The sequence below is a fragment of the Oryza brachyantha genome, chromosome 1 (genome assembly GCF_000231095.2).
Source record: "Oryza brachyantha chromosome 1, ObraRS2, whole genome shotgun sequence".
In the NCBI taxonomy this organism is placed as follows: domain Eukaryota; kingdom Viridiplantae; phylum Streptophyta; class Magnoliopsida; order Poales; family Poaceae; genus Oryza; species Oryza brachyantha.
In genome coordinates this window covers 6,379,084-6,432,731 of record NC_023163.2, presented here as the reverse complement: position 1 = coordinate 6,432,731, position 53,648 = coordinate 6,379,084, and the positions used below count along the sequence as shown (strand labels likewise).

The 53,648-nt window shown below is 40.2% G+C and overlaps 10 protein-coding genes and 1 long non-coding RNA gene across 13 annotated transcripts; 2 read left to right on the top strand and 9 right to left on the bottom strand.

The window, feature by feature from the left end:
- The first annotated feature begins 855 nt into the window (after positions 1-855).
- On the top strand, positions 856-1,703 carry LOC102713035 (MFS18 protein-like). Its single transcript, XM_015839188.2, has one exon. The coding sequence runs from the start codon at positions 1,008-1,010 to the stop codon at positions 1,365-1,367; it is 360 nt and encodes a 119-aa protein (XP_015694674.2). The 5' UTR covers positions 856-1,007; the 3' UTR covers positions 1,368-1,703.
- Positions 1,704-4,960: 3,257 nt separating this feature from the next.
- On the bottom strand, positions 4,961-10,131 carry LOC102712768 (E3 ubiquitin-protein ligase ZNF598). Its single transcript, XM_040524168.1, has 6 exons — positions 9,695-10,131; positions 9,238-9,552; positions 7,289-7,497; positions 7,157-7,205; positions 6,786-6,875; positions 4,961-6,678 (listed from the first exon to the last, which is right to left on the bottom strand). The coding sequence occupies exons 1-6, from the start codon at positions 9,860-9,862 to the stop codon at positions 5,482-5,484; spliced, it is 2,028 nt and encodes a 675-aa protein (XP_040380102.1). The 5' UTR covers positions 9,863-10,131; the 3' UTR covers positions 4,961-5,481.
- A 3,963-nt stretch (positions 10,132-14,094) lies between these two features.
- Positions 14,095-19,089, bottom strand: LOC102712489 (50S ribosomal protein L3-2, mitochondrial). The gene is made up of 5 exons (XM_015843860.2): positions 18,697-19,089; positions 17,501-17,710; positions 16,456-16,560; positions 14,635-14,748; positions 14,095-14,555 (listed from the first exon to the last, which is right to left on the bottom strand). Exons 1-5 carry the CDS (start codon positions 19,045-19,047, stop codon positions 14,391-14,393), a joined length of 945 nt encoding a protein of 314 aa, XP_015699346.2. The 5' UTR covers positions 19,048-19,089; the 3' UTR covers positions 14,095-14,390.
- A 610-nt stretch (positions 19,090-19,699) lies between these two features.
- Positions 19,700-24,462, bottom strand: LOC102712216 (protein TRIGALACTOSYLDIACYLGLYCEROL 4, chloroplastic). The gene is made up of 5 exons (XM_006645649.3): positions 24,117-24,462; positions 23,150-23,381; positions 22,544-22,901; positions 21,832-22,169; positions 19,700-20,348 (listed from the first exon to the last, which is right to left on the bottom strand). The coding sequence occupies exons 1-5, from the start codon at positions 24,380-24,382 to the stop codon at positions 20,151-20,153; spliced, it is 1,392 nt and encodes a 463-aa protein (XP_006645712.2). The 5' UTR covers positions 24,383-24,462; the 3' UTR covers positions 19,700-20,150.
- A 648-nt stretch (positions 24,463-25,110) lies between these two features.
- On the bottom strand, positions 25,111-34,279 carry LOC102716908 (5'-nucleotidase domain-containing protein 4). 2 transcript variants are annotated; one of them, XM_006643933.3, is made up of 17 exons: positions 33,879-34,268; positions 33,179-33,276; positions 32,218-32,337; positions 31,610-31,699; positions 31,413-31,528; positions 31,232-31,331; positions 30,558-30,629; positions 30,437-30,484; positions 30,268-30,345; positions 30,043-30,162; positions 29,833-29,938; positions 28,666-28,829; positions 27,740-27,874; positions 27,159-27,289; positions 26,445-26,507; positions 26,276-26,354; positions 25,111-25,585 (listed from the first exon to the last, which is right to left on the bottom strand). In XM_006643933.3, the coding sequence occupies exons 1-17, from the start codon at positions 34,240-34,242 to the stop codon at positions 25,538-25,540; spliced, it is 1,932 nt and encodes a 643-aa protein (XP_006643996.3). In that variant the 5' UTR covers positions 34,243-34,268; the 3' UTR covers positions 25,111-25,537. The 2 variants fall into 2 exon arrangements, with proteins under 2 accessions (XP_006643996.3, XP_040383204.1); XM_040527270.1 differs by lacking the exons at positions 25,111-25,585; positions 26,276-26,354; positions 26,445-26,507; positions 27,159-27,289 and adding an exon at positions 27,399-27,576 and having other exon boundaries at positions 33,879-34,279.
- A 3,406-nt stretch (positions 34,280-37,685) lies between these two features.
- Positions 37,686-38,186, bottom strand: LOC121053537. The gene has a single exon (XM_040520783.1). The coding sequence runs from the start codon at positions 38,141-38,143 to the stop codon at positions 37,718-37,720; it is 426 nt and encodes a 141-aa protein (XP_040376717.1). The 5' UTR covers positions 38,144-38,186; the 3' UTR covers positions 37,686-37,717.
- A 1,287-nt stretch (positions 38,187-39,473) lies between these two features.
- Positions 39,474-39,926, bottom strand: LOC121054966. Its single transcript, XM_040526228.1, has 2 exons — positions 39,734-39,926; positions 39,474-39,631 (listed from the first exon to the last, which is right to left on the bottom strand). Exons 1-2 carry the CDS (start codon positions 39,879-39,881, stop codon positions 39,477-39,479), a joined length of 303 nt encoding a protein of 100 aa, XP_040382162.1. The 5' UTR covers positions 39,882-39,926; the 3' UTR covers positions 39,474-39,476.
- Positions 39,927-39,936: 10 nt separating this feature from the next.
- On the bottom strand, positions 39,937-40,972 carry LOC121054968. Its single transcript, XR_005812240.1, has 3 exons — positions 40,877-40,972; positions 40,712-40,798; positions 39,937-39,948 (listed from the first exon to the last, which is right to left on the bottom strand). It is a non-coding gene; the product is annotated as an uncharacterized LOC121054968 (long non-coding RNA).
- Positions 40,973-41,303: 331 nt separating this feature from the next.
- Positions 41,304-43,486, top strand: LOC102711934 (probable transcription factor At3g04930). Of its 2 annotated transcripts, XM_040520052.1 has the most exons (2): positions 41,304-42,562; positions 43,082-43,486. In XM_040520052.1, the coding sequence occupies exons 1-2, from the start codon at positions 41,353-41,355 to the stop codon at positions 43,111-43,113; spliced, it is 1,242 nt and encodes a 413-aa protein (XP_040375986.1). In that variant the 5' UTR covers positions 41,304-41,352; the 3' UTR covers positions 43,114-43,486. The 2 variants fall into 2 exon arrangements, with proteins under 2 accessions (XP_040375986.1, XP_040375987.1); XM_040520053.1 differs by lacking the exon at positions 43,082-43,486 and having other exon boundaries at positions 41,304-42,876.
- LOC107304146 (late cornified envelope-like proline-rich protein 1) lies at positions 43,486-44,641 on the bottom strand. The gene is made up of 3 exons (XM_015836861.2): positions 44,566-44,641; positions 44,324-44,399; positions 43,486-44,075 (listed from the first exon to the last, which is right to left on the bottom strand). The coding sequence occupies exons 1-3, from the start codon at positions 44,572-44,574 to the stop codon at positions 43,663-43,665; spliced, it is 498 nt and encodes a 165-aa protein (XP_015692347.1). The 5' UTR covers positions 44,575-44,641; the 3' UTR covers positions 43,486-43,662.
- Positions 44,642-48,244: 3,603 nt separating this feature from the next.
- LOC102711661 (heavy metal-associated isoprenylated plant protein 43-like) lies at positions 48,245-49,120 on the bottom strand. Its single transcript, XM_006645647.2, has 3 exons — positions 49,100-49,120; positions 48,881-48,956; positions 48,245-48,747 (listed from the first exon to the last, which is right to left on the bottom strand). The coding sequence occupies exons 1-3, from the start codon at positions 49,118-49,120 to the stop codon at positions 48,410-48,412; spliced, it is 435 nt and encodes a 144-aa protein (XP_006645710.2). The 3' UTR covers positions 48,245-48,409.
- Positions 49,121-53,648: the final 4,528 nt, after the last annotated feature.

The following is a 53,648-nucleotide window of genomic DNA, read 5'->3' as shown; positions in this document are numbered from 1 at the left end:
CTGTGCATTCAACCAATCATTCTAAAACATGTTTTCTTTCTTTATGCCCATCTAAAAGGAGGAACAATATTAATTCTCGCTCTTGTCTTTTTGCTTGTTGGCTTATCAACTACATCTAAAATGATTTTAAAGAATAAGTTTAGAGTTAAGTCTATGGTTTTTTTATCCCGGTCTATTTGTCAGCCTTGGGTTTTAAAACCACGAATAATCCATGTATGAAAATTTTACCAATGAAAATTATTTTTATTACTCTGTTTATTTTTATATAAATAATGTATCAATAGTAGCCTAAACAGCCACAGCCAATTCTGTTGTTTTACATTGCCTCTCCATACGACCATCACATGTTCACAAAACCAATCCATCCCCATTCAATATACATCATATATATTGCAAGCTGTCTAAAGTTTCAGAAAACATTTGAAAGCATGCAAGCTGTCCAAAAAAGCTTCACAACATTTTGAAAGAGAGCATCCAGCCAGCCAGCTGCTAGCTCCCAACCACAAACCAGATCTAGGGTTCATCTCTCCTTTCCGTTGTGCCATTCAGCAGCTATACACATTGTTGCACTTGCACAAACATATATATACATTTATATTGATGATCTGTAAGAGCAAAAGTATTAATGGGGATCACAGGATGGCAGTAAACAGCAGCAGGTACCCGCTCCTTTAACAGCCGCAGTAACGCCGCCCACCTACCGGCGCTGCCGTGCCCCGCTGCCGATCCGCCATTGATGACCTGAGCCTGAGGCTGAGCTGCTCCTCTCTTCAATGTCTCTCGTGCTGCCCTAGCTAGCTAGCTTCCCTTCCCCTGCACTGCTTGCCTCTCCACCCTCCGAGTCCGCGCGCTATAAAACCTCTGCCCTCCTCTCTCCCTCCTCCTCCCACCCCACAGCAGCAGCAACAGCTAGCAGTTGCACAATCGCAGCTTAGCTTGGTTAGTGTCGCCGGGGAGTAGAGGAGAGGAGAGGAGAGGAGCAGTGAGACGGTGAGGTAGGGGAGGTCATGGAGAAGTCGAGCAAGATGATGGCGGTGGCGGCGGTGCTGGTCCTCGCGGTGGCGGCCGGCGCGGCGGAGGCGAGGAACATCAAGACCGCGGAGGAGAGCAAGGACACGGTGGTGCAGCCGACGACGTTCCCGCCCTTCGACCGCTTCGGCAGCGCCGTGCCGGCGTTCGGCGGCATGCCCGGCGGCAGCAGCATCCCCGGGTTCAGCCTCCCCGGATCCACCCCCGGCTTCGGCGGCATCGGCAGCATGCCCATCTTCGGCGGCCTCGGCGGCTCCCCTGGCCTCGGCGGCGGCATGCCGGGATCCCCCGCCGCCGCCTCCACCGCCTCCGTCGACAAGCAGGCCAAGAAGCCGTGAGCGCGCGCCGCCGCTCGCCGCCGCTGGTGCATGGCTCGGCCACGTCGTGCTCTATGTAGCGCGCGCGTTACATCTGCAGTTAGCTTGCACCGTCTACTATAGCTAGTGTCTATCTCTTTCTTTCTTTTCAGTATTTTTTTTCACCTGCACTGGAGGATTCTATGATCTGTTTGTTGGTTGGCTGTGTTCGTTTTGTAATCTGTTCTAATTAGGTCCATCTCTGCTATTGTGTTTAAGTTCATGATGATCATGTAGTAGTACCACCACTGTTCTCGAGGCATGAATAATGCTAAAATGTGATGATATTGTGTTGTTGTATGGGTCATGGCTTGATTATATTAGTTCTTGGAATTAATTAAGCTTGTTTTGAGTGTTTTCGCTTTGGTGGTCCATGTTGGGCAGTTGGGCTCACACACTCTCTTGGAGAAGCGACATACTTGCAAGACATTCTTTTGAAAATGCCCCTTATGTATGACAAAGGGAGATATATACTTGACTATATTAATTGGAGCTAGAAGCAAAATTAATCAAGCCATGCAAATCAACACTACAAACTAACACTACTACACTGAAAATTGAACTGAAGGAGAGCTCATAATGAGGAGACAGAACATGAATATAACAATATTAACAAGGAAAGAGAAAATGAGTACCAGTAAAACCCTAGCAGTAATGTCTATGGCAGATGCAAGACTTTAATTTACCACATGCTATTGCACAGACCAATTTACTACTGCGTCAGAAGGGAGTAAATTCACTGTTCTATGTGGTACAGTTAATATCGTTAATTGTCGCATTTATGAACGCCTTTCTTGTGGTACTGTATCCTACATCTACAGTCACTATACACAGTCTACAGAGAGGAAAAAAAGTTGACCTAGATAAGATGTAAAGGATGTGTACTCCTCGAACAATACAGCTAGGCAGACCAGAGAGGGGGGAAAAACACTCCATACTGTATGAGTATATGTCAGTACATGAGGGTTTAAAAAAAAGCTAAAGAGGATATATAATACGTATTAATTTTCACATCTATATACCCTCTCGTTACATCAATAGCTAATGGGTTTCTAAGCCAACATATATTTAAATTCTCACTTTAAATTTTAAGTTGATTTAGTGATTTATTTTTCAGCTTGTGCTTTCAGATCACTAAGAACATATATATAAAATTTTATTTAAAAATAATTTTTTATTTACAAATATATCATTTCGCTAATAATAATCGTGTGATATAAGTTTCTCTGTACATGCATGCAAGCAAGCTTGCAATTAGTAGTAAGATAATTTTTCGCCAATAAAAGGTTTACCACAACGTGACACATCAATGGTGGTTCGATTTTTTTTTTTTTTTGGAAAACTATGGGTTGAATAATTGTTTGACGGAATATCGCTCCGGATCTTGGAGCGGTTTGGTTGGCTATCACAATTACCTTTCGGTAACAGAATAAATCTGGTGAGATTCAAACAAAATTTACCAAAATTTTAAGGTTCTTTGTTCTTTTAAATTTGAAAGATTTACCAAATAGTTTTTATATGAACCAGAATGATCGAACTGTAATAGGGCGAGCGGTTAGAGTTTTTTTTTTTTAAAGAAACTTATGCATTTTATTTAACTACGAGAAATGGTGACATGCGTATGATCGGTGCAGAACAAATTGTTAACTAGGCAAAGCCAGTTTCACAGAGAAAGTCCCCTAGTAGGACTAGATTAATTACCGATAAATTAACTTCAAATTTTGATTTGCTTCTGGTGTTGATAGTGGAGGATGCAGCTTGGGGCTAGATCGATCTAGCTAGTGATGTTCCAGAATACATATACAACTCATCGTTAAGCCAAGAAGGTCCAGGAACTGAGCCATGGTTGAGGCTTCAGCCATGGTTAGGGCCTTCATGTTGTGGAGGTTGAAGCTTCATTGCCGTAGCATTTCCCTCTTATACATTTCTTCCATTCCTCTGTCAAGATTTATCTATATATTAATATATATATTTTTACAAGAGCAAGTTCAATAGTATAGCTCCTATGGAATATGAGTAGGACATTCAAAAAAGCTCAAGCCCTAATTCGAGCTCAGCTCAAGCTTCATACCACCGAGTTCGAGCCCAGGCCAAAGCTCATGAGTTCATGAGCTGTATCAAGTCTAACGAGACTCTTCTGGCTTTTATTGTTTATTTACCTTACTGATTGATAAATTAATAGATAAATAAAATTTAATATCTATCTACACAATAAATTAATTTGTGTTAGCGACATATATTTGTCATGATTCTTTATCTAGTATTTTATTAATACGATTAACTATAAGTAATTATATTTATCAAGTGAATACTATTGAAACATATGTTATATTAGTTAAGCTTGATCAAGCTAGAACCAAGATTTCTTAGAAGCTCGAATGTGAAGTAAGCTTGGTTTGAGCTCAGCTCAAAATTGTATTGAGCTCAAGCATAGATAAATGAGCTTACTCAAACTCAGCTCGTTGACATCCCTATCTATCATATTACCTTGTTTTGACATTTGAGCCTATCGACATAGCCTTACATTGTTCCTGATGTACTACTACATGAGTAGTGTATAGGGTATACACCTTTATCAATGAACTTTGAACAATTTTTTTCCAAAATTAAATTGTAATATGTATTTTTAATGCAGCGCAATTGTTATAATGTTACCACATGTTATTGTAAGTCGCGATAGCCAACCTTAATTATAAGTATCGGCTAAAATTTAAATTTCAAAACTTAATTTTGTAGCTCATTGTAAGACTTTTCATTAGTTTATTTTACACCGATCGAGTTATAAAAATCGTTAAGAGCACTTGCATAGAAGTTTCCCGTAGCTTTGGTCGCTAGCGAGCGTTACCGCTGATAGCCGGCATAATTGTGAGCTCTACCCAGGCCACAATAGCCCAAGCCCTAACGGTAGAAACCATCACGTTTCCGTATAACCACCTCGTGGAACACGGCAACGAGGCACACCTGCTGCCGGCGCTGAAGGCGACGGAAACGAACTGCCTCCGCCGCAGCGATCATGTCATGGAGGGGAAGTTAAGCTCCGGATTGGGTTCAGCAGTAATACACAAACGTTAATACAACAATTTTGTTACAGTGGCTAATTGGGAAGCTATACATTAGGTGCATATGGCCATAATTGACAACACACTGGGCAAACCAAGGTGGAAATTCTGGAGAGGTTATATTAGCATCGACAAGGGCCTCTTTAGAACACAGGACTTACACGACTTACAAAATACAGTAATAGGAAAAAATGTGTATGATTTTGATAGGAATATAAAACAGACGATTGAGAAACACATGGAAAATATAGAGACGATTATTTGATTAGACAAAAAAAAAGATTAGAGTTGAGATATGGACCTAAAGGGAAGTTTCGATGAGGCTATATCTCATGCTAACTTTTCTCCAAAACTTGCCATGGGATGAGGCACTTGATAGAAAATTCATAGGATTCAATATGATTCAATCCTTGGTTTCAAAAGACCATATAGAACAAAAATAAATCATATTTAAGTCCTACAAAATCATGTTTCCCTTCAAACCGAAGGGTACGAGTAGTATTAGCACTTGCCCGCTGAAAATTTTCTTTTAAAAAAATGAGTTTGGCATTCATCACAATCAAGATACGATTTTGACACAAACTTTTCAATAAGGAGTTTACAATATTTACTCGTTCCATCCTAACATATAAACATTTCTAGTTATAAATCCAGACAAATACTTATAAGTTCATAGCTACAAGTTTATATTTTAAAAGGTAGTAATAAGTTTATGACTCATTTTTAAGTTATCATGAGGCTGACCGCAACAGAACCTTCTGTAGTCGAAAAGCACTCATGTAATCATGTAAAGGTGAAAAGCTCGACTATGCAGTATAATGTGGACTGTCTAGTGTCATGTTCCATGATTGCAAAACTCGGTTAGTGCAGTAGTTGTAAACGCGCACGCCACACACTTAAAATAGACAAAAGGACAAGACGCAAACGCATCTGCTGCACTGATGTCCTTAATTAATACGACACCAGATTAGACACAAACCTTGACATTTCGTAGCAGCTCGGATGGCAGGTCGAGCTGAACCTGCGAAACCAAAGCGTTACTTTGCATTGCTCAAGAAGAGTCTCTGACCCCCATGGCTTTGCCAAGCACTCTTCAGTGGCATCCTCTGTTGCAGTCCCTGAGACGATCCACCAACTGTTTTGTATCCTTCTTTTCGCAGCACAACACAACACCCTTCCTTGGTCATGTAATTTGACTGGAGCTTGGTGGCAGTATTCAGCAACTTGTCTTTCAGTGGATCTGTTGCATCATTACTGGTTCCTATGGCGTCAGGAACCTCCCCCTTAGCCTTCTTCTGGTTGCTTTGTTCCGAGTTATCAGTTCCACCCCCACCATTTTCTTGGAGGCTTGTAAGGCGCAAATTGATATAGTAGGCATCTGCAAGCTCCTTCTGCTTTTGAGCATCAGGTAACAACCTAGCCATTTCAGGAACAAGGTGCAAGAGACCAAACTGCTTCACATAAGAGAGGTACTCTGCAGAATTGATAACACCCTGCCGGTATTCCCCAGCTATCTCTTTAAATGCAGTGTACATATCCTGATCCATTCCTAATGCATCCCGCATTTTCTCAACCAAGGCTTTATTTGCTGCACGAATGTCTTCCACACTGGAGAACACCTGGCTGTTCCCAAACGGCCCTTGCCTTTCATTTCCAGCAGAACTGGGGACATGCACAGGGCGACTTGTTGAGCCAGAAGGGATCAGAGCAGTATTTTTAAGGTGCTGAGGCTGAACAGTGTGGTGTATGTTCTCAATTCCCTTGCTGTATTGTCCAAGTCCAGATGCACAAGTGTTTTCTGGTGATGTTCTTGCACCCTGCTGTGCTAAAGCAACATTCCTGTTCCTAGTAACTGATAAGGGACGGAATTGCTCATCCGCTATCCTTGCTGCAGGCCTTGAGCTCTGAATAAGTGTTGGTGCTTTTCTTGATTGCACTGGTACGGAAGGGAATGAAGCTTCTTGAAGAACAGAACCTATCCTAGCATCACAGACCCCCTGGCAGGTAAGAGGGGGAAGACATGCTTGTCGAAGTACCTGATTTCTTGCAAAGCCTTGCCCTGTTTCTGATGATCGCCCAGAACTAGAAGAAATGCTTAATGATCGGAATGGAGCTACAGAAGAATCAATTTGGCCTCCCAACCCATGACTTGCAGCTGCAACGCCATTTTGCACACATGACAAGCTATTGTCAGCACCAGGGATGTGCTTCCCATGTTCCACAGCATTATGCCTCTGGATGGAATAGAAAGAATATAATCAAATCAACTAAGCAAACACAAGTCAGAAACTAAAATGGTGACATTTCCAGGAAATGATGCGCATGAATGTGTTTCACTTGCCTTGAGCTCTCCTTCACTTTCAAAGACAACAAACTTCTTCTCCAAACACCCTCTATTCTCACAGAGAAAGTGGTCTTTCTGAAAATGTATCTGCAGACAAGCACAATGCTAAGTTGTAACCATTAAACTTAGTACCATAAGATGGTCATAATTAAATATTTAGATGGAACACATGAACGTTGTTCAAGTATTGACTTATTTATATATGGTTATGGATTGCTCACTACTCATGCAATATTTCATCTGGTCATTTGTTTTCCTAATGTAAAGTTGATGCTGGAATTGAAATTTACTGGGTTTGTGTCCATGTACAAACTGAATCCAAGACAGTATTTGATTTCAGACAAGCATGCCAGCTTGATATACCATACCTCTAAGTCATCATAATTCCTAAAATAATCATATTGTCCAGAATGTTGCCTGTCAACAATCACAAAGTCAGCATTATGCTGAATTGCTGATGCCTCAGCAAATAAGATAACAGGCCTAGTCTTACAGAGTACCTTTGGCATATATGGCAGGAAAAATGTTCCCTTGTCATATGGGTGTATAATTCATTATCACCATAAAATGGACTTTTGCAAAACTCACACATTGGATGCCCTTCAAAGCCACGGCGCTCAACCTCCGAACCATCCACCTCTGAATCACCAGATTTTATGTGTTGGTTTAATTGAGATGTTGTATAAAGTTTCTGCTCACAAATAAATATCTGCCAGAGACAACACAAAGCAGGAACCACAGTTATAAATTACGTTCAACTGTATAAAGCATGTTTCCTTTCTGCATTCAGACAGTTGGACCAATGATCCAGGGAAACGGACTAAACCACCCTGAATTAATTCCTTAAATAACATTCCTTAACGGAGAATACTGCTTACTACATGCACATTAAATGCTACTCCCTCCGTTTCATGTCATAAGATATTTTGGTTTTCCCTAGATTCATCTATGAACCAATATATATATATATATATATATATATATATATATATATATATGTCTAGTATCCATATGAATCTAGGGAAAGCTAAAACGTCTTATAACCTGAAACAGAGGTAATATAATGCAAGGAGTAAGTTAGCAGGGGCAAATGAGGTAAAAATTACTTTGGAAACTGTGGGCTCATATAGTTGAACATGCATGAAGTAAAGCACAGCCTATATAGTTGAACAGAGGGAGTACAAACATGGCCTGTAGCATAATGCCGTAGTTAATAATAGTCATGGAGGAGACTATAAACATGTTAGGCATTCTAAAACACAGTGATTGGTATTAAGAGCATTATGGAAGTTGAAAATAATGCCACCCTTCGAAAAAATGCTTCAGAATGATGCAAATGCTCGAATGCACCAGATAGAACCATAGTAAAAATAGCCGGGCAATTCACCAAACCGCTTGATCTCCTGGTTCATCGCCTCAGTGGTCCAACTGCCGGTTTGGCTGGTCCAACTGTTGAACCAGAACCATTATTTAGTATATATATTTATTCTAATACAAGGTGAGTGAGCTGGCCAGATGGTGGAGGCCCTCAATTACCAACCCAATAACCTGGGTTCAATCCCCCCTTATGACCCTTTTTTTCTTGGCGAATTGAAAATAACCATTCTTGTGCCTGAGCAAGTAGAGTGGGCCGTTAAGGCTGGCCCAAATTTCAGCTTGAATAGTAAAAAATACACTGGTTCACAGCAACCAAGCTCGCTGGTTTTAATAAAAAACATCCAGTTCACTTGGTTCTCACCAGTTCAGAACAGCCTGTCATACATTGTCCAAATGTGTCAACTATTTAGACATTCAACCGCACAAAACTGCTTGCTTGCGTGTGGAGTAAATGTCCATTTGCACATGTGTTGTACAAATGAATCAACTATTTAAATCCACTGCTCTACCATGTTAAGACCTTCAAATACTGCATGATTAAAAAACTGTGGGAACTTTAACAAGATTGAAGAATATGGACTATTACACATAAGGCAACAGATCTAGATATATCATCAATTGGTAGATAAAATCAACGGATAAACATGTGAAGTTATGAAAAAGCAATTCAATCTCACTACGTCTTAAATCCCTATGCAGATGCAACCCTATGTTTCTGTACGGAGGAATGCTTTGGTGCATCTGCAACTCAAGAAGGTTAGAAATAACAACATTGATTACACATAGCAGGGGAATTCCTCTCATATGTATAGTGGTATTGGGCACAAAGGAAGTTCTAAGGAGAAAATTTACTATAAAGTACCTAAATTATTTTCATAGTAGCTACTGGTTAGCAATGGAAGTAGAGAAACACTTTTATTAACGATTAATAATGTGGTCAAACCATCTAAAACGTTCATCAAAACAAACATCAAAATTGTAAAATAACTCTGAAATACAGCAAACCAAAGTATAACATAATTCAAACAGGTCAAACAGGTGTTCAGGTAGGATCAAGTCTAAATAAGATCACCTTTCTGCCTTCCAAGCAAAGGTCACACATGTACAAGCCATGCCGATCGAGGAGATGTCCCTTGAGCTGATCAACGCTCCGGATCTTATTCCTACGCTTCCCCTTGGCCGCTTTACCAGTGCGATCCACCTTCTTGTTGCCGTCGCACACACTACACGAGAGCCGACACATGGCACTGATCATCCTGTACTGATCGGCGTCATCGAACCACGTCTGCGTGGCCTCGTGGTGCCAGTACTCTCCGGCCTTCCCCTCGCCGCCGGCGCCGGGGAGAGCCGAGAAGTCGGAGATCACCCTCGTGCGGCGGCCCATTGCCTGAACATCGAGAAATCAGAACACGGAGAGGGCTCAATTCGAGTACTCAGGAGCCCCGGGGGGGGGGGGGGGGGGGGTTGGAATCGCGACGGGGAGCAACGCGAAGAAAACCCTAGGGCACGGGGGGGCGGGGGGAGCTGACCTTGGTGACGAAGACGGCGGGGCAGGGGGTCATGCAGAGGCAGCAGCGGTGGTCGCGGAGGACGAAGCGGAGGCGGGCGACGCAGGTGGAGCAGACCTCGCGGTGGCCGCAGGCGCCGTAGGCCACCCACTCGAGCGGCTCCGCGCAGACGGCGCAGGCGTCGTCCATCTCGATCTCGGGGGGCTCCGCGGCGGCGGGCGGAGGCGGAAGGTACTGGAAGGTTCGAGAAGGCGGCGAGGGGCGGAGGGGAGGGGTCGAGTGGAGTGCGCGACGCCTTCACGCCGGCCGCCGTTGGGTTGGTTGGTGGGCTCTCGCGGTGGTAGAGGAGATACTCCGACCATGGGCTTTTAACCGTAGGCCGTACTGAACTATGGTAGTTTAACATGACCGTAATTTTGTGATTTTTCACGAATAATCACTAATTTTACGATTTTTCATTAATAACTCAAAAAAATTATAGATTTGTTATCTTACGTTTATGACTATATATAATAGACACATATAAGAGTGACAAATAGTTTACAGATTTATTATCTTACGTGTCTATGACTTCATATAATAGATACATTAATTCAATATCAAATATAAGAGTCGTAAAGTCGTAAATAGTTAATTATTGTATAAAGTGAGGGTATGCCCAAAGCTGCCCGAGAAGCCTTTGGCACTCTTTTTTCCTAGCTTCACCTCCCCTGTTCAAAAAAAGAAATTTAATTTTCGGTTTCTGTATTTAGCGATTTCATTAAAATTTATAAAAAAAAACTCAAAATTAGTCGCGTAAAAAATATTATTCATATTTTATCATCTAATAATAATAATATCAATTATAAAAAATTTTAAATAAAATAAAGAGTCAAAACATTGTATCTAAAAACTAAAAAAACCTTATTTTGAGACAGAGTAAGTACTCATCTTCCACGCACATGTTTCTTTAACAGTTAGACGATGAGGGAGCCGGGAGTGTATGTTATAATACTGAATTTATAACTATTAAGCAATTTAGCTCTAATAAAAAGGTGCGAGGAAGTATAGACTGGTATAAGAAGATGCACGGTAAAGATCATGTAGGGTACAGATCATTTCACACTTCAGTTTTATAGTTAGAGCCTTGCTAATCAGAAAACACTTAGGGCCCGTTTGGTAGAGCTCTGAACTCTATATCCTAGTTTCAAACCCCAACTCTAGTGAGAGTTGCTTTTGTGGGAGCTGAAGAGCAGATCAAAACTATTTGGCTAGCTTAGTCTGCTCCAGAACTCCTAAAAGAGAGATACAGAGTATATTGACAATAATATCTGTGTGGATCATATGAAGTCATGATTAATCCATAATTTAATTATGTTTATTTTTCATATAATTAAATACCAATTATTTTTTTTAATTTGAACAACACAACTATGGTTACAGAATTTTATATGACAGTTAACATATAATATAAATGTTTAGTAATAATATATAGTCCTACATGAGTGGCAAATTCGAGTAATTATAATAAAATAACAAATGACAGTGGGTCTTTTGGTATGGAGTGAAGCTGTGGAGCAGCAAAAACCCAGCTCGACCATTGTAGTTTATTTTTTAGGAGCAGCTCCGTAAAAAAAAGTAGAATCTGTACCGTTTGGCACAACTCCGGCTCCAGGTAAATTGAAGTTGGAAGCTGGAGCTGTACCAAACGGGCTCTTATTATGATACAATAACTTAATTTGTGTAAAACAATCTAACATGATGCCCACGAATGGCTTATCAGCTTGCAATTTGCAAGTTTGAACCCCCCAAGTGAGAAGCTAGAAATTGTTGTTTTACATAACAGAGTTTGCGCCTCTTAGCTACACAATTGGTAGCATGAAGGAAGAAGACACGATCATCACTCATAAACATTTATTTTTGTGATACATACTACATGTAAATGAGTAGGTAATCTAGGTCATATGGTTGATGCATCGCTAATAAGTCTTGTTCGTGGCATTTAGCTACCTATACTTGTCCGGTGCAGGATTATACCTCAAGTTGGAAGAAAAATAATTAGTAATGGGCAGTAAACCTGGTTAAGCTCCTCTGTATGCCTACATGTAAATTACGAAATTTAGTAGATATGGTAATGATCCAACTTGAAATGCTAAAACTTCATAATTCCTTGAAATACAAATTAGAACTTAGAATCCAAGATTATTCTTATAAATACTTTTATGTAATAATGGAGCATATATGATAAGAAAAAAAAATAGTTGGGATGAAAATGAAAGGAAAAAAAAATACCATTAATCAGAGGTCCCAAGCAGTCTCTCTCGTCTTGCTCGCCCGATCAGTGACCACCGCCGCGCCGCCGCCTCGCCTCGCCGGTCACCTCGCGCCCGCCGCGGCGTCGTTGCTTCTCCTCCTCGTCGGCGCGATGGACCCACGTTCTCTCCTCCGTACGCCGCCGTCCGGGCCTTCTCTCCTTCCCCTCTGCCGCTGCCATCCTCTTCTTCCGCCTGGATGGCCCATCGCCTCGCCCGCGCCCTCCTCGTCCTGATCTATGGCGCGACGGCGGCGGCCACGGAGTTGCAGACCACCGCCATGAGCGAGTTGAGTTTTTTCTTTTTTCTTTTTCTAACGATGGGCGATGGGCCGATGGAGATCTCCAGTGATTTTAGTTGCACTAGCAAATGCCATGCTTTACGGGTACATAAATGTTTTATAGATTATTTGATAGTGGTAAACCTATATTCAAGAGATAAAATAAAAAATTAATAACATGTATAATAATTTTTTAACGCTAAAGAATATATATATTAAGAAAACAAAATAGGTGTGCACCTTGCTTTTTTTTTCCATCCGACGGCCACGATCCTTCTTATCTGTTTTATCGTTTTGTGTATCGAACGGTTCTTGTTCACCGGCTAACGTGGCTCATCCTATGGACATATTTGAGTTCAGTTGTCACTTTGTAGAGATGGCCAGATGGGCACTCTACATTTCATGTTTAGCTCGATCAGAGTTATGCCAAAGATCCTATAAAGTCATTTCAAAAGTATCAAAAGTATCCTAGGATTTATGTAATACCCATCTGTTTCTTTATCCGAGATATGTAATACCAATCTACTTCTTTTAATTCGAGGTGGTTACCTTTTAGATTGATTATTTGTTCTCATGACTATGTACCCCTCTAGCCTAAAATTTTTAGTTTTTTGGAAGTGTACAACTCAAGGCACACACGAACATACACCATACTCACATCATAACATAGGCACATACGCGTGCTCGTCCCTAACACACGTTTAGGATTTTAGGGTTGCACGCGCGTGAGGAGAAAATCTCCGGGTGAGACACGCGAGTTGCGATCCCAGGGATCGAACTCGCATGGGCTGCTCACGCGCCCGCACAGCTAGCCACTCCAGCGTTGCTCGGTTCTCAACCTAAAGTAAGGTTATCTTTACCCTTATCTTTGTCCTCTCTTAATGGTCTCAAAATAAATTATCTTTAACCAAGTACCGCAGTGAAGTTTGTGAAAATAGGGATCAAAGTGAATTGGAACTAATAAATTGGGAGACAATTACATGCATATTTGATAAAGTGGAGGGTATTCATCTTTTTTTATTTTGTGTTGGTGGATATGAGTGAAAAATAAAATTATTTTAAAACAAAGAGAGTTTCGTTTAGACGATAAAATTATAAATCAAGAAAATTTTTCAGAAATACCATTGACAAACAGTCCAATCTAATAAATGTCACTAGTGAATGTAAGTTTTATGAAATATCATCATACAAGCATATTATGGTTCCATTCATCCCTCCCTGTTAAGATGCAATGCTTATTTTATAGCACTTAATAGTGGCTTGCTAACGAAACTCTAACAATGATATTCCTAGAACAAAGTCACTTGTACAATTACGTTGCATTATATAAAACTCGCATATGTCAATAGTAATTCTTAGAATTAGACTGTTATCAATGATATTTCTTAGATTTTCTCAAATTACAAAGGTACAAACTGTTTCAAGTGACACCTGTTTGCCTTTCTTGGTTGATTATTACTAGTAATTCTCATAACTATATACTGTATCATTCAGACAATAAAATTATAAAGGTACAAACTGTTTCAAGTAACACATTGATCGGTTCGTCGGCTTTAAATGATTATCCAATTACATCTGTTCGCTTAATACATAGGCATTAATAGTAGGAATCACCAGTGATCAGCATGAAATTTGCAATCATTCTACTTCAGTACAGTTACACCTTACTTCCCAACGCATAACAAGTAAACATTATGATCTACAGAAAGAAACATACACCACTCAAACCCATTTCTAAACCAAAAAAAGGGCCAACAAAGGTTACTGTTTCAAGGTTTCAAGGAACAGAAAACTGTGTAATGGAACCCACGCCATAGAACTGCAGTACAGTGGTAACATCCATCTATCTCTGCAGTGAATCTTTCCCATTTTATATATCTATCTGAAGCTTAGATTACACAACTTATTGAACAAAAAAGTTCCATTCTGTCAAACAATCAGCTCAAAACCCTAATTGAGTTAGGGCCCTGACACATTTGCCAAGTAATGTATATGGAACAACATTGATCAGAGACGGGCCATGAATGGGATGACTCTTGCAAGCAACTACTCATATATTGATGCAAAATTCAATAAACGATTTTGTCGGATGGTCAAGCTGCAGTGCACAGGAAACAAAGGGACCGTTCCGAACCATGCCCTAATTTTAATCTGCTACCATGAATGGGTCGATGTCACCAAGATCAGCTACGAGGAGCTCCTCCGACTCACCTTCTTGTGAGAAATATGTTGGGAATGGCAGAGAAGATATGTCGGGTTTCTTGTATATTGAGTCCTTAACAAAAACAAAGCTACCTTGAGGACCAGGAACCTGCAAACAACAGAATATATATATATCAATATTTTTCAGCAAAATATACTTTTAAATGTGAAGGTACAGATGGAACTACCTGGCCTTTCAGATACAATAAGTTCCTGGCAGGGTCTATTTGGTAAACCCATACATTTTTCACGGTGCGCTGTACACCACCCATACGACCAGGCATCTTTCTGTTTTTGAAGACCTGCAACATATTACAGCAATGTTACATATGCCCCCATCGTATATGCAAGATTGCTTCATGCAGTGCTGTTTTGTTAAATATAACTACACCAGTGCATTCCTGCCAACAGCTTGAGATAATAAACTGAACATGACAAGTTAAACCACTGAATTTCGTTTTGCTTATGGATATGGAAAAAATATTTTGTTCAGCCCAAAAGTAGCACACAAAGACTTGAATTCACCTCACTAAAGGAAACTGATACAAGCTTTGTTGCAAATGACACATGGAAAGTAGCTTATAGTTGGAGGTTATACCTTGAAGATGCTAAATTATTAGACAAAAAATATCAGGTGTTACAAGCTTTATTTGTGTTTTGCTCAATGCAGTTACTGATTCATTCACCCGCATTAGGAGCCACTCTCACAAAAATCTAGGAACATTCAACAGGACCACAAACCATCTGAGATTTTCCCTTGAAAGTATATAATGAAGAATTTTGCTGGGGAACAGTGCAAATAGCTACATTACTGTAAGTCTGTAATAAAATATAGGATTTGCTGATCCAATTGTGCACTCTAGGATTTGCCACCTGATTTATCATTAATAGTGGTCCCAGGCTCAAATGCCAGTGAGACATCAAATGGAAAGATCCTTGTCTGATCCTTCATAGGAAGACAGCAATTGGCTTATTGTAAGTAGAGGCTACTAATAAGTGTGAAAGATGAAGTAAAATCAGCAGCAATATTGTCTCTGTCTGGATTTTAATTCTTTTTTACAAAGAGATACAATCTTTATATTAAAAAGTTTAAAACAACACCCAGATAGCTAGATGGATAAATTTGCAGCGATCAATGCCTATCATGCTTGCTCCTTTTCAATCATTTGAGTTTCATTCCAACTACACCAAGATGCTCTAGTCCTAGTTGAACAGATTTCAAGCCACTTTAAGCCAAGTGGCTAGAAGCATTTGGAGTGCATTTTAATTTTCCATGAAAAACATTAACTTGTTCATGCATCTCCAGTGAAGGGCATTAGTAATTCTGACCAGACAACATATTAAAATTTTCATTTAACATCTTCTGAATATATTGCAGTATACAAACATGGCCAATCGACCATGTACATGTTTTGCGTACACGTAGGCGTTGTTACTATTTTCACAGGCTCACATTTTGTAGCAAATTGTAACTAAAAGGAATGGTAAAAGAAATGCAATCTATTAATGAACAATGCAGGAGCAATAGTTAGGCACCATTCTTTAGTGGAGGTTTGGATGGATTTTTCATGGCACATGAAACAAGGTGAGTCATTAGTGCATGATTAATTAAGTATTACCTATTGCAAACTTGAAAAATGGATTTATTTGATTTTTTAAAGAAACTTCTACATATAATCTTTTTTGCAAAAAAATGCACCATTTAACAGTTTGAGAAGCATGCTAGAGGAAAATGAGGAAACATCCATCCATCCATCCAGAAACAAATGGTGCCTTAGGCATGAGGAAAACAGCACTGCAATTAGCCAGCTTATCTTTTTAATCAATTTAAGCATTGGGAAATAGCCTGCCAATAACAATTATCCAGCATTAGTACTTATGATGAGTAAATTCTGGGAGAAACTATGCCGCCATATATTCTAGTAGCAAGTACCCTGCCTCTTCTGGGAAGAGAAATTTATGCCAATCATCAAGTGATCAGTGCATCGACATTATGAAATATGACATACCCTTCCAGGAGCATCTCTTTGACCAGTAGAACCAATGCTGCGATGTGATAGAGATGCACCATGTGATGCAGGCATCCCACTAAAACCATGCCTTTTCATACCACCCTGCAGGAGGGGAAAAATGCTAAGAATCGATGTGTATTGACAGTTTGATAGTGCACAGTGCTGTTAAAAAGTTGGATTGCGAAAGTGAAATAAAGGGAAGCAAAAATGGAAGCCAGGCTATTCTAGCATTATGAACATGCTAATCAAATGAAATCAATAATCGATATATTTGATGGCAACAGTACGGTCAAATGTGAAATTAAGCTTGAAATCTTGAACATTGCAAATCATCAACAACTTGCATTAACATGGTCAAAAGCCTCCAGGAGCTACTGTAACAACTAGCCTTTACCAAGTACAGATCCTGCTAGTTCTTAAAATCTCTATTTATAACTGCTTTCTTTGTCATTTCCACAATACCAACTTAGAAGGCAAACAAGTTGCTATCATGCTTCTTCTGTCTTGACTCACCTAACTCAGTTTTTCCAGTATATGCTACATAGTGCATACTACATACTACATAGTGCCATGGTGATGAACTTCTTTGGCGTACCACATAGATACAATGATTACAACTGGTCAATATCCTAACAATGTGTTCATGCCCTCCAATGAGGTTGCACATTTCCTATAAACGCTTCAAAAAAGGGGATAAGTAGTATCCATCCATCATTTATTACTGCTTTGCATTTGGGATAAAGAATATAAGCACACGCTATTTTGACAATGAGTGGTGCATATTACTTGCTTGCATGTTCAAACAATATATGTGGGCAAATGTAAATTTTTTTTTTCATTCGTATAAAGAAACATGTTGGAGTCACAGGCTCACAGCAATGCTTTAGTGAAGTAAATGTTTGGAATGAAATCAAGTGTTACATTTCAAGTAGGTCCATAAAACCCTGATGGCTATTTTTGTTAGATAATTAAATCATCAATAAGAAAATTGGTCAGTCACATTTCAGCAGTGAAGTTCACAAACATAGACAAAAATACATACCGCAAATCCTTTCCCCTTTGTGATTCCAGTAACATCCACAAATTGTCCAGGCACAAAATGGCGAACTGAGATTGTTGCCCCAACAGGAAGAAGTGCATCCTCAGTAACAGGAAATTCCTTCAGTTTTCTCTTTAGAGGGACTCCTTGTGCCCTAAAGTGGCCCACTTCTGGCTTCCTTAGATGTTTTTCCTTCTTTTGACCTGCTCCGAGCTAATAAATACAAGGAAAGAAGTTGGAGAAGTTAGAAAGAGACGTAGCAAAAATGGCAGACAATGGACCAATGGTAACAAGCAATAACTCTACAATACCAAACAAACTTATAGCCTCATCATTTGTCCTTCAGCTTATAAACATAGGCAAAAGTTTGAATTTTAAAACTTAATTGTGAAGTTAATTTTGGGGTTTTTCATCTTCGTTTATTTTCTAGCATTTTCTTTTAAATCGCAAAGGACACATGTGTACAAGTTTTACCCACAGATTATTTTTTTAATCACTAATAAGTTGTTTCGCTGAACTATTCAAGGTGGACGGGGCAATCATTTACATTAAATCAATTACATGAAATGTACTTATTAAAGCTCCAATGCCAGGACCAGATGTCTGATCTATAAACAAGCTGTTGCAATTGAATTTAGGATATGTCTGAGCCTTAGCATTTTAACAGTGAAATGGTATAACCTAGTTTGATAAGGCAACCTGCAAAACACAATATAATGTAACCCGAGAAAGTAATATGGCAGACCACACAAAGAAAATCATGCACTGTCATTTGTACACATTTTTTTCTATCCGCAATGGGAAGAGACGTTTGCAGAAAATTGCTACATGGTTTTGTTTTGTTTTACAAGCTTATATTTCAGTTACTGCTTGCAGTACATCTCAATGAATTACCATTTACCAAACATAATGGAGAACCCCTAGAACAAAATAAATGCACATATACTACACTATATCATTTCATGTCTAGAACTCAGCTACTCTTGGGAGCCAAAAATTTTGCTCTAACGGCAGAAACAGTGCAGTCCAATTCTTGAGGGTCCAATAAAATAGTGAAAAAAACACTACTGTTTATAGTGAAATGAACAGCTGATCCACATTTTGAACCAGTATTTTCCAGTGAAACGAACCAGTGGATCCACTGGTCCCCGCGCGATGTCACCCACAGAGTTTCACACGGATATCAGAGATCATATCACCTGAAGCGCGAAGAACCCCTCCTTCTCGGCGGTCTTGACCTGGCAGACGACATTGTCGTCTACCCAGAGGACGGTGATGGGCACTTTCGCTCCCCACTTGTCCCACATCGCCGACATGCCGCACTTGACGCCGATCACGCCGGTCCGCCTCGAGTCCGGGCCCATCACCCCCGCCCGAGCCTCTATGATCCGGCCCCCGCCCTCCCCTCCTCCGCCGCCCCCGCCGGCGTCATCGTCGTCGGGAGGGGAGACGAGGGGCTCGGCGGAGAAGAGGCGGCAAGGCGGAAGGCGGGGGCCCGCGATGGAGAGGTGGCGGAGGCGCGCGAGGAGGCCTCTCGAGACGGCCGCCATGGGGGGAGGCGGCGGCGGCGGCGAGCCTCGTAGTGGTGGGTTTACGCAGTGGGTAGGGTTTAGTGAGCTTGGGGAGGCCGAGGGGGAAATGGCCCAGTCGCGGCGGAGCGCATTGGTGGGCCCACTTGCAAGTGGGCTTCTTGCAGCTTGAGGCTTTCCTTCTCTGTGTCCCCCTCGAATCCAAGTCTTATCTGAGAACAAATATAGTGTGCATTTTTATTGATTTAAAAAATATAGAGTTTATTTAATAACTTCTAAGAAAAAAACTGTTAATCTGCAGCCTCAGTTAGTCGGTTGTTGCTGGCACAGTGGCACCTCACTAGGTTGCTGACTAGTACAACATTTTTGGTTGACGGCAACATTGTCCCAAATTTTAAACAAATCACCCAAAAAAAGTCAACTGCTAGTACACATGAAAGGTGTTCAAATTTTCAAATAGGAACAGTTTAACGTTTGAACTTCTTCCCGACAAATTTATCAGATGTGATTGGTATCAACACTTCAACTTGTAAGGTAGATCACTGCAGTATAACTACTGGTCTCCAGGCATGGCCACGCAATCAGGTGATTGCTTGACGTATTTGTAAATGAAAAATAAATTAACTCTAGATTTAAGATTAAAAAATTAAAATTTAACTTATAAGCATAAACAAAGGCAAAAAATGAGGATGCCGTTGATATTGCAGACGACGCTCAGATGGTGATCACTTACACGAGCAAGTATTCTTATGATGCCCAACGAAACTATGAAACACAAGTAGAAATATATTGCCCTTAACACGTATTGACTTGTTATGTGTGCATAACTACACTATTCTACAGAGCCGAAACAATCTAGGGAACTGCCCTCCGTCAAGGCTCATTGCCTGATAAACAGCAAGCTGTTTTACCCAATGAACAGAGAACAACAGCCTACAAGAATGGCGGTTCAACAGGTGAATGCAACACATCCCAGATAAAGTTGATTACATTTACAGAATGCCCCCTTGATGGAGCGTACTGCATCATCTACAGCTCAACTAATTATGACCTAGTTTTCATTGGTATCAATATGATAGAGAGAGCCCAAAATTATGCTTATGTGACATTGTGAGCAAAACTCTTCAGGTCTCAAAGAACCGGAGCTCCACCATTGCCTCCTGATGCTTGGGGGAATACCAAGCAGTGGCCTTTGCAGAACCCAGGACCTTCAGAGCCCAGTCGATTGCAAAAACTGAGTCGTCCACGCGAACGAAGTGGTCTTGTTTTTTAGGGTCGACGGCAACTGAGGATTCAACCCGAAAGCTGAAGGGTCCAACTATCTGCGATAAGAACAAAATATAGTGTGAACTTGAAGTTTCCTATGATAGAATCCAAGATCCTACGCAATATAATCATCTTGTTTAGTTAATTTATTTTCTTGGAATATGCAAAAGGCACGCAACAAGAAAAACATGGCCCAAAGGTATCTAATAGAATCCATCAGTAATTACATGTGCTCGAGCCTGAATGTAAACATATTGTGTTTACCTTATCATTCAAAATTTTAGTAAATGAAATGTGTTAATTAATGTCTGAACTCTGAAGTAGTACACAATAGGATCTGCATCAAACTAAAACTACACATCATAGTATCTACTATAACAGTAGGAACTAGGAGATGGGGCTATTCATCTAAGCATAGCCCACTATTATTGGATGACATAGTTAAGCTCTCCTAAATTCACTGGCTTACTTTGTTGATTATATGAGAGCTTAATTTAATATTTGGTGCTCATCCCAGTTTATCGTAATCACTTCACACATTTTGACATGTAACTGAAACAGTAAACCAGATGCCAACATTGCAAGTCTGTGATCAGCAGTCAGAAAATCAACAGTGGACTTACTGGATGCGCCAAGCAGTGCTGCGATTTTGTAAATCATATTATTTGGAGATCAAGAAAATGACTAGAAAGGGAGATTACCTATTCCAAAGTATGAAATTAGTAATTATCCATGCCAATTTTGGATAGACATCATAACTTCCAAAGTTGAATTTATGAGATGTTAGCGTTGAAAGAAACAGGAAAATGGTGATATGGTATCATATGTAGGCCGCGTTCGGCAGGAGGAGGGAAGTGGGTTAGTTATCCGGCGCGGAAAACGTAGTAATAGATTAGTACATGATTAATTAATTGTTAATTATTAAAAATATAAAATAGATTAATATGATATTTTAAAACAACTTTCCTATAGAATTTTTTTGCAAAAAATACACCGTTTAGCAGTTCGGAAAACATGCGCGCGGAAAACGAGTGAATTTATATAACTTGCCCTAGGGGCCGAACGCGGCCGTAGTTCCGCTGCAGGCTAGAGCAGCATCCCTTGACACTTTTAATAACTACTAGGAATAGTAGCTTATTGACTTCAAAGAAGACTGATATCTGAAGTATTACATATTCTAGGACACCAAGCAATTGTTTCTACAAAAAACATTGATAATCTAGATATATATGATTTTTTTTTCTGTATACAATAATGTACCACTCTGGAAAGTGGCAGTATGATTGAAGTCTTCATACCTTGTTTCTATTATCACTTGAAATATCAACTTATTAATATAGTAAAGCAAGTTGGTAGAAATATCCATCCACCTAACATTTATTGGTTGAACAACAAAGGACCATATCCATTTTGAAAATATGAAAGTAAAATAAGAGTAAAGAGAACACATGAATTTGTGCCATGGTAACTTTCAGAATTCTAGTTCTAGCTTTCTAGGTATCAGAGCACAAGCTGATGAAAAAGAAAGAAATGATTCACCTGTTGTTGAAGAGACACAATCACATCAGGACAAACGTCACAGAATGTCTCTAAATCAGGGCGTCGAGAGAAGAAGAAATCTTGCGCAAGCTGAGAAGCACCACGTAAGAACAATGAACCTGAGGATATATCTAACCGGGCACTTACCCTTGTCAAATCCAGGAAAAGCCTCTGAAAATTCCCCTGTTGAGCTGTGAAATTAACAGATGCAAAGAGGTCTGCAAAGGCAGCAAACTTTTTGCTCTCGTCAAAATATCTAAAGGCATTGGATTTTTGTATTTCATTTTGCACGGACATTCTTTTTGAGCAATCCCCCAAGGAACCACTGGCTACTGCACCTGAAAAAGAGAAAGAGGTAGAAAACAGTAAACTCGTGCACTGCTGACAAGTAAATCTAATAGAGGGTTATAGAATTAAAGAATATGATTAATTCATTTATCCGTGCAACTATAGATGTTCATTACTCTTCAATGGATATAGCTCCAAATACTGGGCAGTAAATCATATGCATTGAAGTATCAGTATGTTATATTCCAGAAAATGTGTCAATAAAGAGGACAGCGTGACTTATTGACATGTTAATGAAAACATATATAAAACGGCTAGGACAGAAATAACAGACCTCCAAACAAGTAGAAGCAGATAATTTCCTTGAAATAAACTTACATAACTAATTCCTGAAGCTCGACAACAGGAAAAGGTAAATGCTTACCAATGATCCCGGTAAATGATACATGAGGATCTGAGAGAAATACATCATATGGCTGGACACTTTTTAGTTTATCTTCTTTTTTCCTCCAAACATCAATGCTTTTCTTAATTGAAATAGCCGCCTTAGCACATAATCCAGGTAACAGAGCAACAGGAACATCAGTGGTTTCTTCACCACCACCAAACCATTTTGGTTCTCCACTATTCTGCTGCAACAGTACATGATAACTCAATCCAGACTTGGAGCCAACTGAAGCCAGGTCAGCTGATAATGACAACGGCACATCCCAGTACACCCCCTTTTTATCAATGAATAATCCAGGCCAAGATGCTTCTAATGTAATATTTTGATGAGGAAGCTGGATTCAATGAAGAAATCTTCAGTTTTAATCCAAACATTTTAGTAACAACTACCATTAGTTAAGTAAAATAGTCATTCCATAAAGAAGGACAAAATGTTCCAAGAGTCAGTCAAACCTTCACAACTAGATACCTAGTCAATATAGGAATATAATGTGTTCTATTGAGAATCCCTAGCGTAAGCACCACGAATTCCCACAAATAACTAATATATACCAAATAACATAAGAGTATCCAGATGATTTGCCTTGTGCCGAAATATTGCTTTGCCCCGATCGCCCTTCTTGATATTGTACAGCTCCAGTAGCAAAGTGGTATCTGGCGTAATCAAGAGTTCTGTGCCTACACCTAGAGTCATAACATCATGCAGGTGCCTTTTGATATCATTGGACCAGGAGACCTCTTGCCGATTTGATAACTTCTCTTTCACGACAGCCACAAGCTTTTGTACATGAAGTTGCTCCAAGATAGTAAAAGACCTGAAAATAATGCACTTTGTTGTTAATGGTAGCACACATATGTTTTGGTCAGATACATCTTACACGTGAAGTAAAATTTGCTATAAGAACATCTGTAGGCTAGTATGGCCCTTATGTATCATGTTATAATCAGGGCAAGCAAAATCGTTGAATTTTACAGTTTTCTTGCCTATAAGTGGACATGGCTGGAATGAACAAATATAATGGTCAAATTCAGTTTAGAAACAGAACTGAACTTCTACTACTGATGGTTCATCTAGTAGACTGCTGGCGATTGGTGAGCTCACAATATCTCAATAACCATTGCACTTGGGATCTTCACACATGCTCTGTCACATACATTTGCATTTTCTTTTTTTGGATTAGAAGGCGCTCCAAGCAGATATATTGACATTATCCCAAAAACAGTCTCAAGCCATTCAAAAAAGAAAAAAAAAAGACTGCATAGCTAGAGTGATTCCACAGTTACCTCAAAATGGACAAACCAGGCACACAATAACACATCCATTGTTAGTTCATTAGAAGCTACTCTGATATTGCAAACCACATTTCGGTATGTAACAACCGCACTGACTTGGAGCTGCGTAGATACGCAAAAGAAAATATTGACACGCTTGAAATTAGCAGCACTGCAAGCTACATTTCGATATCTAATTAACCGTGGCAGCCTTGGAGCATCGCAGATTTGCAAATGCGAGCTTTTTTTTCCTCGATCGCGAGCTGGGAGGTTGTTACCAGTTGTGGGCGAGGTGGAAGAGGTGCGCGTGGTGGACGGAGAGGCCGGCGCCGGAGGCGGCGAAGGAAGGGACGAGCGGGGAGGCCATGAAGCGGTGGAGGAAGTCGAGCTGCTTCGTGCGGGTGACGCGGGGCCCCCGCGAGAGGCCGAGCGGCAGCGGGTCGCCGGGGACGGGGCGCGCCGTGCCCTCCATCGTCGCGGGCGCCTCCATGTCCAGCTCCCACCGCCCGTCCCCGTCCGCCATCCATCGCATCCGGCGCAACATCGCCGCCGCCGCCGCCGCCGCGCGCCGCTTCCGCCGGGGCGGCGCTTTTGCGGCTTTTGCGTCGGACGGGGCAAAGCCGGTAGGAGGATAGGGGCTTTTGATTGCTTTGCCGGGATGCGGATTATACTCTCTGGGAGGATTGAACGTATTTTTCTCTAATTTCAAATTACAAATTTCGTTATGAAAAAAATTGAGATGCGAAATACAGAGTTATGCCTATTATTCTCCAATTTCAGACGTACCCTTCTCTATTACTTGTCAGATGCAAGAGCTTCAGCTCTGATGTTTGAGCTTACAGCTCGTAAGCCAAGGAAAAAAAAGAAGCGACAAAAACAATTGAGTAAAACTTATGAATTATGTTATTAGTGATTTAAGAGCCAATGTTCATTTGTGCTTTCAAATCTATTGCTAGGAAAAACATAAAATCAGATTTAAATTAGGTTTTAAAACTTCAAACTTTGGCTACGAGTAGGATGAGAGGTTTTTTTTTAGGTAATTGTTTGGGTGTTATGAAAAAAAGTCGAACGTAAATAAAAATAATTTATAAATAAAAAATTTATATGTATATTCTTATTAACCTAAATGTCAATGCTAGAAAATAAACATTGATAAAAAATTTTAAATTTAAAGTTAAGAATTAAAATTTTAACTGATAAGTATAAGCTAAGTATAAGCGAAAAGATAAGACGTGCTAGCCGGTCGGTCAGTCGCAAACGAAAAGGTTGGGAGCAAAATCCGCATACAGCCATGGAATTTATTCCTATTTATTCATTCAAGTGACATTCCAGAGTTTCGACACGCGAAAATGAAGACCTTACAAAACTTAGTTACAAATTGCATGCCCAACTTTCCACGGTTGTTCTGCCCAGCCTAACCAAACCAAATCGTTGTTGAGTCGTCCAGCAGAAATCAAATGACAACATGGGCTTATTGCGATCGTGTCACAAGCTAATGACTCTTACGTACACCGAGTACACACAGCTATACACGAGTACACGACATCACTACGTTAACGCGAAAAAAGGAGCTCCGGATTAACAATGGTCTTGCCTCGCTGCAGCGCCGCAAGAAGCCCAATCACCACGCGGCTCACATCATCCAGCTGCCTTCTACTCCCTCTACCGATTTCTCTCTCTCAAACAGAGAGCGTCGACCTCAATGTTGTTGCCTCCGGGAATATGAATGCGCGTCATGCCCAAGTGTCTGCAAAATGTTCAGAGGATAAACGAGGCAGTGAATAAAAACAAATGAGATGGGGAATGCGGCAGCGATACTCCATGGAAAATTATGAAACAGCGGGCTGAAGAGATGATAGCATATGAAAGTCAGAAAGTAGGATATGCATTCGGATGTTCAACTGGTTTTAAGAAACTGGTAGTAGCATCGCAGAACATATGCTGTGACCTTCGAGGGATTGTATCACATTAATGTAATCATCTGAGATCAATAAAAGCTTCCTTTATCTAAAAAAATGTTGTGACCAAATAACTACTGAACACATTCGTGGTTCCATGTTTCCACGACGTCAAGTAGATAAGATAAATTTCAACCCCTGTCATTACACATGGTTCACTACGGCGCCCTTATAGTACAAAACGTTACAAAAAGAAGGGCAAAAGAAAAGAGACCTAATTGAGTGCTAGTAAGTAAAAAAATCACTTCGGTAAGTAAGAAGCTACTCCCAAAAGTTCTAACAGGATAGATAATATAATATTCTTATCGCAGGCTGAGTCTGACACAGGAATGGTTCCTGTCATTCTACTTACTGCTCTAATTTGTCTTCTATGATTGTTTGAGGGAACTGGAAATATCAGGTCCCAACCAATCAACAAGACTATAATAAAAACGTCGAAGGTCAAAAGGGAACCAGATCATCTAGAATTTTGTAGTTACCTGTTCTTGTGCTTGGAAATACATGAATGGAGTATAATGTAGAAAATTTGAAACCCTTGATGTGTATATATCAGCATATCTGCAGCAAGGACAAAACAGTTGCATTTACACAGATAAAATTAGGGCTCATAAAAGAATATTCACCACTACAAAATCGTAAATCACTCACTTTTCAATTTGTCTGGTCAGATGACTCTTATCCCATAGGCCCGCACGTGACAACCAGCCCCATCTTAAGAGCGAAAAAAATGCATGCTTAGCTTATTTAAAGATACATGCACCAGGATACATACATACGTGCAAGTCAAATCTAACCATCCAATCATAGATTAAAGGCTATAGTCCTACTGTGCTCCTCACTTTCCCCAGATTGAAGAGATCTTTTAATGAAAGAGTGAAGGATATTGAGAAGTTAATTGCAAGTTAACCCTGTTCACATTCTCAACTCTCAATTATCAAAATACAAACACAACTACAAAAATTCTCCTATCCACTGCATCCAATGGATGGAATTGAAGTAATAACAACTACAATAGAAGAGAAGCAAGCATCAGAAAGAAAAAAAAAATGTGCGGGTTCTCAAGCAAATCCATCTTAGCACCGTATTGTATTCAACTTTTCACACCTCATTGCACCATACGAGTCCTTTCATAAGAGATCAGGCTATTAGTATTAGTTCTATATCAATCATCATTAGTGAATGCTTCTTCTTTATGATTCACAAGCTTTTTTAATGAGAGTGCTGAAAAAGGCCTTAAAATAGGATTTTTTTTCTGCAAGAAATACATATTGCAATAGATCTAGAAGCCACAAATTTCAAACATTTCTTGCATTCAAAGACTCGTGATAAATTAGGCAGTGACTGCCTGCCTGCTTGATGTACCTTTTATTGAACTGCTCTCCATCTGACTCTAGCATTGGTGCTATTTTTTCATCTAATCTCTGCATAACAATGAGCAACTTTTGCATACTTTCTGTAAGCTCCTGATCATCCATACAAGTAGCAGCAAGCGTCTGGAAATAGAACACAATTGATATTTCAGTAGAATAAACCAAATCACCATACTATCTTTGAAGGAGTACATGATACCCAAGAGTGGCTGAAATAATACTGTTACCAACATAATGTATCTGTACTCATTTAAAAGACTCGGGTGGTAGCGATGAGGGGTGAGTCTGCCACCACCCACCAACTGGCATATGAGGCCATGGAATTGGTGAATATGTAACCACCTACTCCCACTATCATATGACATGTGGGGCCACTAAACGTGACGCACATAGACTGTCCATTTCCAAAGCTGTAGTGGAGAGGAGAAATAAATATTCACCCTAATCCTTGCAACGCATGAGTATTTAGCTATTAATTTGTAAAGGGGAGAATGTCACGTTTCTCAAGAGAGGGAAAATTGAACAAGTTAAAGCTAACAAAAGCTTCATGGTTCTATTCTAATAAAGTAATACCTGTGCGGGACGTGAATTTGTTCGTCTCTGCAGAGCCAGACGAAGCTGGTTGAAAAGATCTCCCACGATTTCCTTTTGTTGTATAAGTGTGATAAGATGTTCTTTCTGAACATGGCTTCGGATTAGTGCATCAAACTGCAAAAACAGGAGACAACAAAATGATCACTGGGCATGAGCAAACCTCTATCAGAAACTAGAGCATGCATACAAACTAAATGGTGCCCTCACTAGGTAGTCTTTCTGATGAATTCAGAATCAACTTACACACAAATATTTCAAATAAGCTTGACTAATGGTCTAAAAGGTAAAGTCATGAGCAACATAATGGCATCATATATTGTAGAAAGACATGAGTTCCTGCATAGCATTTTTTTGTCACTTCGATACTTCACCAACAGATAGAACTCTAGTATGTGGCACCCTTGTGTAAGGGCGTGTTGCTGCCCTCAAATTCGCGCCTGGCTCAGGCGTCGTTCTCAGGCGTTCGATTTCGGCCGCCTGTGGCCGGATCAACCTGCCTGAGCAACAGTCTCCAGGCGAGGGCAGCAACCAAATAGCCCCTAAGTCTAGGGATTGAACAGGTAAAATCTGAAAATTATGGACCTAAGCGAGACAACAGGACATAAAGACTGATAATTAGAGGATAAAATTTATATTTCTATGGTTGAAAATATGTTTTTCTCAAGAAAGTATCAGAAATCAAATAAAGGACAGGGAATATGTATTTGAAAAGGTAACAGAAAAGGCTTTAAACCTCATAGACATACAGCTGGAAAACTAAACTTTAGTTCTAAATCATATATAGATCACCAGTTTGCAAACATTTAGCATATTAATTGGTAATATGTTCTGATGGTAAACCCCCTTAGCTCACAGTTCTCGTTCTGCACTGAAAGTAAACCTGTGAGGAAAGCTGGTAAACTTACCTCGTCTTCTAGTTCTCGGCAGATTAGTGCTGTCCTCCATCGTAAATGAACTTTTGATTGGCTTACATCTGTGTAAATATGATCCCCTACATATAATATCTCATCCCCATGGATGTCTAGTGACTTCTCAACCATCTGAGCACTACCACCAGAGTACAAGCCACCTAAATACCCAATTAAGAAAAGGGTAACAAGTCAGTTACAGAAAAGTATGTTGTCTTTCAAGCTACTCCCTCCGTCCCAAAATAAATCAATCTTTCACTTTTTATCTGCAATGTTTGACTCTTCGTCTTATTTGAAAACTACGATTAATATTTTTGTTTTTATTAGATGATAAATCATGAATAGTACTTTAAGTGTGACTATTTTTTTCAAATTTCTTGAAAATTTTTTAAATAAGATGGATGGTCAAACGCTGGACACGAAAACCAAAGAATTGGTTTTTTGTGGGCCAGAGGGAGTAGCTGCTAGTGCATCATAGATACATGCTAAGAAATGGAAACAATATATTAATCTTTCAGGATAAGACAAAAGTACAACCTAAGCCTGAGAGGCTGCAGAGAAAGGAGGTAGCTCAATTGTTGATGAACAATGGGATATGGACAACAAATCATCTTAGATCCAGAAGACTCAACATTGTTTTTTGCTACGCGATGTGCTCCGTGCTCTTGTTCAACCTTATGTTATACTACCAAACATAAAATACCAGCAATCAAGCGAGCATGCACATGCCTCTTAATCTCTTGTGCAATTTCACAATCACAAAAAAACCTACATATACGGTGGGCATATGGCACAAAGGATCGACCTACTACAATAAATCAGATCACTTTGGTTTATTGTCTCAACATGTTAGAGATTAGATGTATTTTTAGCTCATAGGGTAGAGCTGTAGATAATTGATATGTAAAAATGTTTCATGTTCCTCCCATAGCATGAAAGAATATGTATTCCTATTTTTACACCACCTTAATCAATCTGAAACTTGTCTTATAGTTTTAATTTGATTTTCATCTACTCTTTTATCTTTTTTCCTGACTGAATTTTAAATGGACTGTAGTGTGTATTTGCAGGTGAAACCTGAAATTTTCAGCAACTAACAAAAGAAGTAAAGCAAAGAGACTCTAGAGAAATTCTGTCACAAGAGAAAAATATCAAGATTGACACCTGAATTTGCTTTAAAACAGGGGCGCATTAGTCCATCATTTGTTACAACCTCGTACAACGGATGTGAAATTTGGAAAAACTCTGGCTTCCTTGCAGAGACTATAACCTACAGTAAGAATGTTTCAATTGATTTTAGTTATGTTTTCAGCATGACAAGCAAGCAATGAACAACAAACAGTTCCATCTAAGACCAGCAACTTGATTACTCACCATTTCAAACAGATCTCTCCATGCCATATCATTAGGAAGGAAGCGATTGAATGCATGATTCATCATTTTGTTCGTATAGTGGTAATCTGAGTTAGTAATAAGAAGCAACCTTTTTCCAGCCTGGTGAGTTCAAATGGGAACGTCAGTACTGCAGTAATACGGAGAAGTACAATAGATATGACATTACTAAGGAATCACGAACTTGTAAGGTGACTGTGTGTTAACCTCTTTTTGATCCAGAAGAGCTAAAGGCAGTTCAGGATCAGGCTCTACAAATCGTTCTGGCTCAGCCATTATCTCATTCTACATTTCAACCAGCTAAAGAAATCTTTAGACCAACATTAATCATATAGAGTATTGTCATATCTACTAAGTAATGATGACCAAAGGTTACCTTGAGTTGACCTTCTACATGTGCTCGGAAAAGTGCCCTGGAAACAGCCTAAAAAGAAAAGCCTTAAGATTTTACAACAACAAATGTGCATACCAGTAAAAGAAGCAACAAGGTCAATTACATTGTACAGTCCTTTATAATCCAGTGGCCCAAGTTCAGCTGGTACCAACCCCTGATCCAACTTGTCAACCATCTGAACAGAAGACCCATGTCCATATAAATATGGTTCAATTCAAACTTTAGTTTTAGACGCTCAAGGTAGCACACTATCACATGCACATGCAGAAGATCTAACCACACTGAATTCAATTGAAACTGCAAAAAAATTCTCACTGAATCAAGCAGAATTGATCATGCCAAGTTATATGCATTGACTATTTTTAGGGGTAGATACTGTCGATTTGTGATATCAGAGTAAGACTGCTGGATGAGCTTTTCTTATATCACAGTCCGGTCTTTGTAATCACAGGATACTATTTTTGCAAGCCATATGTGTATTAAATAGTATATGAGGTAAAATATGTCCAAAGTCCAAACTCTGAGCCCTAAGGCAAAGGAGCATTATTCGTGAATGAACTCTAGCAAAAAGAACTCTAACCAGGCCAGAACTTGGCATGGTTTTTGTCTGAATTTGTCATCCGGTGAATGCAATTCCTACCAGATGTTTTACCTATACTGAAATTACTCTTGTATACACATGTGAATGATGGCTATGGATTAACAAACAATGAGATGCCAAGTGGCATAATACAAACATGAAGTGGACATTATTTGGTATGGAGACAAGTAATTGACCTGCATGAACATGACAGCTTCTGACACGGAGAAAAGGGTATTAAGGAATTCCCATCTACTTTCTTTCCGTAGATCCACCAATTCTCTTCCATATATTTCACTATTCACATGCATTAATAAGATTTATTATCTTCTCTGGACTCAGGACAACAGTAAAGCTGCCAAAATGTCTTATCTATACCTTACAGCACTAGTTGAAAGCATCTGGGTGCCATGCATGGCCCTCTTAATGTAGCCAAAACGATCAGCTTTGACCAAATTCCCTTTGTCTTTATCCATAATAAGACCCCTGATGACCTGTGAGAGTAACCGTGTCATTAGGTGTCATGCATTTGTCTTGAGGCATTATGAACTGTGGAGTACACAACAGTACAGTACCAGGTCCGGATCAAATTCAAGGTCATCTACTGGGAAACCCATGCCCTTCAGATTCTCCATCCCATAATCATAAGCACGCCCTTCCCAAGCCTGCATATAGATGTAACAACATTTTGGTATCTTTTGCAATTTACCACAAGACTATGGAAGGACACATAAATCATCTGTGCTGTTTTCTTATCCTGGATGTAAGAATCGTGAGATTTTACAACAGTAAATGAAAGGATTACACTAGTTGACACCACACCTAAATTATCAGTTAGCATCGTGTCATATCAGTTCAACAAATATGTAAAGTTTCCTACATATAGTATATATAATCTCCCATTTAAAATATAAGGGTTTCTTTGGTTAGGACTAGGTTTTGACTAACAAATACTTTACTATATTATTTATGTGACACAGAAGTATAATCATAAGAAGGTACTTTTGAATATGAATCTAATAATATCGAGTTTGCATCACAAAAATTATATCCTGATAGAGTAATTGTTGGTCAAAGCTTTGTACTAACGAAACAAAATACGCCTTATATTTAGAAACTGAGGAAGAAATTCTCTATCTTAGAATGATCAGTAGACAGTTTGATAATAAAGGTATTGAAGTACCATCACATTGTAGTGAATCAATGTGTAGTCCATATCATAGCCAATGACACTGATAGATCGAAGATTTAGTGTCCTGGTGCAAAAAATTCCACGAGGGAAGTGTCTTACTGAAAAAGGATCCTGCATTTTAACAACCATGCATTAATCTTGTGTCATCAGAAAGTTGACTAGATTCTTCATCATGAACATAGCCAATCAAGATATATCATAAGAAAAAGTAATGATCAATGATTGGAGTTAAAGAAGGAAACACTGAGCAGTAAAAAGATATCTGCAAATTATATTCCGATGTTCAATATACTATAGTAAGTCTATAATGACTAACCACTGAACTCTGGCTTTAATATATTATTCCATCTTGTCTTCAGATTTTTCTTGGATTTTTGTTCATTTCCTGCTTTTTACATAATTCATGTATGGACCGTTGGATTTCACTAAATATTTGAATTTGGAGGTAGCTCTGCTACAAAAGTATGTCCTTTGTGGATTTTCAAAAGAAAAATGCATGCATTTTCAAAAACGTGTAAGTAATTTTCAACTTGAATCAGGTATGTTTCATTGTGTCAAGAAAAATAAATTTAGTTAGGCCTTTTCGCAAATGTAATTTTTTTTCCAAGTGTACAGCAGATTACACGCCTTTATACCATTCCTCAGAGTTAATCTTGTCTTAATGTCTTGATGATTGAATTTCTCAGTGCCTCACGAGTGCTACGACAAACAATGAACAAATTCATGAAAACACTACTTATCATGATTATGGCATACTTTGAGGTGATGAGATCATCATTCTGAAGAGGGTTGATTCTGATTTCTGAGAAGTTCCAAGTTAATTCGGTCATAGCAACAGTAGGTGCTCTACAGAATACATGTACAGGGTATGAATAGAAATGGTGGAAACATACCAGTTACCAGACATGAAACGAAAAAAACATGCTAACAGGGACATAGGGCAGAATATTACAGCAATTCCCAACTCACGAAGCAACGATTCAGCTTCTCTCGCTTCTTTCCAAGCTATCTCCTCTATAGGGCCATGCAATGTCGACTGGCCATTCCCATCTAAAATGCAAACATTTCAGAGCAATTACAACAAAGCCTTCGAATCATGATAATGATGGTCTTTCAGTATAACTTAATACAGTGAATCTATGACGCCTGATGCTTGTGAAAGGGCATGTAGCCTAGTGGTTGTAGTGACCTGAGTAACACCTAAGATCTAGGTTCAAATCTTTATAAGAGCATGAATTTCAGATTGGGTATTTGAGGGGCTAGTTCCTCTACTTGGGCTAAGTTCCCAAATACCGAATTAAAAAAAATGGTTGCATATATCCAGTTAGATATGGAAGCCGGGTAAAAAAATACACTTCTCTACTTGGGCTAAGTTCCTGAATTCTGAATTAAAAAAATGGCTGCATATATCCCGTTACATATATCCCGTTGGATATAGAAGCCGGGTAAAAAAGTACCCTTCTCTAAAAAAAAATGACGCCTGATGCTTCAATTCCCTCACGCATAACACTGCTTATTTGCTTTTTTAGGCTTACAGTTACAGTAATAGAATCATGATTCGTCAGCAACGAACGGGTCAACACAACATGCGAGAACAGGGGAAAGCAAGCAGGAGCTCGAGAGTACACGGCACGAGCCCAAAAGTAGCTCACCAAGCGCGTCCAGATGCTCCCTCCGCACGTTCAAATCGCCCTTGGTGCTCTCCCCCAGATAGTCCACCCGCGAGAGCCTGGAGGAGGTCACGGAGAAGTACGACTCCCCCTCCTCGTATCCCTCCTCGTCCTCCTCGTCCCCCAGGCCCCCCTCCACCGCGAGCGGCCTGGTGGAGTCGAGCGCGCGGCACCGGAGCGACCAGAGCGGAGGGCGGCGGCGCGGGGGGAGGAGGAGGCGGAGGCGGAGGAGGGAGGGAGCCCCTCCGACTCCGAGGAGCACCCCAGGCCCGCGCGTCCCCGGAGGACACGGCCGCGCCGGGAGGCGGAGGCGGCGCGCGAGCTCGACGACGCCGTCCGCCGCCATTGCCGCGTGCGTTCGCTTGCGGCCGTCGCGGGGGAAGGGGAAGGGGGGGCGGGGGGAGCCGACGCTCGAGAAGCGAAGAGTGGTGGATGGGGCGTCGGATCGGACTGAGGCACACTTACACGCTTCATAAAAAAGTTAACAACATAGATTAATACGAGTTATATCACTCCACAAACATACAAGTTTAAATTTAGCTTCTACAAGTTATAGCAAAAAAAAATAAAATTGAAACAAACTATACGCATATTCATAATTGTTTTTGTTATTTTTGCTATAACTTGTAGAAGATGAATTTAAACTTGCATATTGGTGGAGTGATATAACTCATATTAAACTAACTTGTTAAATTTTTCTATATTTTTTTATGACTATTTAGATGGCATGCAAGCAACAGGTGTATATAAAAAACTGCTTTCCATTGGACCCTACTGTTACACCAAATTTGCTAGATATAGGTCTATGTTTAGTTAAAAAAATCATATCGATCTTTGGTCATTTAAATAAAATATTAAATATAGATGAATATCAAAACTAATTATACAGTTATAGAGGAAATCGTGAGACGAATCTTTTGAGCCTAATTGCATATGTTTAGCCATAAGTGCTACAGTAACCAACATGTGCTAATGACAGATTAATTAGATTATTCGTCTCGTGATTTTCAGTCGGAATCTGAAATTTATTTTATAATTAGACTATGTTTAATACTTTAAATGTGTGACTGTATACGTCGACGTAACTACTCTTCCAAAAAAATTTGGGATCTAAACGGTGCCACAGTATCTTCCTTTTTACTCCGTCCATTCCACGTTTGATGCCGTTGACTTTTTTTATATATGTTTGACCGTTCATCTTATTAAAAAATTACTTAATTATTAATTATTTTTATATCACTTTATGTATTGTTAAATATATTTGTATGCATATATATAGCTTTACATATTTGACAAAAAATTTTGAATAAAACGAATAGTCAAACACGTTCAACGACGTCAAACATTTATGAAGACAAGGTTAGCAGTTTAGAGACAGACGGCCGTATTCAAAAATTTTATACATATAGTTAAATTTATAAATGTTTTAAAATATCTTTAATAATCAAATAAATCATAAAAATAATTAATTATTATGTAATATTTAATATAACGAATGATCATAATAAAAACTAAATTTAGGTGTCAGGTAACATTTTGGCCACGGACTAACATTGGAGTATGGGTGATGGTTCGGATGTTTCGCGAAAAAACAAAACGGCATATTTGTAAATGAAACAAATTATAAATAAAACAATTAAAATGTATTTTTAGCGATATAAAAGCCAGGGCCGTAAATAAACTTCGATGAAAAAACTCAAAATCAACTTTAAATTTAAGGTTAAAATTTAAATTTTGACTTAGAGTATAATCATATGTTTAGATCGTATGCATACGTGTGCACCCTATTTGCTTTAGGACCCGCTCCCTCCGAATTTATATATATATATGTTGGGTTTGTTTATTTTTTTAACGGATATCGGGCGTGGACAAAACTATGCTCACCTAGGGCTTAAGCCCATGCATATATCCATAAACCCCTTAAAATTATGTGAAATTATCATGGAAGTTTTAGAAATAATTAAGAATATATAAGCTTCATCCTACCGTTTGAAAAAAAAATTCCTTCCGCCTATGCGTTAACGACTCTTACTATAGAAGTTGAAATGCAGAGGAGTCAAATCCTTTAAAATTATATAGCCCCTTAGTTCAGATGGAACAAACAAAAGTCTTTAGCCATTCGACTGAGTTTAGCTATCTGTGATCAACTTGAAATGCCATTAAAATTTGTTTTCTAAACAACTAGTTGTGTATTTATATCGTTTGTTTTCATAGACTCACAAAATATTAACTTAGTTTCATTTATAGCTTAAGGCTCCGCGTTTTTACAAATAAAAAATAATTTTTAGGTAAAACTTTTATATACGTGTCCATAGCGACTTAAAAGTGAAATGTGTAAATAAACCATGATGAAAAAGTCACAAAATTAAATCTAAAATTAAATTATAAAATTCAAATTTTGGCTTATAAGAAGTTACAGCTTTAAAACGATGGGAGCCTAAATTTCCGTTGGTGTTGTATTATAAGCATTCTCTCAAGAGCGATATGGCCATGGTTTATTACAGTTTTACATGCGAATAAGAACCAAACGAATATAGGTTTTTTTTTTATGTTTGTACAAGATTTAAAATTTAAAATTTAAATTTATAGTTAATTTTTAATTTTTAGGTTTTTCTATCATAGTTTTTTCATTTGACTCTATATCACTAAAAACACGTATAAAAGGTTTTATCCATAATTAATTTTTAATCAGTAATAAACCATTTTTGTTTATGCTTGTTCTTAGTGAAAATATGATGCTAAAAGGCAATGACTTCCACGCAAATGTTGTGCTAGCGGCCAACAAAGGAGTAGCTACTCAAATATCCCATCACCAAACATCAAAACTAACTTGCACGTCGCGCTCGCGCGTAATAGTTCATCAAATTAACGAACCTGCTTCTCTATGCTCCATCGGAGCAAAAAGAACTCATCGACGCAGCACAGATTCCATGCTTCAACACGACAGGATGGACGATAGATGGTCATATACTCCCTCCGTCTCCTATTACAGAAGATTTTAACTTTACTACTCGTTTTATTAAAATAATTTAAAAGTATTATTTTTTTATTATTAAAAATAATTTAAATATTATTTATAAATTTTTATATTTATACTATATGTTTAAATGAGACGAATGGTATGGTGAAAATTGGGACCGAGGTAGTAGATCATTGCAGGAACACGATCGTTACGTCTGCGGCGCCAGTAAAACCTGTGGTGTCGTCCAATCGCGCTGCCACCGGGTCTGTACATCGCTATCGCTCGTGTATATCGTGCGAGCCAAAAAAAAAAAAAGAAAAACACCCTACATTCTATTATATTATACGTTTTATATTATAAGTCACGTTATCATAAATCATTCTTTTTAAAAAATAATTGGCTTTATAAAAAATTATAACAGTATTGTTTAACATAAAATAAATATGCTATACAAATAGTCAGTGACAAATTTAATTGAATTAATATGGTGTTATATATTTTACTGTGTTTCTTATATAAATTAGGTTGAACTCGAAGAACTTTGACTTATATAACGAACCCAAACTCACATCTAATATGAAATATTGGGAGCATCCAACTAAGAAAAAAAATAAAACAATCAAATAGTTGGTCCATGGTATTTTAATAGATGCCGTCATTTACCCTTTAGCCTATATTTAACAATTGTATTATTAGAAACTTATGTAATTATTATTTAATTTTTTAGTTAAATTTATTACTTAATTAGTTGTAACTAATATTTTCCTATATATATAAATCCTTTTAATAAAAAGAATTGTCAGACTTATATAAAAAATACCCGAGGCAGTAACAAAAGTTACAGTCTGATCTGATCACGTCACGGCAGCAGCACGGGGAACGCGCGGGACAGCCTCTCGCAAAACGACGCGATCGCGGCGGAAACCCACGACGTCGCGGACCCGACGACGCCACAACTCGGCGGCGGCGACGGCGAGACCACCTGCGCCGCCTCGTCCTCCGCGTCCTCCCTGAGCCCCGGCGCGCCTCTGCCCGCCGGCGCCGTCAGTTCCGTCTCGTAGCCACAGCCCGCCTCGTAGTCGTGCTCTCTGGACAGCCCCCGCGGCACGAGCGGCGGCGTCGACACCGGCAGCTCCTCGTAGTAGTAGCACCCGCCGCCGCCGTCGTCGTCGGCGGCGACGGCGTCCACGCGCAACGGCGGCGCGGGGTCCTCGCCGGACGGCGGGCAGCAGTGCCAGTACGCGCCGCCTCCCACGCGCACGCAGCACAGCATGAGCCGCAGCATGTACGATGTATATATATCTGGCTGGTTCGATTCTCCGATGGGATCAAATGATCAATCGACCGACGAGCAAAAAAAAAAAAAAAAGCCAGAGAAACCAGCGCGAGTCGCGAGGAGATTTGGGCCGCGTTTCTTGCGCTCGTCGCGCGTGTGCAAGAAAAAAAAGAGAAAATTTATAGTGCGGCCCGCGCGCGAGATCGTGGGACTGGGGCGCCTCGGAATCGGGTGTGGTCTCGATCGGCAGCAACTCCAACTCGGATTGCAGCTAAGCCCGAGCACGCACGAAAGCATACTAGGAACGGAGGGTGTCATTGGTCAGATGTCATATTTATAATTAGAAAATAATTTATAAATAAAACTTTTATATATGTATATGTATTCTTAAATACCTAAAATTCAATGCTGAAAATTTCGACGAAAAAATCTAAAATTAAATATAAATTTAAGGTTGGAAATTAAAATTTTGGTTTATAAACTGAGGACCAGCCAATGATCTCCGTTGTCCGCTCCTCTCTTTAATAAAGCAAGTTCATGTTGTCAGTTGTTAGGAGTGACAACAGGAAGAATGCTATCGACAGCTCAGAGTTTTTTGTTTTTTTGTTTTTTGTTTTTTGCAAAAAAACGAATTTTTCTTGGGAGAAAGATGCGAAGTAATGATGTTTACAACAGGATACGAACTGCTACATGTAGCTTGTATTATATCCTTTTCAAATAAACAGGATATCAAGCTTGATCCAACACGTAGCGGTTCATATTTACAGTGAGACAAGAGCAAATGCGAATCATAAAAAGAAATGGAGTTCTTTGGGCAGGCCATATTGAGGGTAAACACCTCGCAAGAAGCACACAAAAATACATTCTTATTAACATTCCTTTTTTTTTTCTCCATATAACAACTTTATCAAGTGAATAAAACTCACAGAAAAACAAATCTAGAGTGTTTCCTTAAACTTATTGAACCCATCAGGTAAATAAACAAAATCATTGTCCACAATGTGTGCCTTCTGAGTGAGCTTTTTGAAATTGGCAAGCATCTCAGATCAATCTTGCTCCCATAAGTACAAGCTCATAGCTCCATAGACAACATGATGGCAGTCAGCTAAGTAGATATGAAGGGAAGAAAGTCTTCAGGCAGGTTACATCATGATAAACATCTTCAAGAAAAAGACAGTCGACTGAATCTACAAAAACACATAGCTTGTGCTATCTAGCCCTTTTTTTTTCAGATAATGATCTAGACCTAATAACTTTATGATACTATCCAGTCTTTTTTTAGATAATGGATGAAGAAATCATCCAGCCTTTACTTCAAGAGAAGCTACAACCACTTATGATACTATCCAGTCATGGGTCCATGTTTGTCATAAGCTGCTATATTCTGTGGCTCACACTCTGGGCTGAAGAGCCGCACGAGCAATGCCGACGCCGAGCTCACAGAGATTGCTCCGCACGATGCCCACCTGAGACTCCTTGGAACCGTTATCCTTGGACCTACAGAAGAAAACATATGGTCAATAACAACTACTGTTGGCATGATGCATAGAATGTAGAACGGAATGAAATGTGGATAATTAAATGGATAGGAACAATGACCATAGTGAAGGCGGCAGAGCACCCAGAAAGCAAGGCTACCGCCAACAGAGAAGACACCAGCAGTCTGTCGCATCAACCGGGAGCAAGGCTTAGACTCTGGGCGCATTACCTCCCCTTCTGACCATCCTAGTGCTCGTCGGAGTGCCATTGCTATGCTTAGCTTCTTTGGCTAGCTAGAGATTCTGCTGTTCTGCTGGAGTAGGTAACTGGTTCAGCTGGTCAGATTTCAGTGGATTTGTAAGTACATAGCATTCCCCTTTCCTTTAATAAAGCACCAAAGAAACATTTCCTCTTTTGAACCTCACCATTAGCCCATTAAGGCAATGCCATCCTAAGGTGCTACTGTAAAGAAATGCTAATAAAAACTTTTTTTTTTCAATTTGTTCTGAAGTTTTAGTATCGACAGCCTGAGAGGATCAATGTTAATGGACTTATGCACTGCACTGATTTCTCATCTATTAGAGATTACCCATCTAATTTGGTAAACACTTAAACTGAGAAAAACACAGTCGATCTAATCAATTTATAATAAACAGAAAACTTTGTCGGAACCTTCGAGACAATATGTGCCCATATATATGAATTTAACTTGTGGACATTACTATAAAAACATGTTAGGTGTCTATAGTACAAAATATTCATTCATTCACCGAATATGCGTACTAAAATCGTTCATCCATTGCTCTTGCGTTCTCCAGCACAAAGATGAAGCCGAATCGAAAGGGTGGGTCGAATTTTTAGGGTCGAAAGCGCTACAGTAACTAACATGTGCCAATGACGGATTAATTAGACTCAAAAAATTCGTCTCGCGGTTTCTAGGTGGAATCTGAAATTTATTTTATAATTAAACTATGTTTAATACTTTAAATATATGATCATACATGTTGATGTGACATGTCTTCCAAAAAAAATTTTGGGAACTAAACGCAGCCTTAATTTCTCGCGGGAAAAAAATTGTTTAGAATTTGCCAACCTTACCCATCTTCTTCGTCATCTCAGCAGTCCACGGCGGTGGCCAGTGGGCTTGAGCGGCGGTCGGATTGGGGGCAAATTGGTTGCTGATTCCTGGGATTTATAGGGCTGGGCGAGAGCACGTGGGGAGGACAGAAAGAGAAAGGAGAAGGGGATGCAAGAGAGACTCACCTGGAAAGGAGGAGGAGGAGGAGGAGGAAGCCAACGCCGCCGCCAGCCGCTGTGCGTCGACGGGAGGGGAGGGGACGGGAAGAGAGGTGCGTTGTGGGATGCCCTCACCTCCCTCTCTCCTTAATCCGATTCTATTTGATGTATCGTCCACTTGCGTATAACTTGGGCCGGGCACAAGGCTATTGGGCCTCATGGTATTGAGATTCCCAAACAATGAGGCCCATTTTGTAGGGTGATATTCTCCCGGACAGTAAAATTGTAACGTGGTCTCCCGTGGGAACGTACCGCTCACGGACTTGTACCCACTCAGCATATCGGGGCCCACATGGCATTGAGGGAGATAACACCCAGTGGGCCCCACAGAGAGCCATGCAATGATGACACATTGCCACGCACCCAGAGAGTCCTATCCATCTGATCTGATTCCGGCCAAACCCCTAGCTAATCCAAACCCCAACCCCACCACCACCGCCACCATGGCCGACGACGAGCCCACCGCCGCCTCCTCCTCCCCCGGCGAGGAGGACGACGACGAGGGCACCGACAGCGACGAGTCCAACCCCGGCCACCACGCCGCCGCGGACGCCTCGCAGGGCCCACCGCCCCTCGTCCCCGACGCCGCGGCCCCGCCTCACCTTCCCGTGTCCTCCGCTCCGGAGCCCACTGCCGCCGCAATTCCGCAGCCGGGGGCGGGGACGGACGACTCGAGGCGGCTGTTCCAGCGGCTCTGGACGGACGAGGAGGAGCTGCTCATCCTGCGCGGGTTCCTCGAGTTCACGGCGCGGCGGGGCACCACGTTCGCGTCGCACCAGTACGACACGGGCCCTTTCTACGACGAGATCCGGCGGAAGCTCTCCTTCGAGTTCACCAAGAGCCAGCTCATTGAGAAGCTCCGCCGCCTCAAGAAGAAGTACCGCGTCTGCGCCGGCCGCATGGCCGCCCAGGGCGGCGCCTTCGCGTTCAAGAGCGCGCACGAGGGCGCCATCTACGACCTCGCCCGCCACATCTGGCCCCCCGCCCTCAAGCGCGACGGCGCCGGCGGAGGCGACGCCTCGGACGAAGACGACATCAACCCCTCCGCCGCAGCTGCCACCGCTGCGGCGACGGCGCCCGGTGCGATGGAGGAGGGTTTTGGCGGAAGCGCGCCCGCGTCCACGCCCACGCCCACGCCCACGCCCACGCCCACGCCGAGGGGCAAGGGAGGGCGGCGCGTCCGGCGGAGAATCGCGCAAGAGCCGGAGGCCCCAGCACTGCTGCCTTCCACGCCTTCGCTGATTTTAACCGATGGAGCTCATCAGGAGTCGCTTGTTGCTGCCATGGGAAACTCAATTCCACGGATTGCACATTTGCCACCGGTGTCGGAGTCTGCACCAGTGCCAGTGACTGCCAGTGGTGCCAATGAGGAGGCTGTCCGGTGCATTCTCTCACCACTACTGAAGGAGTTTATCAGCTCAGTCGCTATGGCTGGACAGGCTGGTGCAGGATTGGGCTTGGGCATGGGATTTGGGGCTGCTGGATGTGCTGATATTGCTGGCCTTTTTGGCATTGCCAGTATGAACCCTGGGGTGCCCAATGTAGATAAGTGGAAACAGCAGCAGATACTCGAGCTAGAGGTTTATCTGAAGAGGATTGAGCTTATGCGCGAGCAAGTCACCGCGGCTCTAGAAGAGCTCAGGTCATCAGAAGGTTGATTAGTTCTCTTGTTCCATACTCCTATATATTTTTTTCTCTCATTATTAGAGAATAGAGTGTACTTTCAACTTCTTCTGTTGTAGAGTGTGCCATTAGTTGATGCATGTGTTATAAAATTCTGGTTGAATACTTGGACCTAGCTTAGCTACAGGTAGTCGCCTTAGAGGTGAGAACATCGATGTTTAAGGGTCAAGGCAGGTCAATACTTGTAGCTACTTCATTCCGTAATGTGATTGATCTTATAATTTGATAAATGCAATGAAGAGTTTCTGGGCAGAATTTTACGGTCCACATTGCATTGTTTAACTTGATCAATCTTTGTAGATTGCGCGTTTGCTGGTTATTGTCAGAATTGACAGAAGAAATTGGAAATTGAATAAACTACACAACAATACTTGTAGCTACTTCATTCCGTAATGTGATTGATCTTATAATTTGATAAATGCAATGAAGAGTTTCTAGGCAGAATTTTACGGTCCACATTGCATTGTTTAACTTGATCAATCTTTGTAGATTGCGCGTTTGCTGGTTATTGTCAGAATTGACAGAAGAAATTGGAAATTGAATAAACCACACAACAACTATTGGATCCACAACCATCACTTTATTGTTTGTTTATTCATCAACATAGTTTGCTCCTCTGGAATTTTTTATCAAAGGTTGTTGGTGCCTGTCATCTTTTGGCAGCTCCTGTCACTAAGTTTTCACTATCTTGTATTGAACACCTTGGTGATTTTTTCTGAACCTTTTGTAAACATTCAGTGTGACTGGTAGGCTGTCTGTTCCATTGGATTGCGTCATGCAATCAATGTTTTCTTGCTAAATAACCTTGGAATCGACAACAATCTCCTTGCTTAATTTTCTTTGCAATATGATAGTTGAAGAAATATGAAGAAAAAAATGGAAGAATCCATTTTGCATTTTCAGAGGAAAAGGAGAAACCAACTAAATGTAACATATGCATCATAAAAATAAAAGGTGGATATCAAATCTATGAAGCAAGAACTGAAAAGTACATGTTGGAATCCATATACAGTGACATGACTTTCTGTTATATAACCAATCATTCTCCAGAATTTGCTTGCAGGTGCTGGCTACTGGATGACGCATTCTCCCCCATGTCCATGATATCTCTCCTCATAACACCAGCCTACTGGTGGTGGCGGTGGCCACATGCTGGGGTAGTGGCAGGGTGGCGGACATAGGGGTGGGCAGGGTGGCGGACATAGGGGTGGGCAGGGTGGCGGACATGGGGGTGGGCAGGGGGGCAGGCAAGAGCAGGTGCAGCAGTTTGGCTTGCACTTCTCACAGTACTCCTTGTAAGCCTTCTCCAATTTCTCCTTGGCCTCCTTGCAGGGGTCCTTCTCCTTGGGCTTGTCATCCTCCACGGTGACAATGCACGCGGCGAAGCACTTCTTCCTCAGCTTCCGCACGATGCACACTGGGTCGAGAATCCCGACCACCGTCAGCGTGCACTTCTCCTCGTCAATGTCCATGGACTTGATCCCTGTAGAAGGTGATGACACGGCACGTTAGGCCAAGAGATAAAGGCAATTTGCTATGCAACCTCATGCAGATGGCAGTGGCTTTGGTGTATGAACAACCTTCTCATTCTGCTCAACCTCTGAGCAGATTAAGGTATGGATTAAGTGCTAGTATTCACGGGGAGATTAGGCTTTTCAATTATTAATATTCTTCATCATTTGATTGTGCACATAGGATATAGCATTCTGGGGAGACAAGAGGAAGAAATACCCTGGATCTTGGCAACAATCGCCAAAATCTCACTCTTGCATGCTCTGCCAATGAGATCAGCTTTGATCACAATTTTCTGCAAGAAACTAAAAACGATCAAGTCACTCGGGACAAATGCTTCATGAAACTAGAAATGCTCAACAAGGTCAGCTAATGACTACACAAAGAGCCATTCATGAAACGAAACATCTTTGTTTCAGACAAGAACTATCAACACGGAAGGTAACACGGTCACCACTAACCTTCGACATTGTGGCCAACGCAATCAATCACCGATTACCTAATGCCTGTATGGAAGAACAGAACAGGAGGCTGTTGGGATGGAAGGGTTTGCAGTTTGCAGAGCCTGCCTAATCTCAAGGTGTTTATATAAGGCGAGCTCAGTGTTGAAGTCAACTCAGCAACTGCTATGGCGCCATTGGCTGGGACTAAGTCGTGAGGAACATTTCCGCGTTTGTGTCCCACAGGTGTGTATTCTAATCAAGTAGTTACTGGTCACAGGATTTATGTGCTCTGGAAAGTGCAAACAGGAGGTTGCAATTGTTAGCTGCAGTGCCTTGTCAATCCCCATTCGGTTGATTAACTTTCTGAGATGGCAATGATTAGTGAGGAGGGATTGGGCAGTTCTTGTGCTGGTGAACATGTTAGGACAAAAATGCGATGAGCAACTATATTATAGCAGCGAGTTGTCAGGCTGGTCAGTCTACGGGTTTTTTTGTTTTTTTTTTCTTATGTGGAAGTTTCAATGCACCAGCGTTTTATTCTCGAAAATTTCATATCGCCTTCATGTCTCAGTAGTAAGTAGCTCACAACACCTACGTCACATTGCGATAATTGTCCAGGTTTAGCATAAACTACATTTACCTAAGATGACAGGTCGTCAGAGTTCACCGGCTTTGCCTAACTTCTCTTTTCTTAACAAAAAAAAAGTTCAAGAATCAAGGTGCAAGTCAAACTTAATTACCATTCTCGTTTCATTAGTTTTATCTAGATTAATCTTCTAATCAGTGTTTATGGTTTGTATACGTGTATAGAGAAAAAAGAAAACCTTACGGTATGAAACGTAGCAGGGTAATCATCATTTGCTCACGGAACGCATGCATAGCTTTGATAAGCCCCTAATCAAGAACAACCACGATTGTTGCAGATATACACATTCTTTTTTCATCCTGTCAATTGATTGACACGGAGCAATGTGCAGGAATCGACCACGGTATGAATTCAGTTCTGACGAGATCAAAGACCACGGAAATTCTGAAGCCCGGACGAGAGCAACTGCACCTGACCCCTCCCTCTACCGTCCGAAACACCAACGTCGTGGTGCACTTGCCCACGCAAGTTGCCATGTGCCGACGAGCCCGTTCGGCTGCCTACGGCCACCGGACGTACTGTCCGGCCCTGGTACTACAAGTCTACAAGGGCTTTTTTTTTTTGACCAGGAGTCTACAAGGGCTTTAAATAGATTATATTATTTGAAGACAAAAGAGGGCGCTTCTCTCTCTATCTTGTAATATAGGCATAACTACTACTGACACAGAGATAAAAGAAAAGTTATAACCAAGTCTAGGTGCATGTATAACATGTATGTAATACGGTCGGATGTTTTGATCGTGAAAAATTTAAAATATACATGTATGTAATACGGTCGGATGTTTTGATAGTGAAAAATTTAAAATAAATTAGATCTAAAGAAAAAAATGTGTTAATTAATATATGTAGTCTTACATGCACATATTATATTATGGGGTATAGAAAAAATAGTTATGTCTTATATTATGAAATGGATGAAATGGAGGGAGTATTATCTAGTTATACTTAATTATAGAAGTACTATATGCTATAAACCTAAAAACAAGTCATCTAAACAGTAAAATAGAACAAAATTATTCACGAAAACATATTTTAAGGTTTATTATAGGACATCCAAAATTTATGTAATTAGCTAGGGGATATAGCGAGATCGTGTTACTGCCGAGGAGCACCGAGCAACGCAGAAATTATGTAATTGGCTCTATGACATCGGAGATATAATTTTATAGTTTATAAAAAAATTAGAGAGAAGTTTTTTTTAGAAAAACAAATTCATCCTTGCCCCACTGTCTGGTTTCGCACCGAGCACGAACCCCCGCCGATGTTGGCTCCTCTCGGTGGAGCTTCACTGCTCATCAACTGCCCAATAGGCAGAGGCAAACCTGCCTCCTTTTAATTTCTCTCTCTACTTCTATCCGAAAATTATAAAATAATGTGTGCGTATTTGATTCTATTATCATATGATAATACTGTATTTACAACCTTTTATTTTATTATACCTTTATATTTTCCAATTATATAGAATAGAGGAATCCCAATTTGTCAAGTCTCGTGATCGTATCAATATCTATTTAAACTCGACTCAATTTGAAAAAAAAGATTGAGCCAGGTTTAATTGCAATCAATTATAAGAAAAAATTATTGCATTTTGAAACTAATTTTTGACCTTTCTATTTTGCTTCTTTTTTATTTAGACCTTATTTATATCTAATTTTATCTAATTATCTAGTTTATCTATTGGTTCGAACTCTAATTTGATCGCCTTTCGTACTTCACAAGCTGCGGATAGTTCAGAACTCCACTTACAAGCTCATCGGATAATTTCACTATCCTTTATGAGCAAGATCGTGCCCTTCGTTGCAAGCTTGTACACATGCCTACTGCCAATTACACCATTTCTATAATGTTCCTCAGCAGTGAGACGATCTTAAGGTGTTGTAGCAAATTTTGTCTATTTTAAAAGCAGGAAGTAAATAATTCATGTCGATAAGGACATTCACAGTGCAGGTATCCCTGTCGAGTGATATCAGTGCACCACGTAGGATGAGGCTACATGGTTAAAAAATTATTTTCTCACCGTGCAAGTGCCTTCAAGTAGTGACTTGAAATGTCAACCCTTCACGTTTTGCATTTAAATCCTTTTAGTTTTTTAATTTGTATATAAATACTTAAAATAACGTAATGACTCTAACAATCATATACTTCTTAAAAACATCCCCATCCGGCAGATCTGGTGATGCCAACGCCACACCTCCTCCTTTGCCGGTGGAGCCGACAACCGGCAATAAGCGAGGCATCGCGGGTGGAGGTGGCGACTAGGGTGGCGGGGGTTGAGGCCAGTGGTGCTCGGGGCGGTGTAGGGCGACAGGGGTCCCCGCGGCGGTGGCCAACGTTGAGGCCACGACAGTCGGCGGTGCGTGGGGGCGGTAGAGGTTAAGGCCGGCGGCGCTCAGCGGCAGGTCAAGGCGACGACCAGCGGTGGATCTCAGGTCCACACGTCTCGATGCTGCTACCTCCGACGGATAGAGTGCGAGGTGAGGCGACATTTTCCTCCCGTGCGTGCCGTGGTCGTGGATTCTATCGAGGAGTGCGGATCCTGCCTAGGATGTGACAAGCTTGCAGAAGCACCAGGGCAGCGTGCGTTTGTGACATGGATAAGATAACTTATCCGATACGGGAAACGTAGCAATTGATTAGTACATGATTAATTAATTATTAAAAAATATGAAATAAACTAATATGATTTTTTAAAACAACTTTCCTATAAAAATTTTTTATAAAAAATACACCGTTTAACAGTTTAAAAAACGTGCACACGGAAAATAAGAGGGGCCTAGGTCTCACCCCTTCTCTCCTCCGGATCAGTGTTTCTCCCACGTGGATGGACGAGGCTATTCGCCACGGTGTTGCAGTATGCGAATGGCCTAATTTAGTGGATAGTCCGAAAAGAAGAGGACCGTGTATTGTGTACAGTGTACAGTAGGAAGCTACTATATGGTGACCGGGCCCACCCCTCAAAAAGGTCAAAGCCAAAAACAGCAACCAGTGAGAGACTTTTCGACCTTGCAGAACTGCATAATGCACATGTACTCCACAATTCAGGGGGGGGGGGGGTAAACAGTGGACAGGACCGAGTCACGGAGACATGAACGAATTACAAAAGCACATATCAAATTCCAAGTAGAGCCAAAGTAAACAGCGGCGAATGAATCAGTCATAATCCGACGAGGACGATCAGACGATGACCAGATCTTGGATCCATCGATCCATCGCTAGCTACTGAATGGCACACTGTCCTTCGGACTGCAAGTGGTAGCCAAGGCCAAAGGAAGGCGAAGGCGGAGGCTTGTACGCCTTGTAGAAGTAGCAGTCCGGCAGGACGCAGGGGCTGTGGCAGCAGCTCGCCACGCACACCTTCACGCACTCCTCCTCCTCCTCCTCCTTCTCCGGCGCCGGCGCGGGAGGGTCCGGCTCCTTGGGCTTGTCCTCCTCGACGCTGACGACCGCCGCCGCGAAGCACCTCTTCTTGAGCTCGCGCACGATCTTCACCGGGTCGACGGGGCCCAGCACCGTCAGCGTGCACTTCTCCTCGTCGACGTCGATCGACTTGATCCCTGCATGACCACCCATGCACGCGACGCACGCATGTCAGGCGAGACTGCCGGCCAAGTGGCCCCCCCCCCCCCCCGATCGCCATTGCCACCTTTGGAGCTCTCTGCTAATTAAGCTAGCTCTTCTTCGTCTTACCTTCTAGCATGGCGACAGCATGGATGATTTTGACCTTGCAGCTGCTACCGATGAGATCAGCCCTGATCACCGTCTTCTGCAGATGTCAAATTACCAAGAACCAAATTAACAGTTAAGCAAGGAATGAGCATAATTAATCTGCCTATAGAACTCGTTGCTATCCCTCTTTGATTAACTTTTTTTTTCCTTTGGTAAATTGATGCAGAGAGGAGACCAAACCTTGGACACGGACACTGTCATTTTCGATCTGTGACAGTATGTGACAGATCGACAGAATTCTGTGCAGCTAACGAGAGAAAGGGACGTTTGTTCTTGTCACTCACACTGGGCTGCCGGGATCGATTTTGTGAATTTTTGTGTAGTGCTATCTGCAACTATGAATAACAATTTATACAGTGGCTACCCGGCAAGTCAACTCAGCTGGCAAATATATATAATGCAACGCAACGTGGGCGATGACTTTGCCCGGCCCTTGCATGCAAGCACACCGGACATATAATTTGTGACTGGGCATTCAGTCCTGCAAATGGCCATGTTTTGCTCTGAAAATATTGCAATTAGTCATGCTAAGTTGTTTAACCAGGAAATATGCATGACGACGGTTTCTTTACGGTGCACCGTACTATAGTGATAGAGAGGTATCAGTACAGATGAAATCTAATCGTCCACTCGTATTCTTATTTTTGTAAAGAGCATTTTTCCCACCCCGTTGACGAGGTACCACTGTTTTCTATATAAAATTTGATACTTAGTATTTGTACCTTAGATACTAGAAGGTATTTTATATAGAAAACAATAGTACCTCCTGGCAGTGGCGAAGCTAGTGCGAAATAGAGGGGGTGCCACGGGTATCTGAATTTGGATAGGAGGAATGGATATATGGTGAAAATTCATAAACTTTAGTTAAAAAATTTTCCGAAGGGGGAGGTTCCTGGGAACCCCTTCGTACATGCAGCTTCGCCACTGTCTCCTGGCACCTCCTCAAGGATGATAAAATTGCTCTTTTGTAAATGATACGATGATCTTAAAAATTTTGTATAGAGACAAAACTAAAGCAAATATTTTACGTAAATTTTAGAGTGTAGATAACAAATTACATATATATATATACTATAATTCTATTCCTATATTACCCTTCTAAATAGTATGCACCACCTATGTATACTATGGCCCGTGTTCAGGAGCTTGTTTGATAAACGGCGTGAGGAATATATGATTAGTTAATTATTAATTATAAAAATAGAAAAAATGAATTAATCTAAAATTTTAAAGTAACTTATATATATATATTAAAAATATATTGTTTAGCTGTTTGAGACGTGTGTGTCAGAAAAAAAGGAATATGGGTTAGCAGTCGGGTTGCCAAAAGTGGCCTACATCTACCTGCTAGAAATATCAAGTTTACCTACTTGTGTTTTACTGTAGAAAGACAAACTAGGGAAACGGTTCCCCTACCATGTTCTATAGAGAAAGGTTGAAAAAACGCTGGGAAACAAAAAGTGCCCTAGTTTTCATGGCTGAGAAGGTAGGGGAATAACTTTTCCATACATTTTTTTTTTTTGCAGTAGGGAACCATGCCATCATGGCATACTATCCTCCAGTATGCAGAGAGGGTTCCCCTACATTGTTCTATTCTTTTATATGGTAGGGGAATGTTTGACTCATTTTTAACAAAGCCAGGATATCCTCTTCCCTGACAGTTTTAAAATCACCAGTAGGATTTAAACATCAGGCAACTGGGATTTTTAGAAGTGACTATAGGAGGATCTTATTAGTATAGAGTAGATCTGATCTGTCAGATCACTATTATAATCCAGCACTGATCTCTTATTTTTTTATTGACGTCGTCGTTAACTTTTAATTTTACATTTAACTATTAGTCTTATTTAAAAAAATATAATTATTTTGTTATGATTTGATTTATTACTAAAAACTTTTTAGTCACGACTTATAATGTCATTATTTGCATAAAAAAATTGATCAATACGATTAAAAGTTAATACTATCAAATAAAAAATCCAGAGAAGGTCGATGATAAGGGGTGCCTGACTGCAAGTGTGTGAATAATTAGCTAACTTAGTATTAAAGTATATGAGCTATTTTGGAGAAGCTTATGGCAGCTGTGGTTTCTTATAAAATCTTCAGAAGTTAGAAGTCTTTCCAAATAACACTTAACTTATGATAATATGGCGTTATAGAATATAGGAAATGAACCGAAAGCCAGAAACTGAAAAACCTGACCTTTTTTAAATTCTAAAAAGTTGTATTTTCAAAATCCTAAGCTTTCCGTTTAGCATTTTGTTTATAGTCAGACGTATCTAGCCTAGCTAGCTATGGGTCCTCCGTCTGCTTGATTTGTACAATTGTACAAAAACAATGGCAAATCTGCAGTGCTCTAGATGGGATCTCGTCAGCTGCTTTAAGGAAACAAGAGGACGCCGACGCAAAACCTTGCTGAAAACACGCTCTTGATCTTCCGGACAGCATGTGATAGTGTAAAAAGAAAAGGAGGAGATGCCGTGTGATGCATCCGAACCTTGTAGTTGACTAGAAAATGTCAGCAACAACTAGAGCTAGTTGAAAATTCTACTTAGGGCCTATAATAAAACTTTTTATGAGATATCTACCCTGTCTACCTTTGGACAAGTCAATGCTACTGTGGTTAGAGTACCAAAGGTGTCAGGGGTCAGCGCCAGCTTCCTTAATCTGACAAGTTATTCATCGATTTGGGGATGTTTAGCTGGGAAAAAGAAAAATCTTTGGTGTCACGTTATACGTTTGATCGGTGCATGTCGGAAGGAGTTTTTGGACACGAATAGAAAAAAAGAATTTCACGGCTCGACTGGAAACCATGAGATGGATCTTTTGAGCCTAATTAATTCATCATTAACACATATAGGTTACTATAGCACTTATGGCTAATCGTGGGCTAATCAGGCTTAAGAAGATTCGTCTTACGATTGCTCCCATAATTGTACAATTAGTTTTGTATTTCTCTGTGTTTAATTTAATGCTCTATTTGTATGTCCAAAGATTCGACGTGATGTTTTTAAGAAAAAATATTGAGAACTAAGAAGGGCCTTAGGTTTTTTTACATAAGTTTTAGTGTGTATATATATGTAGAATGATTTTCATAAAAGAACTATTCCCGCCGTCTATAAGTATAAATGATTTTTGCTATATATCTAGATAACAACATTCAGCTACGTAACCAAAATCCATGTACTCGTCTATATACATCATCGTTTTTCGCTTCATTAAATATAGTTATTAGCTAAAATTTTAAATTTTTAATGTTAAATTTAAAATTGATTGTAGAGGTTTTTATCGTAATTTATTTTTAACATTTTCTTTTAGATCGCTAAGACATGTATATAAGAGTTTGTTTTACGCCGTTTAACTCTTTTTCATACAAAACAAACAATCAACTCCTACCTTTCGAAATCGCCATAAGCCAAAACAACTCTTGATTCTTGCCAGCTGTTCTATGCCTACGTGTCCATTGCATGCAGGGGAGGTTGAAATACACCATCACGGGCACACTATCCATCACAATGGAGCATGTGTATGAGATCCACTAGCTGCGAGGCAGGGGCTTAATTAATTAAAGAAGGACATTAGTTTGGTACTTGTTGTACCTAGCTGCCAGAACAAATATTTCACTAATATTTCATCGGAGAAATGCAAATGCACACGGGAGTACAAGTGTACAGCAAAGAATAGAAAATACCTAGGCCAAAACATGGAGATCAAGAATGTACTTATTCCCTCTGTCAAAACAAAAAGGATATCTAGAATCCCAATGGAAAAATAATAGGAAAATATAAAGATCAAAAATACCAATAGGGAAAGATAAAGATCAAAATACCCTTTATTTAATATAAAAAGCTTTGGTTGGTAGGTAGGTTTAAAGGTATAAAATTCCTTGACTTATGGATCCATGGTAGTTATGAAATAATGTAGAGGTTTATTTATGTTATGACAGAGAAGAATGCACTTTGCTCTTTTTTATCCTTATTTTTCGTTTTTATTATGCTTACCAGCTAAAATTTAATTTTTTTCAACCTTAAACTTAGTGTTGATCTGGAGGTTTTTTCTACCGTACTTTATTTTTCAGACTTAGCTTTTAAATTGTTAAGATTACATATATAAGGTTTTATTCACCAATAATTTTTTGTTTGCAAATATACCATTTGACTTTTTGATAAAAAACCAAACAATCACCCCTTTTAAGTTTTAAGTTTTAAGACAGATGGACATGTTTTTTTTTTCCAAGGAAAGGAATATGAATATGCTACCGGTTACCGTTAAAAAAACACTTTCAGTCCAATCCTAGTTTCACTTGCTATAAAAAATAATTAAAACAGTTATATTCACTAGAATCCTAGAGCAAATTAATTATTAGTACGCAGTTGATTAAAACCTACCATCTTAGGAATGAATGAAAAAACACCATAAGCGTAGAGTTGTGGATGTTGTACGCATAATGTTACCATCTTGATCTCATGACAGGTTTAAATGTAGAGCGTAAGATCAATTCTTCTTTGATTTACATCAATACTAAGAACTTATTTTATAAGTGTACGTAGTCAGGCATAGGTTTTTAAGTCAATACAACAAAATAAGTTTACCCTATTTTTCTTATGGAGTGGCCTGGCCGGGCAAGCCAGAATAGACCCTATTGTGTGGTTGGGTTTCTTGTTAATTCGGCCTTGTTCAGGGGAAACAAATACAGAAATATGTGAGGGTTTAATTTTGCATCGATCAT

Excerpts from the sequence above, each read along its gene's own strand:
- LOC121053537 (XM_040520783.1), bottom strand. The coding sequence starts at position 38,143 with ATGCTGCGGCTCATGCTGTGCTGCGTGCGCGTGGGAGGCGGCGCGTAC.
- LOC102713035 (XM_015839188.2), top strand. The coding sequence starts at position 1,008 with ATGGAGAAGTCGAGCAAGATGATGGCGGTGGCGGCGGTGCTGGTCCTC.
- LOC107304146 (XM_015836861.2), bottom strand. Across the intron at positions 44,076-44,323 it reads GATTGTTGCCAAGATCCAGG|GGATCAAGTCCATGGACATT; the intron begins GTATTTCTTCCT and ends CACCTTCTACAG.
- LOC121054966 (XM_040526228.1), bottom strand. The coding sequence starts at position 39,881 with ATGGCACTCCGACGAGCACTAGGATGGTCAGAAGGGGAGGTAATGCGC. Across the intron at positions 39,632-39,733 it reads GCTCTGCCGCCTTCACTATG|GTCCAAGGATAACGGTTCCA; the intron begins GTCATTGTTCCT and ends TTTCTTCTGTAG.
- LOC102712489 (XM_015843860.2), bottom strand. The coding sequence starts at position 19,047 with ATGGCGGCCGTCTCGAGAGGCCTCCTCGCGCGCCTCCGCCACCTCTCC. Across the intron at positions 17,711-18,696 it reads AGGGGTTCTTCGCGCTTCAG|CTCGGAGCAGGTCAAAAGAA; the intron begins GTGATATGATCT and ends TGTATTTATTAG. Across the intron at positions 14,749-16,455 it reads AAAGAGATGCTCCTGGAAGG|GTCTTCAAAAACAGAAAGAT; the intron begins GTATGTCATATT and ends AATATGTTGCAG.
- LOC102711661 (XM_006645647.2), bottom strand. The coding sequence starts at position 49,120 with ATGACAGTGTCCGTGTCCAAG. Across the intron at positions 48,957-49,099 it reads TGACAGTGTCCGTGTCCAAG|AAGACGGTGATCAGGGCTGA; the intron begins GTTTGGTCTCCT and ends TGACATCTGCAG. Across the intron at positions 48,748-48,880 it reads TGCTGTCGCCATGCTAGAAG|GGATCAAGTCGATCGACGTC; the intron begins GTAAGACGAAGA and ends GTGGTCATGCAG.
- LOC102712768 (XM_040524168.1), bottom strand. The coding sequence starts at position 9,862 with ATGGACGACGCCTGCGCCGTCTGCGCGGAGCCGCTCGAGTGGGTGGCC. Across the intron at positions 9,553-9,694 it reads CCGCCGTCTTCGTCACCAAG|GCAATGGGCCGCCGCACGAG; the intron begins GTCAGCTCCCCC and ends CTCGATGTTCAG. Across the intron at positions 6,679-6,785 it reads AAAGTGAAGGAGAGCTCAAG|AGGCATAATGCTGTGGAACA; the intron begins GCAAGTGAAACA and ends TATTCCATCCAG.
- LOC102712216 (XM_006645649.3), bottom strand. The coding sequence starts at position 24,382 with ATGTTGCGCCGGATGCGATGGATGGCGGACGGGGACGGGCGGTGGGAG. Across the intron at positions 23,382-24,116 it reads TTCCACCTCGCCCACAACTG|GTCTTTTACTATCTTGGAGC; the intron begins GTAACAACCTCC and ends CATTATTTTCAG. Across the intron at positions 22,902-23,149 it reads AAGCAATATTTCGGCACAAG|CTTCCTCATCAAAATATTAC; the intron begins GCAAATCATCTG and ends CATTGAATCCAG.
- LOC102716908 (XM_006643933.3), bottom strand. The coding sequence starts at position 34,242 with ATGGCGGCGGACGGCGTCGTCGAGCTCGCGCGCCGCCTCCGCCTCCCG. Across the intron at positions 30,630-31,231 it reads AAGCTGTCATGTTCATGCAG|ATGGTTGACAAGTTGGATCA; the intron begins GTCAATTACTTG and ends TCTTCTGTTCAG. Across the intron at positions 27,875-28,665 it reads GCCGAGAACTAGAAGACGAG|TTTGATGCACTAATCCGAAG; the intron begins GTAAGTTTACCA and ends CTGTTTTTGCAG.
- LOC102711934 (XM_040520052.1), top strand. The coding sequence starts at position 41,353 with ATGGCCGACGACGAGCCCACCGCCGCCTCCTCCTCCCCCGGCGAGGAG. Across the intron at positions 42,563-43,081 it reads AGAGCTCAGGTCATCAGAAG|ATTGCGCGTTTGCTGGTTAT; the intron begins GTTGATTAGTTC and ends CAATCTTTGTAG.